The 60,948-nt window shown below is 45.9% G+C and overlaps 1 protein-coding gene across 1 annotated transcript; it reads right to left on the bottom strand.

Moving 5' to 3' along the window:
- Nucleotides 1-13,246: 13,246 nt before the first annotated feature.
- LOC146007616 (glutathione S-transferase P 1-like) lies at nt 13,247-39,238 on the bottom strand. Its single transcript, XM_083146101.1, has 7 exons — nt 39,146-39,238; nt 30,783-30,818; nt 29,069-29,181; nt 25,560-25,647; nt 21,645-21,748; nt 14,188-14,295; nt 13,247-13,572 (listed from the first exon to the last, which is right to left on the bottom strand). Coding segments are annotated over exons 1-7 (633 nt in total). The 5' UTR covers nt 39,147-39,238; the 3' UTR covers nt 13,247-13,389.
- Between the last annotated feature and the right edge of the window lie 21,710 nt (nt 39,239-60,948).

Here is a 60,948-nt window from a genome sequence, read left to right as displayed (position 1 = left end):
CCTGTTTTAGAGGATCCACTACCAATATCCTCCAAGTGAGACATTTCCTGGCTATTGTGCCCTAAAGCCATCTGATCAAGGACATTGGCACCCCAATACCAGCTAGGGGTACACTCCAACAATTCCAATGAGACACAACTAATTGGGACTAATTGCCTAGTGTGGTACCTCCAGGTGCTCTCACCATCTAGTCACCTGTACCAGGATTTTGGTTCCCCAACACCATCTAGGGACCAAATGAAGAGGACCCACTGAGCCCCCCCCCCCCTTTTAGAAAGTGAAACTTTCTTCCCAATTACACCAGAAAAAATTCCTTGTTTGGACACAATACAGTTTGCCTATGTCCTCCAGCGGCGCTTGGAAGCCCCGTCTCAACTAGAGAGGATCTTCAGACATCCACCAATCCACAGACTCCTCCAGCGGCAAAAAGATCCGGATTCCGCGTTATAGTGAGGACCTGTGACTTCAATTTAATCTTTTTCCCAATTGGAGCAGTGACCAACAAAGTACAAGCCATTGGGCTAAGTGCACTTACCTGCCATTGGATCCAACATTCCACGTCCATCCTGAGAGTGAGAATTTTATCTTTCCCTCCCCCCCTCCCTCCATTTTATTATATTTTATACCCATGTAATTGTTAATTTTTGAATGTTTTCTTATATATAAAAATATATCGCAACCAAAATAAGGTTGTGTATTCCTTCATTGTAGTACCAGCGCTGCTTCTTTTTCTCTTTTACCATTGTGTTACCTGTCCTAGTGACAGTTCCACAACAGGGAGTGACTACCTCTGATACCAAGCAGCTGCAAAGAAAGACCACTCCTATTAAGGGCGCCCTCTATATATTCTCTAGTAGAATATATACCCCTTTTTTCCCACCCTGCTCCAGGCTGCCCAATCTTTTGCAGTGACCCTGCAGTACCACCGTCTCCTGAGCTAACTGTGGCGGCCTCTCCAGCAGGACCGCACACAGCTGAGGAAACAACCCCATTGAGCCTGTAGCCCTCCACCCCTGGCACTGTGAGTACTGCTTAAAAGCCTAACAATACACTCCCCTGCCTAACCTTAATTATACACCCCCTGTAGCCTAACCCAAATAATACACCCCCACCATACCCACAGCCTAGCTCTATACACCCCCACCATCCCCGCAGACTAACTATACAACTCCCAGTGGCGTCGCCGCCCCGCCGAGCACCCCTACCCCGCCGAGCACCCCTACCCCGCCGCCCATGCAAACCCCCCCTCAATCCCCCGCAGACTTACCTATCGCGCTGGTCCCGGCGGCTCCGTTCTTCTGCTGAGGACCACCAGAAAATGGCCGCCCCCATACAGCAGACAGTTTCAGAGAACTGTGTGCTATATGGGGGTGGCCATTTTGTGGTGGTCCTCAGCAGAAGAACGGAGCCGCCGGGACCAGCGCGATAGGTAAGTCTGCGGGGGATTGAGGGGGGGTTTAACTATAGCACCGCAGCCCCCGGCGCCCCCACATGCACAGCGCCCCCCCCCCCGCGGTGGCAGGGGGCTGCGGTGCTATAGTTACGCCGCTGGCAACTCCCCATTCCCCCGCAGCCTATAACCCTAACCATACACACATCGCAGCCTATAACCACAATGCCCCCCCTCACAGCGTGTGTCCCCACGCACAGGCTGCAAATGGATGTTTAACATAAACATCCATTTGCATACTGTGGGAAACACTCACATCTTTCAATGGTCCCCGCATATAAAAGTGACTTTCAAGTTACTTTCATATGCATGCATGCTGGGAAGGAAATGGGCAGGCAGCTGACATCCGGTGATGTCAACTGTCCACCCTTGCGTCACGGCCTCATTAGCATAAGAACACTCAGCGTTCTCATGGAAATGCCCATGAAACGCTGGGTGTTGCCATAAGCAAATGGGACTGCCCGACACCCCTCTCCACCCCCCATCTGCTGTCCTGGGTGCACGCACCCTGTGTCTGCACATGCGCAGAAATGCGTTTGCGCAGATGCACACCATCGGTCCCCCATGCGAACGCACGGGGGATGCAAATGGATGTGAATAACCCCCTATACGATATGTTCCATAAGTGATATCGTTAACTATTTCAGTGGAACTCCCAGGCAAATGATATGGGGCAGATTTATTAAGCTTGGAGAAGAGATAAACTGGAGATAAAGCGGAGAAAAGGTAAAAGGAGATAAAGCACCAGCCAATCAGCTGTGTTTGAAAAAGACAGTTGGGAGCTGATTGGCTGGTGCTTTATCTCCTTTTACCTTTTCTTCGCTTTATCTCCAGTTTATCTCTTCTCCAAGCTTAATAAATCTGCCCCGTAGTGAATACACATTTCAAGTATATTGAAAATAGTTTAATTCAATATACAGAAATAACTCTGGGAGTCAGACAGTGGATATAAAACAAGAAGTAATCAAACAATAAACATGTTAAACAGCAGGGAAGCGGTCATCTATTAGAATGAACTTAGGTCTACAGTCATTAGGTCGACCCCACTAGGTCGACTGGCAGGAAGGTCGACCTGACTTAAGGTCGACATGGGCCAAGGTCGACATGACTTAAGGTCGAATTTGCATAAAGGTCGACATGAGGAAGGTCGACTGGTCATAAGGTCGACATGGGTTTTTCACTGTTTTTTGAGCCGACATGTGCCGACAGGCGGTATTTCATGCCCTACCATCCACTAGGGCGTGGTGGTAGAATAAAATAGTGTGCCGAGCGCAGCGAGGCACCGTGCCCGAAGCATTGCGAGCGAAGCGAGCGATGCGAGTGTCCGATTCTCATTGCCAACTGTGTCCATGTCGACTGTGTCGACATTCGGATAAAAAAACAGTGAAAAACCCATGTCGACATTATGACCAGTCGACCTTCCTCATGTCGACCTTTATGCAAATTCGACCTTAAGTCATGTCGACCTTGGCCCATGTCGACCTTAAGTCAGGTCGACCTTGCTGCCAGTCGACCTAGTGGGGTCGACCTAATGACTGTAGACTTAAGTTCATTCTGACAGATGTACCGCTTCCAAACAGCATCAGTAAGCAACAATATAATACCTTTTTCACACTTATTGTAAAGATGGCGAGAATTCCTGTATATAGTGCATCTTCATTAGTACCAATTCTAAACATAACACACATACAGGCTCTTATTCAGATCTGATCGCAGTACAAATATGTTCTCAAAATGGGCAAAACCACGTGCACTGCAGGTGGGGCAGATGTAACATGCATAGAGACAGTTAGATTTGTGTGAGTTATTTTGTCTCTGTGCAGGGTAAATACTGGCTGCAATATTTTTACACTGTAATTTAGATTTCAGTTTCAGCACACCCCACCCAAATTTAACTCTCTCTGCACATGTTACATTTGCAGTGCAAATGTTTTTTGCAGATTTTGAAAATTTGTACTGCGATCAGTTCTGAATAAGGGCCACAGTACACTTTCTCGCACTCACTATGAGGGGATTATTCTGGTTCACTCGCAAAGGCAAATTCCTTTTTAAATGGCCAAAACCATGTGCACTGCAGGGTGGGGCAGATGTAACTTGTGCAGAGGGAATTAGATTTAGGTGGGGTTTTACTTCAAAGGGAGAACTATATTGCAGTGTAAAAATAAAGCAGTCAGTATTTTTCCTGCACAGAAACAAAATAACTCACCCAAATCTAATTCTCTCTGCACATTTTACATCTGCCCCCCTGCAGTGCACATGGTTTTGTCTATTGGAGAAGGAATTTGCCTCTGTGAGTGAACCGGAATAAGGGCCTGAGTTCACTTACCTAATGTAACAGTCTGGCTGGCAGTATGGATCTCCTTCTCACCCTTTGAAATACGGCATCCCTGGCCTGGACCTGTGTAGTTCAACCCCCTGTGTAGGACATGATTGGATGCTGTCACAGAGGGTGTGGAAGGCGCTTTATGCTGCTGGCACTGTTGCCTGTTAGGCAACTGGGTTGCCTACCATCGGTGGTACCATTGATAAGTAACGTAACCTCAATGATGTGAAAACATTCTACAGGGGAATCATTGAGGATTTCACCCACTGATGTCACCCCTGGTCCAGGAACAATGCTTCATGGGAGTGTTGGGGGTGGATCTAAATTATAATAATAAAAAAAAAAAATTCTTTGCTTGTGCATCATCGATGGTGGCAAACCATTATGTTCTCCCACAACGATAGCAAAAGTATTTAACATTGATGATTTTTAATTATTAAGTACCGTGAGAGGCACTGCAGCAGTGGGTGTGGTATAATACTCCGACAGTTGGGATTCCGACAGTCATTAGTCAGACGTCGGAATCCCGACTGCACAGCATGGGGAGCGCAATGAAGCCCCTTGCGGGCTCGCTGCGCTCGCCACCTATTTTATTCTCCCTCTATCGGGGTCGTGGACCCCCACGAGGGAGCAGTCGGGATTCCGACGTCGGCGTACTGACTGTCGGAATCCCGACTGTCGGGGAGCCGTCCGGCACCCGCAGCAGTGGGGATGCAAAGCAGGTATAGTGCCTCTCCTGCCAGGCACTTTTCCTTGCTGTACATCCTCTGCTGTGGGGGTTCCGCCAGCCCTGTTAGGGCCCGGAACAGAAAGCCCATGTATAGAAACATTCTGTCCTGCCACCATTCACATATGTTATTGCTCTGCCCTATCTGAAAAGCTGTGTACACACGGGGGCGATAGAGGCTGAAATCGCTGGAAATAAGGTCGCAGGCGACCATATTGCCAGTGATGGGAGTGTGCCCCAGCGATAAATCGCCAGGTGCGCGCTCCCGTTTTCAGCCCCATTCTAATCGCTGGTCGCAGGAGCTTGCTCCTGCGACCAGCTGATTACCTCTGCGGCACCGCCGGCAGAGGTTCCCTTTCATCAGCGACCATCTCTGGTCGCTGATGAAAAGGAGAAGCTGATCAATATATTGCTCAGCCATATATTGCTAGCTATATATGGCTGAGCAATATATCTCCCCCGTGTGTACGGGGCTTAACCCAGACCAGTGACGTGCGGTGGGGCTGTGAGCGGAGAGGCACTTTCACAGCCCCCACCGCCCCCCCCAGACACACCTGGCTGCCGCCGACACTGGGTGCCCCGCTCCAGCAGCTGCCAGCGCACCCGTCCCCTGCTACCACCTCCGTCCCCACCCGCTGACCCCCCTGCACCTGTCCACAGCAACCAGCAACCATCCGCCACCTCCACCTCCATCCCCGCCCGCCAAAAAAAAAATATTTACTCACCGGGCAGGGGACTCACCAGGCATACAGGCAGGGAGGGGGGAGCAAACGCGGCACTGTCAGAACCTTAAATGACAGGGGCTGCTGTGATTGGACAGCAGCTGGATCAGCTGTCCAATCACAGCAGCCCCTGTCAACTAGGCACTTCTTGAAGTGCCGCTTTTAGTGTTATTTTGAATGGTCTTTTTTAGACCCGCACTAAGCCCCGCCCCCCGCTTCATCCCCTTGCAGTTCTGTGTGGTAAAATAATATAAAGAAAATACTTATGACACAGAACATGTGTCATAGGTATATTCTTTGTATTATTTTAAAGCAAAATGACAGTGGAAGCACTGCCTCCCCTGCCTCCCCTGACTGCACGTCCCTGACCCAGACCAATAAAAGAGTCAGACAAGATTTGTAATCAAGGATAGAAGTAATTGATCTGCACCCTTTTCCAACTAAATCCTGGATCTGAAACAGGATTTACAGTAGAACAGTTTCCAAACTTGATCAGACCCCTTTCCACAGTGGCCCCCATCTTTTCCTGGATCAGCCTCATTCACAATGTGCACTGGTACAGTGCCAGCGCTTGGAGATGACATTCCCTTGCATCAGGAGATCCCCATGCTGTGAATAGGCCTCAGGTGGATGATCCAGGTTACCCATTTCCATTGCAGCTCACTCGGCTCCTGGGTAAAATCTTGCTAGCTACTAGGGTTGGATACCCAGCTCGCTGGACCCATGTCCACTGAGCAAAACCTTGGGATTTTGATGCCAGTGGAAAATGGGTATAATTTTACACCTTTGTATAGACAAAGGGAGAGCAAAAGACCTGCCCTTTCACTGAGTCAAACACAACGTGTTGACAACCAGGGCACTTCCCTTACCTACCCATCCTCGGTATGCCACTGGACAGTAATGAATGAAAGTTCTTCAAATTATAAAACTGTTGTGCAAATAATAAACTGTATTTACACAGCAGTGCATAAAAGAACAAATTATCCGAGCGCCAGCGAGAGGTAATACTCAAATATCCCTGTGAACAATGTCTGCAGCGCACCCAAAAGAAGACTGCCAATCCTTTTAAAAGTACCAACTCTAAACAATACAGTATGTGAGTCACACAAGGTCAAGTGTATTGAAAAAGTTTTAATGCAATTTACAGTAATAACCATAATCCGGGTTGGGATCATTTGGTCTACAGCGTGATGGTCAACACCATTAGGTCGACATGGGAAAAGGTCGACATGGGAAAAGGTCAACATAGTTCTAGGTCGAAAGGTCATTAGTTCGACAGGTCATTAGTTCGACAATGTCTAGGTCGACAGTGAAAAGGTCGACATGGGATTTTTCACTGTTTTTTTTACCTGAATGTCAACACAGTCGACATGGACACAGTTTAAAGTGCACCGCATCACTCGCTGCGCTCGCAATGCGTCGGGCACATTATTTTATTCTCCCACCACGCCCTAGTGGATGGTAGGACATTAAATACCGCCTGTTGGCACATGTCGGCTCAAAAAATTGTGAAAAACTCCATGACGACATTTTGACTGTTGACCTACACACTGTCGGACTAATGACCTGTCGAACTAACGACCTGTTGACATAGAACCATATCGACCTTTTCCTATGTCGACCTAGACCCATGTTGACCTAATGATGTCGACCTAATGACTGACTACCATAATGCTGTAGACCAAATTACCGCATCCCCCATAACCCCTGGTAGTGGGACATTGGATATAAAACAACAAGTAATCACACAATTTAAAACTAATAAACATCCAACACTAGACGGTAAATGATTTTTTGGCTGTGCGGCCGCAGGTGAGGGAATGTGTTACCGTATACATCCCCTCGCATGCTAGCTAGGGGATTTGTGCGGCTGGGGGAGGGCATTCGTCTGGGCAGCGTGTACCTGTTTGCTAAGCTGTATGTGGTTTTGTAGTATTATTATTATTATTATTATTATTATAATTTTATTTATAAGGTGCCACAAGTGTTTTGCAGCGCCGTACAATGGAACAATACAGGGAAACAAAACTTGGCATAACATTGAATAAATAACAAAAATAGAGTACAAATAAAGAGCGCCACAGTACAATACACATTACAGCTTAAATTAGAGATGTGCAGACTCGGATTCCAGAGATCTGAGCCCCCACGGACATCATCATTCCGAGCCTGGTTCCGAGCAGTGCTCGGAGATTCCCGCCTGACTCGGGTCCGTCCGCGTGGTCAGAACGTCATCTTCACTCCAGTCTAGTTGTGGGTTGGGAGAGGGTGTGTTGGTGCTGCTGCTGGGGCTCAAACTTGAGCTTGACCTTGAACGCAATATTTTTTATTCGCTGGGGCTATCTCTCAGTGCTGCTGTGTAGTCTAACTGTGTACTTGTAGTACTACTGTCTCCTCTGTGCGGTCTACCTCTGGTGTGCTGTGCTGTAATTATTTTATTCGCTGGGGCTTCTCCCTCAATGCTGCTGTGTACTATGTTCTCCTCTCTGCTTAGGGTGGGCTCTCCCTAGCAAGGAGGACAGTCTAACTGTGTACCTGTAGTACTACTGTCTCCTCTGTGCTGGGGCCTACCTCTGGTGCTGTGCTGTAATATATATTATATGAATAATTAATGATATTATATATAGTCCACTGGTGCTGCCTGCACTGAATCTGCCAGTATTATTTAGTTACTCAGTCCACTGTTGCCACTGGCAGTACTACTGCCTACCTAGTGTACCTACCTAGTACATACTAGGCTGCTATATCTAATTTAATAAAAAATAATACTTGTGCTGTGTGGGACTGTAAAAAATAATTCCATGCTGCTGGTGCACTGACATGTGCCACTGAGTGCCACTGCCAAGCAGTACCTAATAATAAAATTAATTATTATAAATTCTGCTGGTGCACTGCATAAAGCTACTGGTGGTGTGTAATATAACTACCTTTTGTGGTGACCACTGGCAGTGCTACTGCCTGCCTGCCTACCTACCTAGTAGTTTATTTTCTCTACCTACTAGGCTGCTATATTATTAATACTTAATTAATTGAATTATATATAGTCCACTGGTGAATAGAGGTTGCCAGTATTTTTTACTCGGTCCACTGTTGCCACTGGCAGTGTTACTGCCTAAGTGTACCTACCTAGTAGTACAACTACATACTAGGCTGCTATAACTAATTTAATTAAAAAATAATACTTGTGCTGTGTGGGACTGTAAAAAATAATTCCATGCTGCTGGTGCACTGACGTGTGCCACTGAGTGCCACTGCCAAGCAGTACCTAATAATAAAATTAATTATTATAAATTCTGCTGGTGCACATATACTAGTATTGCTGGTGTATCTACCTGTCTTGTGCCTAGTACTGCCGTATCTACCGCTGCAGTGCCACTCTTACATGAGCCACGTGTTTGTGCCGTACACTTGTGTGGCTTAGCATAGTTATCCATCTACCTCGGTGCAACCTTTTGCCCTAAAAACAATATTGTGAGGTGTGAGGTGTTCAGAATAGACTGGAAATGAGTGGAAATGAATGTTATTGAGGTTAATATAGCGTAGGAGCAAAAAAAAAAATGTTGTGATTTTAGCAGTTTTTATGCTTTTTTAACAAAAAAATCAGAACCCAAAAAATCCAAACACAAAACACTTAAGAGGTGTTTTGCCAAAACCCATTAGAACCCAAAACCTCAAGGTAATCAGAACCCAAAACCCCAAACCAGTGGCGTAACTAGGATTTTTTCGCCCCCCCGCCGTTATGGGAGGCGCTGCCCCCACCCCTCCCCCTAGCCCTTCCAGCACAGTTAAACACCCAATAGCCCCCCCCAGCCCCTCCCCCTTACCCCGCCGCCGCATTCCCTCTGCGCAGATCTCCTCCAGGCTGCGGACCGTCTCCTCCTGACGTACAGTCCCGGGACGTGTGGGCAGACAGCGTGCCCCCCCCTCCCCCTAGCCCTCCCATCCACCCGCCCTCATAGAGTTAATCACCCCCCTTACCCCTCCTCATGCCGCCGCATTCTCGCAGCGCAGATCTCCTCCAGGCTCCGGACCGTCTCCTCCGGTCATACAGTGCTATTAAAAACTGCCCCCTAATAGCAGACAGTTTTTAAGGATGCTAGAGGAGGCCGCCGCCTCCTCTAGCATCCCTACAAAATACTGTCTGCTATACGGGGGCAGCCATTTTGTGAGGGGCAGTTTTCAATAGCACTGTATGACCGGAGGAGACGGTCCGGAGCCTGGAGGAGATCTGCGCTGCGAGAATGCGGCGGCATGAGGAGGGGTAAGGGGGGTGATTAACTCTACGAGGGCGGGCGGATGGGAGGGCTAGGGCGAGGGGGGGGGGCCGCGCTGTCTGCCCACACATCCCAGTCAGCTCAGCCACACACAGAGGTTAGTAACATAGCCCCGCAGCGTAGACCGGCGCCCACAGTTACTCATCGCCTCCCCGCCATGGCGGGGGCTGCGGGGCTATAGTTACGCCACTGCCCCAAACCCGAAAAGTGGCCGGTGCACATCCATAGCTTAAATATAAGTAGTGAGGACTCAATCAACATACAACTAGAGGCTTGAGGCCAATGATGGAGATGAGTATGCAGACGAAGATGGTTACTGAGTGTTTGAGTATAGGAGAGCTGTGAGTGAAATCTGAAGAGAAGAGGGCTTTGCCAACAGGAGGGAAGAGGGCCCTGCTCAGAGGAGCTTATAATCTAGTAGGAAGTGTACCGTATGGTATGCAAACTATACTGTATCTGGTAAAGTAACCAGCAGGAAGATACTGTTACTGGTAAAGGAACCAGCTTAACTGGTTTAAGATATTGTTATGATCTTTTTGCCTTTTGTTCATCATAAATAGATTAAGGCGCCTAATGAATTATGCTGCTTGGCCTATACCTTTACTTAACTGTTATGCCGAGAAATAAATCACACAACACACCTTATTCTAAAAATAACGACACGGACAACCACTGTGTAAGTTTAAAAGGGTCATGAATATTTATTGTAATGGTATGACCCCTATTTGTCTAAGGGATGGCAAAGAAAGCCCGCGCTGTGGCCTGGCGAGGACACCTCCATGAAGTGTCCAACGTCCCACCGCCTGAGTCGGGACTCGCCTGCTGTCCTGGCAAAGGGGGGCAATACCGCACAGAGACCACCTGACACCCCACCTGACTGCTGGTTGAGAGCGCCTTTTCGTTGATTTATAATTAAAGCTATAGAAGCCAATTTGGGGAACGGCCCGGAGACCAGGTAGCACAGAAGAAAAGGGATAGTGGGGATCCAGACTCAAAGAGGAAGTACCTCCTGCTAGCATCACCTAATATACCCCTCTCTAAGCTGACTGGCAGATCTAACTGCCACTCAACCTGAGATTTCCCCTGGGCACTTTATACTATCTTCCATAGCTTTATTTACAAGCATTAAATTCACCTGCTCTTAAATTCACTTGAGCCTATACGGCCTTCATTCTATCAAGTGCTGGTTGAATGGGCAAACAGGTGATATTACAGCAGGGTTGCCTCCTTTGTAGCTGCCCTCGCAAGGAGAGGGCAGCCAGCTCTCTTAAGTGTGCTGGCATAATGCAAAAGCACTGGGCTACAATGACAATTCTGCGTTTGAGGTGTGGCCAGTGCGATCGTGTCAGGCATCGCACAGCAGTGGGCGGGTCTACAATGGTGCGATCTGTGTCATTTGGTCCCACAGACTCCTCTTCTGAGGGGGTGTCCTGGCAGCAATGCGGAGGAATTGCCCCCCCTTTACAGGGGGTCCGGAGTTGACGTGATTTTTGGAAGCCCCCTGGCCATTCCGGGGGGGTAAGCAACCCTGTATCACAGCACATATGGAAACTTATCTTCTCACTTGTACATTTGTTCTAATTGCATCCTGATGATTCACAGGTCTGGCCCGATTCAGACCGGATTCACACAGAGGGCGATTATCAATACACTGCGTATGCTCGAGGCAGTCCTACGATGAACTCCTGCAACTAGTTCTGTTTGCTGGCCATTCGCAAGATGATTGACATGGAGTAGGCGTGTGAGGATGGAAACCGACCGTTTTTGGGAGGGGATATGGTTATTTGGTCTACAGCAAGTTGGTTGACAATCATTAGGTCAACACCATTATGTCGACATGGGTCAAATTCCACATGGCTCTCTGTCGACACAAGCATTAGGTCAACATGGTCTAGGTCAAGAGTCAATAGGTCAACATGGGGTTTCACCATGAAAAATTTGCAGCGGGGGGGGGGGGGGGGGGGTGCAAATTAGGTAGTTACGCCACTGACCACACCACACCACTCCCAGTGCTCTGAATATCCAAAGTGGAATGTGCTCCTGCGCAGACTCCTGTGTTGCTACTGCTCCATCTAAGCTTCATTCCCTCTACCAAGATTGCTGCTGAGGTTACTACTGAGGCTGTGTAGAACCAACTTGCAACAGTCTTTAACTACGCTCCTGTGAGGACTATGATTACCTGCTGATCCACAGCATTATCTAGCAACCTGTACCACTATACCTATAAACACTAGCTGTTTAGATGTATGACGCCACGCTCCACTCAAACTACAGTAGGCTCCTTCTAAAAAGGGAGCCCAGGTGCGCCTGCTTACCACTTTTTAAGTAACTGTACAGAACAGAATGGTCAGTTATTTGTTGGCCTAATACAGGATTGTAAGATATTTACAGCTGCAAAGAGCAGTCTTAAAATTCAAATGCAACAGGAAGCATCTGTAGGAGAAAGAAGCATCCTGTCAGACTCAGATCACCATTGCGAGCATCTGTTTCAATTCACAAAGGTTTCAGCCAGAGGCCACAGCTTATTCGGGCTGGCTGTAGTATCTGGGCACCTGGGTCTGATGGTGCATACCGCGGGCCCTTTTAGAAGAACTGTGCTTGTTGCTGATGGGAATGCAAGCAATATCAAAATACTTGTTGTGCACCTGTGAAGAATGGTTGTTGTACCCTCACAAAATGGGTGATGCACCTGCGCCGAACCCTAAAATATACTATTTGTACATAAACCATCAGGTTTGAATACAAAATATTAATTAGGCCTGTATTTCCAACAACTATTATCAGCATAGGCATAGGCCCATCATTGGTACAGGAAATCTGAGTGAAATTGGAGGGCTATCTTCATTCAGTCATCTCTGAATAGTCTACAACTGTGTACATACTCACTCGTGTCACAAGTGGCTGCCACAGGATGCAACAGGTCCACTACTAACCCGTCAGCATCCTGCGGCGGCTATCAGTCAGTCACGTTTGGTCAGATTCAGGTGGCATGGGGTTGGCAGTATTGGGAGCCAGGTCCTCAGGCTGTGGCTGCTGCGGAGTCTGACATGGTGCCGGGAGGCCATCGTCACCATCTTGTTTGTGGGCAAAATATATGTTTGCCATGTTCTGCCTTTTCCTGTGATTCTGGCACTGGTGGCCAATGGCAGCCACCCTCCTGCTATAACAGGGATCTGTCTGGGCTCACCAGTGTCAGTGCAAAGAGTCTCTTGTCGGTTCTACTTCCTGGCATTCCTTCGCAGTCATGCTCTGCCAATCCAGCGACCTCTGACCTCCTGTGGCCGAGCTTTACATTCGGTCATAATTCACGTTTGAGACCAAACTTGCTTGAATGCTACGCCACCTTCTTTTTTGGCACCTGCCTTCATTCATACTGTAGTCCCACTCTTTTCAGTCAAGCTCCGGATCCAAGTTTTCAAATTCACCAACCTTCTTCAAGTACTTTTTCTTTTTGCCTAAAGACGTATTCGCGAGCTCTGTTGAACCTCCAGTAGTTTTTGCTCAAATACTTTTTTTGTGCAAATATTTTTTTTTATGCAGAGATCCCCCACCCCCCACTTCACGGATGGAGGCAGGTCGACCCCCCTGGACGGAGGCAGGTCCCCCCTCCCCTGGTACCTGGTAAGGATATTCTCACTGTAAATCTCCACAGAAAAATAATAAAATAAAATTACTCCAACTACTACTTCTACTATACCGCTACTATAAACAATGTACTACAGTGTGGGACTAGAAAACACCAAGACGGTATAAAAATGAAGTAGTTTATTGAAAACAATTCCAGCTTACATGAGACCTAGTTACAGTAGATAGGGATCCTATGGATATACAGTAGTAAGGATAGGCTTTTCAAGCACCATGCTCTCTAAACATGTGTAATGCACATCTGTACTTTACTTTTTGGGGACAATGGGACGGTTCTTGCGTCCTTCAGATTTCAAATAGTTGCTGAGTTGAGGTCGGGAGGCAATGCGGGCAATGTAGGCAGTAAGGAGAGGAGATAAGGACAAACAATTGGGGAAGAATTCAAGGTGAAACTGCAGGACGTCCAGGAGATTGTAATCAGCATATGAGATCTGAAGGAATAATTAGATAGGCATCTTAGTATTAGAAGCATACGCTGATGAAGTAAGCCTGGGGTCCTCAAACTATTTTGCTCTGGGATCCCATCAGGCAATACAAAATAATTCCATATTATTAATCAAATCAATCATAGAGGTTCTTGGTATATTCATTGGCCAATAAATATTTGCCCCCAAACTGCAGAACTACAAGTCCCAGCATGATAGCACCTCATGTAAATTGGGTGTGCATTCTAAGATCTCTCCCCCTTCCCCCCCATAATAAAAAATAGTTACAGGACCCCAGCAAGTTGATGCAGAAAGTCATCACATCATATGCACTAAGCTTCAAAAATGATAAAATGGAGAATGATAAACAACCAACTAATCAGCTTCTGCCTGACATTTTTCAAACACAGCCTGGGACATGTCAGGCAGGAACCGATTGGCTGGCTGTTTATCACTCTCCATTTGATCACTTTTGAAGCTTAGTGCATCTGGCCCCACATGTGTAGTCAGCAGACAGCACATACATGGCAGCATTGTGGAGGCACAAAATAATGGGAGGAGTCTAAAATAACAATTGAACAGATTTTTCAGACTCCCCATTTATTTTTCTGTGTGAATTACCTTATCTCCTACAAGAAATTTGGTTCCATTAGAATTCTTGGTAAGAATATTCTCAAATGCTGACAGATGATTTGGCAACTCAGTAAGGTACTTCTCCTTACCGGTTTCCTATGGAAGAAAAAATAACATGAAAACCGCTTCCAAAGTTTTCCTTGAAATATATATTTTTTGAGATTTAAAATAATTTACTAGATAGATATATAGATAGACATGATAGATAGATAGATAGATATGAGGACTATTGTCATATGAACCATCTGCGGGATGATTTTGAAGTTATCTACAATCTCCTTCATGCTTAACATTATGGAATTTGGTAAATCCATTCCTCCCAACATTATCCTGGCCGTAGACAGGATCTTGGGCAGCCACGCCAGACACGCTCCTGAAAAGGGTATCAATAAAACACAGCGTGGCACCGTGGAAATGTCCGTGATTGCAAAGCCACACCCCCATTTTGCCGCTGTAGGGGGTATGGCCAGTGCTCTGTGAGCTGCTGGTCATGCCCCCTGTCCCCATGCATAGGTACTGTGCGCATGACCTGCTTTTTCCTTATTAAAGCTGATATTAATATAACCAGAAGAACAATAAGTGAAATGCGCAGTTTACGTACTCTTCTGTAACTTGCGTACACTTTATCTCTAGCTACGTGCGAACAAAGCGTAGCGGACCTTTTCCGTGTATTGTACACGCTGGATCAGTTCCGGTAATAAGAAATCCCTTCGCAGTACTTAGTACTTAAACTGCGAATACCTTTTATGGACAATGTCCGTAATACACCTTATCGCTAGATGCGAATAATAGACGAGACAAAGATATAACAAAGTGAGGAGATAGATTCTCCAAATGGTGTATTTAGTCCCTAGCGGACAACAAAGGGATTACAGAAAGTAAGAACACAGTGTTACACTTGATACAGTTAAACTAACAATAATAAATATACTTTAAACTAACAAGGGAACAGAAACAGATACATAACATAATCAGCCACAGGAACACAAACGTTACCGTAAAGGGAATATCGCAGCGCAGTCCGGTCGGAGCTCGCTACGTTCAAACTGAACTTAGCCCGGTCAAGATGTAGGGAGAGATGCAGTGCCAAAGAGACCAAGCCAGTTCAGGGATAGCTATTTTATAGGGTCCAAGAAGGGGGGTCAAAGGCCGTTGTAATTGGTCAAGGATTCGAATGTCCATTCTTCAGTGATTGGGGCAAGGTATTGCACCTGGTTTGGATTGGTGCAGGGGGGGGGGGGGGGGAGTGTACTTTGTTTGTTAGCATCGTCGTCAGGGTCGTAAATCAGCAACAAGAACTGGTTACAACTTGATTCCTTTGTCTTACACAGGACACATTTCAAAAGTACATATAATAAGTATTTTGTCCGTAATTATTAAACCATAGGACTTGCGAATATTTGGCTGTGACCGGAATGCTGCGCACGGGACACAGAACATAAAGAGACCAAACATGTACAGAAACAATCATGTATTTCTAATTAAACTATGTGTAGCGTACTAAACCTTTAATTAACTATATTTTATTTTGTGTTAATGTGATATTATGAATTTATGTGTATTAGTATGACTGCGCTTATGATCCACTTTGTTACACAGACTCGGGTATTATACTTTATTTGCGCAACTCTGCGAACCAAAATGGTGGCCATACTATCCTAAAATGCCGTGTGTGTGACTCGACTTTAACATCCTGCTGCTATGCTAGTGGGCAGCGGGACTCCCAACCACTCCCTCCACCACAGGACACTGCCGGCCCCGGATGGGATGTATGGTAAATCTACCCGCATTGCACCCGCCATAGAAACCTTTGGGGGATGCACATGCTGTGTGGAATGGAGGGATCACAGTGGATATTTGAGATTTCATATATTTTGGTTGATACTACATAATTGCAGCTATCTCCCAGGTATTTTGCGGGAATTTGCTAACAATTAGTGCAACAGGTATTGCATATACAGTATAAAGGACAAAAATTCATACAGCTTACATATCCATAACCAACTGTACAGGCACCTTAGACTTACATTCATTGTCGGCTGGATGTCATGTGACTTCATTTGTATACTGAAGTTACACTGTATAAGTTGAACAACGTAATGGCTGAAGAGGCATGTAGTGAATTAAACAGTGTAAGCTGGGTGTGCACCTGTAGGAGCATGTGATGTCAGGAGCCAATGAGTTTGTCAGGAATAGTTAGCTAGCTGGGAATATTAGGGCAGGAAGGGGAGGAGTCTGCATCTTTTTCCTTTAGAGTTTCCCACCCTCCCGTCCCTTTTTATCGGTTGGGGGTAGAGTTTTAATCGCGTTAGCTGATAGGCGGGAAAGAACGGCATGTTGATAGAATTTAAGAAGTTATGTTTGCAGCGTATTTGGTTTGTTTCGGTGCGCTCACCTCTCATTGGCTTAGGCCTTTGCCGGATTACCCGTTCGGGGACAGCGACCCCACCCGGTTGGGTGGGTAGTCGATGCAGTAGGTGGGGTGGATACCGCTTTGTTTTGCTAGTTTGGGGTGGAGTTTAGAAGATTAGCCGTTCTTTCTGGGCCACCATTAATTCATTAATCAATCAAAAACTAAAATTAGCTTAAAATATTCTAAAATAAATTCAGCTAACAATTTCTGCCAAACCTAAGTCTCCGTGTCTTTATTTCTGATATAGAGGGGGACATTTACCAAAATGGATTCGTAGAAAAAAGGTGTATTCGTAGGGAGAAATACACCTTTTTTTTACGAATTTGTATTTTCGGGATTTACAATCCCAAAAATACAACAATTCGTAGTCCTAAAGATGGGACATTCGTATTTGTAGTTACAAATACGAATGCCCTACACCATCGATAGGATACGACAGAAATCACCATTCAAAAGAATGGTGGTTTCTGATTTACTAAGCAGCCGTACTGATAATACGGCTGCTTAGTGGTGTAAAACACCCACGCAAATACGACAGGAAAATAGAACACCATTTTCCTGTTCTATTTGCGTTTTAGCCTGCACGGATCAGTCAGATCCGTGCAGGTTGCAGTGTAAAAAAATAGAAAAAAAATTAAATATTAAAAAAAAAAACGGCGTGGGGTCCCCCCCACAGCTGTAACCAGCACCAGGCTGAAGGAGCCGGGGCCGGTAATTAAAAATCAGGGAACCCGACAAATAGGGGTTCCCCGATTTTTAACAACCAGCCCCAGGCTCCTGCTCTGGGGCTGGTTCCCAAAATACGAGGGACAAAATGACTAGGGGTCCCCCGTATTTTAAAAACCAGCCCCAGGCAAAACCAGCCAGCAGGGTAATGTCACAGCCGGGGGACACTTATGATATAAGGTCCCGCGGCCAAAACATTAACCCTACCGACCAGTCAGCCTGGCCAGGGGCCCTGGGGGAGTGGGGACCCCCCCAATGAAGGGGTCCCCCCCCTCCAGGACTTACCTGACCAGGCTGAAGCCTGGTGCTGTCCTCGATGCCCCTGGGCGGTGGGCATCGAGCTGATAAATGGTGTAAAAAAATAGATAAAACTATTGTTTTTTACTGTGGCACTACAAGTGCCAGCAAGCCTCCCCAGCAAGCTGGGACTTGGAGAACCACAAGTCCCAGCCTGCTGGGCATTAAAGGGCCCGCTGGCACTTGTAGTTCCACAGTTAAGAAAATAGTACACAAAACACACTGACACACTTTTAAAATAAAACTTTAATACATCCATTACACACATACTAATACTTACCTATCTTCTTCCCGTAGGTAGCCCTGGTCCTGATGTCCTCCGGTCCTGTGTCGGCGTTCCTCTTCATGTCGACGTCCTTCTTGAAGTCGACGTCCCTGTCGGCGATGGCGTCCGGTGTCCAGGTCCGACGAAATCCATGGAGGAAGCTGTGGAAGGAAACCATACTCACCTGTCCCAGCGCGACGTAGTCCAGGTAAGGGTCTTGGCAAAAAAACAAACCGAACACCCCGAATCCAGCCGGACAGAGAGCCGCACGGTGTTTACATCGTGCGGCTCCGCCTCCCGAATGCCGCTATTGGCCGCCTTGCGGATGTAAACACCGTGCGGCTCTCTGTCCGGCTGGATTCGGGGTGTCGGTTTGTTTTTTTGCCAAGACCCTTACTTGGACTACGTCGCGCTGGGACAGGTGAGTATGGTTTCCTTCCACAGCTTCCCAAATGGATTTCGTCGGACCCGGACACCGGACGCCATCGCCGACAGGGACGTCGACTTCAAGAAGGACGTCGACATGAAGAGGAACGCCGACACAGGACCGGAGGACATCAGGACCAGGGCTACCTACGGAAAGAAGATAGGTAAGTATTAGTATGTGTGTAATGTGTGTATTAAAGTTTTATTTTAAATGTGTGTCAGTGTGTTTTGTGCACTATTTTTTTAACTGTGGAACTACAAGTGCCAGCGGGCCCTTTAATGCCCAGCAGGCTGGGACTTGTGGTTCTCCAAGTCCCAGCTTGCTGGGGAGGCTTGCTGGCACTTGTAGTGCCACAGTAAAAAACAATAGTTTTATCTATTTTTTTACACCATTTATCAGCTCGATGCCCACCGCCCAGGGGCATCGAGGACAGCACCAGGCTTCAGCCTGGTCAGGTAAGTCCTGGAGGGGGGGGACCCCTTCATTGGGGGGGTCCCCACTCCCCCAGGCCAGGCTGACTGGTCGGTAGGGTTAATGTTTTGGCCGCGGGACCTTATATTATACTGTAAGTGTCCCCCGGCTGTGACATTACCCTGCTGGCTGGTTGTGCCTGGGGCTGGTTCTTAAAATACGGGGGACCCCTAGTCATTTTGTCCCCCGTATTTTGGGAACCAGCCCCGGACCTGGAGCCTGGGGCTGGTTGTTAAAAATCGGGGATCCCCTATTTGTCGGGTTCCCTGATTTTTAATTACCGGCCCCTTCAGCCTGGTGCTGGTTTCGGCTGTGGGGGGACCCCACGCCGGTTTTTTTTTTCATTTATTTATTTTTCTATTTTTTTTTACACACTGCAGCCTGCACGGATCTGACTGATCCGTGCAGACTGCTAGAAATAATTCGTATTAGCGGCCGTATATACGGCCGCTAATACGAATGGTTACACCATCGGAGGGTTACAAAGCAGTCGTATCTGACTGCTTTGTAACTGACCCTCCGGAACACGAGTTTGCATACGACTTAAACAGTCGTATGCAACCGTAGGGGAAATACCAATACGAAAAACTAGGTTTTTCATATTGGTAAATTTCCCCCAGAGTGTTAAGATTTAAGTTGTCATTCTACACATGCTACGGGTCACACATCTGCTGTTACAATGTTTAATCATTATACAGTATTATATACAGATGGACCCCCTCTATTTCTCTCAGTACAAATTTGTTCTCAAAATGAACAAAACCATGTGCACTGCAGGTGGGGCAGATGTAAACATGTGCAGAGAGAGAGTTAAATTTGGGTGGGGTGTGTTGAAACTGATATCTAAATTGCAGTGTAAAAAAAATGGGTACTTGTGGAGTATCACGGCTCCCATGACCTTGATCGTATGCTGATCGTATGATAAAAAATCGCATCACATACGATCAAATCTCATGCGATGCGATCGCACCCAATTTTGCACTGAAATGCATCAAAATGCATTGAAATGTGTAGTAAACATGTGAAATGCCCCCAAATGCCATTTTTCATAGTGTACCACCCCCACTATCAACGTCAACCCGAAGCGTGGCGAGCCCGCGAGGGGGGGTCGGTAAGCGTCCTACGACCTTTTCATACCCCCACTATCCACGTCGGCGTGGAGTTTAGAATAGAAAGTGTGGCGAGCGCAACGAGCCACCGAGCCCGAAGCGTGGCGAGCCCCGCGGGGGGACGCGGATACCTTCACAGCTATACGCGTCCCCTCGCGGGCTTCACAGGTATCCGCGTCCGCTCGCCACACTTTATATTCTCAACTCCACGCTGACGTGCATAGTGGGGGTATGAAAAGGTCGTAGGACGCGTACCGCGGCCCCTCGCGGGCTCGCTGCGCTCGCCACGCTTCGGGTTTGCGTTGATATTGGGGGTGGTACACAGTGAAAAATGACAGTTGGGGGCCAATTAACATATTTCATACTAATTTTAATGCATTTGGATGCATTTAAGATCAAAAACGTATGCCATTGCATCGCATCGTATGCCATCGTATGGCATCGTATGGCATCCGATGCGATCGCATACGATTTTTCACCAAAAATGCTAAAAAAAAAAAAAAAATATAGCATCGCATCGTATGGCATCGTATGCCACTACATATGGCATACGATGCCATACGATGGGAGCCGTGATACTCCACAAGTACCAAAAGGTCGTAGGACGCATACCGCCGCGCTCGCCACGCTTCGGGTTTGCGTTGATAAAGGGGGTGGTACAGCCTCAAAAATGCCATTTGGGGGCCATTGAACATGTTTCATACTAATTCCAATGCATTTGGATGCTTTTCAGTGAAAAATCGCATGCGATCGCATGCGATTGCATGCGATTTTGACAAAAACCTGCAAAAATCGCATCACATCGCATGCCACTATGTATGGCATGCGATGGGAGCCGTGATAATCCACAAGAACCAAAAAAATGCAGCCAGTATTTACCCTGCACAGAAACACAATAACTCACACAAATCTAACTCTCTCTGCACATGTTACATCTACCCCACCTACAGTGCACATGGTTTTGTCCATTTGAGAAGGAATTTGAGAACAAATTTGTACTGCGATCAGATCTGAATAAGGGCCAATGTCCGACAATAAAATATGCTAACAAAACAACTGTATAAGAAGTTACATTCATTTCTGTTTAAATGTAAAAAAAAAAAAAATGGAATATCCAAAGAATTAGCCAATTACTTGTTAAATATAAACTAAAGGGCCATACACACGGGGTGATTACAGACCAATTTCTAAGTGATCTGTCTAAATCAATTAGAAATGAAGCATGGATCACTAATGTGTCGCTATAGCCTGATTAGATTTATACTGCATGCACTATAAATCTGGTCATCGTCCGTGTTTTCTTACCAGAGAACACTGTTCGTGACAGATTGCTCAGCACACATTGCTGGGGTATCGCTGTGTGCTGAGCGATATGCGCTTACCTACATCGCTCAGCACACTGCCCTTGTCCCCCCGTGTGAACCAGGCATAACCCTAGAAAAATTAAGATGATTTCAGTTATCGTGCAATTCTCAATTTCCTAACTGTGGGCCTGATTCTGGTTTATTCAGAAAGGGGCGAATTTGGCCCCGTTCTGATGTTTGGGGGTCTGCGCTTGCGCAAGCACGTATGCAGACCCCAGCAATGTACAGCCTTGGCGAATTACACATTCGCCAGGCTGTTCGTTGTGGAGGAGGATGGCCGTTGAGTTACCCGATGTACGCACCTTACCGAGCCAACCTGAATCAGGCCCTGTATCAGCCCTGATTTATTATCTGATGGCAACCTTATACGTACAAAGTCCTGCATTATTAGACGGCCGCACTTCACTCTCAGATCCTCCACCCCATCATTCACCATGTCGATGAGTGCACTCTCCTCATTGCTGCTTCCGGCAAGGCCTAACGAAACATCATGTAATATATATTACAATTGGCATGCATTGTATGTGGGATGTGGTCAACTGGTCGACACTAATGAGGTGGGCAGTCAATAAATCAACGCTACTGGTCGACACATAAACAAGGTCAAAAGGTTGACATGGAAAAGGTCAACATGAGTTTTTCACGGGGTTTTATTTTCAAAAAATGACTTTTTTCATACATTACCATCCAAGTGGACAGAGAGAATATAATAGTGTACAGAGCATGGCGGGGCACTGTGTCTGAAGTACACTTATAAGGTGTCCATGTCAACCTATGTCGACATAGACACCACAAAAATGTGAAAAACTCACGTGGATCCTTTCCATGTTGACCTATTCCTTTTGACCATGTCGACCTAATATATGTCAACCTTTTTTCTGTGTGGATCTCTATGTCTTGTCAACCAATAGACCTACTGTTGACCCTATGACCCATACCCTTGTATGTAGCATACAATTTCCTAGGCTTAAGCCCTGTACACATGCATCGATTTTTCCCGATTTTCAGTTCGATTTTGCTCATAGAAGCAAAATCGAATCCTAAACGAAATCGAATGGTTTTTGTGTCGCTTTCGATCTACATTCGATTCGATGCGCGCTCCCGTTTTCACAAAATCGAACAGAAAAAATCTACTGTGCAGCCAAGGAAATATCGAATTCGATCTAGTAAACAATGTACACATTCGATTTACTAGAATGTATATCAAATTCTATATCTAATTCAAAAGTACGGATCTAATGCCAGATCTAATACAAAATCGAATCTAACATCGAATCAAAAGCAAATTGATGTGTGTGTGTACAGGGCTTTACTCATACCTGTATGTAAGTAGCAGCAGGGTGAGAAGGGATGGACAACAATAGGCTGTGTACCATAAGGGAGTGTTCACATTAAGGCAATTCAACTCCAGGTGTAGCATTTCCAGTGAAGATGAATATTGGTAGCTGCATCTGATTGGCTGGTTATTTTATTGCAGAGAGTGGACATTGGAGGAGGAAGAACTTCAGGTTCCAGTTTAAAATTCCATTCTGCCTCATAGTCATAGGTCCATGGAACATACAGATATGGCCTCGTTCATCTTTGCTGCTGTCATGTTAAACAAACCCTATTTGCATGCCAGGCGCATGGTAGCATTGGTTTCTCTCTATCTGTAGATCCTTGTTTGGCGAAAATGCATCTCAGTCACAAGTGCACTTACATACCAATATATCCATATATGAAGAAATAAGAAGGAGCGCACAATGAGTAAATCTTGAAACAATTTACTTAGAAAGTGTAATATCTCACATACATAGTAGAAAGAAATAATCAGCATGAAGATCACCGTGCGGGCACAGCACACTGCACTCTGGATGCGAGAGAGCGACTCAGGCAGATGGTAACCAGACGGACAGCGGCGACAGCGTATTCCACCGGGAGAGCTTAGACGGGACAGCGTACTCAATCCTGTACGTCAGAAGACCCCGCCCCAACGCGTTTCGTCATAGGAGACTTCTATGACGAAACGCGTTGGGGCGGGGTCTTCTGACGTACAGGATTGAGTACGCTGTCCCGTCTAAGCTCTCCCGGTGGAATACGCTGTCGCCGCTGTCCGTCTGGTTACCATCTGCCTGAGTCGCTCTCTCGCATCCAGAGTGCAGTGTGCTGTGCCCGCACGGTGATCTTCATGCTGATTATTTCTTTCTACTATGTATGTGAGATATTACACTTTCTAAGTAAATTGTTTCAAGATTTACTCATTGTGCACTCCTTCTTATTTCTGCATATATATATATATATATATATATATATATATATATATATATAATATATATATATATATAGTGCAGTTACGTGCTATATCGCTCTGGGTGTATGGGCAAAAAAATTTGCCACAATCCAAGATAGTCTGAGCCTAAGCCCTCATAAAAGAGTCTCTTCCTTTATGCTCTCTTATTCTTATTGTTATCCCTGTAACCAGTGTGTATCTATTCCCATCTCCAGTCTTCTCTGAGCTTACTCTGATCCTGTTAGCTCATCCCTTTTCGTGGGTAGAGACTCTCTGTCTTCTGTGTGCTACCTACTTCTCTCTGTACTGTATGACCTATCATTTCTTGCTTCTCAAACCCAGTGAGTCTCTCAAACCTACCTATGTACCCCCACCATACTCATTTTTCATTGTATGTTGCTACGGATATCGGGCCTGATTCTACTCGCCTCGCTCCCCTGCGCCTTTGCACAGGGGAGTGATGTTTGGTATCTGCCGTTATGCTAGTTCGCCATCCCGTTCACACCCACCAGTGTAGGTGGGGGCGGTGGCAAGGGGACGCACCCATGGGAACGGCCAGCGTTTCATGGGTGTTCCCATGAAAACTATGGCCATTCCCATGGAAATTAGCCTGTGACCGGGCTGCCGGGCAGCTGACATCACCAGATATCAGCTGGTCACCCTGATCCCGTACTGGGAACATGCAATACTAAGACACCTGAGAGTGTCTTAGTTTTGCATGCTCGTTCCAAATCATTCGGCGACCTTCAAATGGTTTGGTCCCCGCACCCAAAACATCCATTAGGCAAAACATCCATTTGCAGCCATGTGGGGATCTCGGCGAGCGAAGGGGGGCGGCTGTATGAGCAGCGGGCGTGGTATGGTCCACATTCACAGCGTTGCGTGTGGACCAGAGTAAGGTCCATCATGCGGTGCCATGTACACAGGGCCGGTGCAAGGCACCGGAGCGCCCCAGGCGAGGGGGGGTGGGGCGCCCCGGTGCCTACGGCACTGTGTCATCTGGCGGCGGGGTCCCTGCAGTGATGCGCGCTATCCGGCATCCAGGCGGCGCGGGAAGCGCTGATGGGTTTGAAAACTCGCCGCACACTGATTGGCTGAATCTCAGCCAATCAGCATGCGGAATGTTTTCAAACCCAGCAGCGCTTCCCGCGCCGCCGCCTGGCTGCCGGATAGCGCGCATCACTGCAGGGACCCCGCAGCCAGATCACACAGTGCCGCAGGTACCCGGCACGGACACCCCTGCAGCCTCCATGCGAGAGGCGAGGGTCGAAGTGCCGCCCTCCAGTGGCTGGCGCCCTAGGCAAATGCCTAGATTTGCCTAGTGGTGGCGCCGGCCCTGCATGTACATAAAAGTAAATAAATAACAATAATTAATGTTAAATTTCCATAACTATGTGTGGCCTATGTTATATGCTGCCACTTACATATGAGTAAGCCTAGGAAATTGTATGCCACATACAAGGGTATGGGTCATAGGGTTAACAGTGATAAGGTCTATTATAGATCCGTACCTCCCAAAAAATCTTAAAAAATAATAATGTTAAATTAAATAATACCGTATATACTCAAGTATAAGTCGACCCGAATATAAGCCGAGGCACCTAAATTTACAACAACAAAAAAATGGGAAAACTTATTGACTCAAGTGGGACCCTCACTCGAGTATAAGCCGAGAGGGGCTTTTTCAGCATAAAAAATGTTCTGAAAAAGTAGGCTTATACTCGAGTATATATGGTATTAAAATAAATAGTTAAATAATTAAAATTAAGATATTAAATTACCATTACTATATATTGCACATTTAAATTACATTACAGTATGTCATAGAGGTTTTTCATTATTGTATTCAATTTTGCAACCTCACATGTAAATTACTGTAATGCCATTCATGCATATTTTAGTATTCAAAAATTATACACATATTTGCAATGTGACGTTATCATGCCCCCACAATTCTGGTCACCCTTCCTAAAAGTTCTGGGACCCCTAATTTTCCCTGGTGGCTTTGGGCATACTCACCATATTTGCGTCCTAGGTATCTCAGAATGCTGTTGCTCTGATAAAGAACAAAGCTTCCATCCTGAAACCGGGGCAGCTGACCAAAGACCTGTAAGAAATCCAGAAAGATTGATGAAAGAACAAAAAATTGGGGGGAAAAAAAGCAATGTTCTTTTACAACCTTTGTAATATACAGATATTAAAGGCAGGTATACTGTCACTTCTGTTTAACCTTATTATGACCCTAAGAAATTTTAGGGTGAAATTTAATAGGATGAGAGATTCAAAAAGTGAGAGATGTGGTAAGAGATCTCTAGTTTTTTAAAGCGGCAATCATTTACACTTCGAAATCAAACTGGTTTTGCAGTGTAAATGATTGCGGCTTTAAAAACTGGAAATTTCTAATCAAATCTCTCACATTTCATCTGGCGATTCCCTGAGCTGGCTGAGAGGCGCTACATCTGTAGTAATCATGTTTCCAAATGAAAGTGTCCACAGTCACACAGCAAGTAAAGCGAAAGATATTAAGGCGTTACATATACGCACACATATATAAATTAGATATGAAACATGAAAGGTAGAAATGTTTAAACTGCAATAGTGTGCATACTGTGTGCCTGCATTGAGTAGATGTGGTTAGTTAATTGTTTAATGAGAAAAATTTGTATGGTGCATGGGTGAGTATTGTGTGCAGGTGCATTTATTTTGACTATTGTGTGTGCTGATTGGTGATGCGGACTGCTAAGCTGCAGCCCTGCAAGTCCTGAGATTTCCTGCAAATGTTTTTCAGCCTGAGCAGTGCAAGTGTACATGCAAGGTTGTGAACGCCCAGGTTTCCGCCCATTTTTGCCCTCTTGCAAAGACACGCCCAGAGAAACACCCAATCACGCCTTCATTTTAAGACTCGTTCCCATGCTTATTTCTGTGCGCAAGGGTGCGAGCGTGCATGGACTATGAAACCTGCACATGCGCACTGCGGCAGTTGCGCATGTGTAATGAGCTAAATTATGCCTTGCATGCAAATTTGCATGTGAGCATATCAAGCAGAATAACCTCCTTGATTTATATACATCTCTAGCCAGAAATCCAATCCAGTGGCGGTTTTTACCTATGGGCTGCAGGGCTGCAGCCCCCAGGTATAATCGGCCACTGTTCTCTGCCTAAGTGAAGCCAGGTGCAGTCTGTGAGACTGCTCTGGCTTCACTGAGACTGGCAGTGACTTCCTATTGGAAGTCCGACCTGCCAGTCACTCAAGGCAGTCCCATTGGGAGGTGTTCCCGGGATGCCTCTCTATGCGCAGCTGTGGGGCAGCCTCAAAACTGGGTTCTGCGCATGATCAGTACCATGGATGACACTGCGCATGCGCCGAACCCGTGGCCCTGAATATGCCTCAGGGGGCTGCTGCAAAAGCAGCCCATAGAGGATGGGGCCAACGCATGCGCAGTATGTAAGAAACTACTGTGCATGCACTGGTCCCTTGCCGGAGACCGGCGGCTGATACAGGGATTTTCGGTGGCAGCATCGGGGACCACAAGCACAGCAGCAGCGAAGGGGGGAGGAACCGCATCATGGCAGACAATTACATCTGTCCCAGGGCCATTACGTTCCCAGACGATAATAGAATAATAGGAACTTCATGATTGAGTTCAAAAAGTTTGAGCTGCATACAGTACTCCTAGCCAGTGGTGTAGCTAGGTTCCACGGTGCCCGGAGCAAGGGCATGTCTCCCCCTCCCCCCCCCCCCCCCCGATTTATAGTAGGTGGGACCCTTGCGCGGCGAAAAGGGGGCGCGGCCTGACATTATACTACACACCGTAATGCCCATTGCACTTTTTAGCAAACTGTAATACCCATTACACATAAAGCCACATGCCTTATTGCCAATTACACATAAGGCCTCACGTGATGCCCATTACATACATCTAACAAACCGTAATGCCCATTACATACTATATAACACACCGTAATGCCCATTACATACATCTAACAAACCGTAATGCCCATTACACATTTGTCACATAAGTGCCACTTCCCTACATGCTCATTGCTAGGAACTTCATGCTATATGCCAGGGGCTTCATGCTCGTTGCCAATGGGGACTGACCTTGCTCGTTGCCAAGCCTGCCCAGCTCCCCGCTGTGCCCGCCTGAGCCAGAGTTCAAGTCTCCCGCTGGACTGCTAACCAATAGGCGCTCGCAGTCCAGCAGCCAATGCTATTAGTCTCAGGCATGTACAGTAGCATGGTTATGAAAGCAAACTAAGAAAATAAATACAGTATGCTGAATTAGAAATCCATTCTGATCGCATACAGTATATTGGTCAGTAAATTTGATTCAGTCAGCAGTGGGTTAATACATCCATACAGTTTACCAGCAACTTTGTGCTTTTCCAGCAATAGAAGCACTTTTGGTTAAAGTTTTAATACAATTATGCTGGCGGAGAATGGGTTAATTATTAGGCAGCAGTGTGTCAGTCAGCCTTGAAGATGGTCTCTGAAATTTGATCCTGCAGCCATAAAATCTTACAAACACCCACACCAAGCTCTCTCCAAGTAGTAAATCAGTAGTAACGCTGGATGTAATTGACCATCCATACATAACATTTTAAAACAGCGCTGTGTAAATGTATAGAGATTTAGACAAAATAATACTTATGCTCCGTTCCGTGGTAGTTGTCATACAATCATGTTCCCGGCTGCTGGTCTCACTCTCCCCAGTCTGTGCAGCCTTCCGTACACGTACACGCTGCCTGCTCTTTGGTCTCCCAGGCTACGGAGGTCAGCAGAGAGACGCAAACAGGAAGTCTCTCTCACTGACTGATGCCAGGAACAGCGGGGAACGGGCGAGCAGGGCGAGGGAGCCGGCGGCAGAGCTCCGGCGCCAGGTGTCAGGTCTGCGCCCGGAGCAGGTGCTCCGCCGGCTCCACCCTAGCTACGCCTCTGCTCCTAGCCTCCATTGGACCTTTTTCTTTGGCAGTTATCTTCATTTGTCGTTACATTTCACTCTAATTGTGTTTTCAAGATAACTACAAATTGTTTCTAGTTGAATGCACATGCAAGTGGTTACCTTCTGCTAACTCATGGCTGTAGTGCTTCCAGAGGAGAAACAGGTGCTCAGCCTGTGCACCAAACAGCTGAAATTCATCCAAATTGGTAAAACTAGACTATACAGTAGCTGTGCCCTCATCAACTTGATGCAAAAAAAAAAAAAAAACTACTGTGTTAAGTTTGATACATTTAAATGTGTGACGTGTGTGTGTGTGCGCGCAAATGAGTCTGCATCTATAAAAAAAGTGCTACGATGCAGTGACCTGACTAATTCCTAGTGCAGAACAAGTGGTTTCTTGCTGTGTGTCCACAATGTGAAAAAATATAACATTGAAATACAAATTGCTATGCTACACTGCTGAGCATAGCCCAGTTGCTCTAGGCATCTCGCAATGTGTGGCATACTGAGTTTGGTGTAGAAAGACATATCTGTATAGTATGTTACTGTGTGTAGCTGGTATAGCATGTTTGAAAAGAGTCTCACCGCTTCTTTCTTCAAAGCACTTTTTCCAGCAAACCAGTCTTGGATCTGCACTGGTTCTTCTGTCCACGAAGCCCCTTGGTCTCCAAGCAGAAGTCTTATGGGCTCACCCCTTCCTATAACATTAGAAAATTAGTAAAGAGCTCATGTATGTCAATGAAATAAGACCATCAGATCAGTAAACACAAGACATAGATAGGGCCAGATGTACTAAGCCTGCTGTCAAAACCTGGGTTGGAGCCACAGTGGGAACAGGATCATTTCCGGGTCTAACCCAGCTTGGAATCGTTTTCCAAATCTTATGTCAGACCAGGGATTCTTGTTGGATGAGAGGTATTAGAGCTTTCATTGATAATGCAATGTTTTCACATCTCAGCTTTCTGGAATTTTTTCTGGAAACACATACCTCCCAACATGACGCTCTCCAGGAGGGACACATTGCTCTGCTCCTGCACTTCCCTCTTCATTTATAATTGCCATCACCTGTGTTGAAGCACCTTTCTTAGCAATTTACCCATTCAACACAGATGAGGGTAATCATACATTGAGAGGGAAGTCCAGGAACAGAGCATAGTGTCCCTCCTGGAGAGGTTCATGTTGGGAGGTATGGAAACATTCTGATTTATGTCCTGATTGGGTATGTATAAATGTGTTCATGGCAGAGGTATAGTGTCTTGGAGGGAGAGGAAGGGATTTGTGGTGCAGTCTAGTCCTGCTGTGATCATGTCCCCATAATGGGGAGACCATGCCCAGTTCCACTGAGTCTTAACTCCAATTTGCAGATTATTCTGTAGGATACTCATAGATTGCAGCTAACATCCATGCAATTCAAACGTATTTTATGCACCAAACATGCAGTGTAGTGTTAAAGTTAAAACAGATCAAGATTATGCTAAATAATGCAATATAGGGTCCTAGCTGAATGCAGAATTTTTCACTGATTTCTACACTAAATTCAAAGTGTATTGACCTCCATCAGGTGCCCTCCAGTGGCTGCTGGAAGTACCACAGAGGTGAGAGGCAGCGTTAGCCTTTTATATAGAGGGAATTAAGCCTGCAGAGCTTACTAAGGGGCCGATTCAGACTCTTTCATATTCGGCCCGATTACCGATGGTGTTGGATCTGCACATGCACATATATGCAAATGCCCTCAGGCAGAGGAGAGAGGGGGTGGGCAGGGGCAGCATCAGGGGAATGCAGGCAAGGCGTTGCCTGCACATGAGGTCACTGCCCTATTCGGCGAACAGAGGCGGAAATAAAAATCGGTTTAGACTGACGTTTATGTCCGAAGGAGAGAAAAATCATTCAGCGACCATCGGATGATCTCTCTGTCCTTCGGCTGCATTTGGCGGAATGTGTTCTCGCACACTGTCTCTCGCATGCTAGCAAGGGGATGCGGGTGGTGCTGTTGGGGTACGGCGGGGCGGCGTTTACTTGTTCGCTAGGCTGCGAGTATACGTAGAATAGCGAACAGGTCTGAATCAGGCTTAAGCGTGCATCAAGGTGTAAGGGCGGAGTTTATACATCTGGATAAATTTCAGCAGGGGCATAACTAGTCAATTGTGGCCCCAATGACCAAACACTCACATAGTAACATGGGACAGACAACAAAGTCATGGATGTAGATTGTAGAGGTAAAACATTGACAGAGAACATGTACAGTCATGCAGTTTTGTTGAACAATAAGGAGGAGTCTGTTCAGTAATCAGTCACTTACCCCTCAGTGGGAAATAAGTTAAAACATATCCAGTCACTGGAAAACAGAAAGAATATAATCATTATAGACATTGTATATTTAATTCAATTGATACAATGTAAAGAACGGTTTACAAAGGAATAGTCAATCTTTCTAAAGAATAAGTAACTATGGGGGTTATTCTAGTTCATTCTTTCTGACAAAATCCTTCTTAGATGGACAAAACCATGTGCACTGCAGGTGGGGCAGATGTAACATGTGCAGAGAGAGATAGATTTGGGTGGGGTTTTTCTTCAAAGTGAGATCTATATTGCAGTGTAAAATCATGCAGTCAGTATTTTCCCTGCACAGAAACAAAAAAAAACTTACCCAAATCTAATTCTCTCTGCACATGTTACATCTGCCCCCCCTGAAGTGCACATGGTTTTGTCCATCTAAGAAGGATTTTGTCAGAAAGAATGAACTAGAATAAACCCCTATGTTTGATGCAGTCAGTGGCCACCGCCAAGAAAATCTGATTGCTTTTATTGTTAAGCTACACATTTTTAGCTATTATCCTCTAGAGCAGTGTTTCTCAACCTCGGTCCTCAGGACCCCCCAACTGTTTTCCAGATCTTCACACAGAATCACAGGTGAAATAATTAGCTCCTGTTGTGATCTTTTAACATGTGTCAGTGTATAATGAGTGCACCTGTGCACCTGCCGGGTGACCTGGAAAACGTGCACTGTTGGGGGTACTTGAGGACCAAGGTTGATAACCACTGCGCTAGAGGGTGCTAGATAAATGATACGTACAATAGCTATAGGGAACATCCCCCTCTTCTAAAAAATCACACTTAAATCAATTTAACCCATAATCTGTGTAAAATTACAGGACTCATCTTAAGTAAAATAGGTGGTGCGGGATGATGGCTAATCCAACTTTTTTAAAGGGGCAATCATTTACAAGGCAGAACTAACCTGGTTTTGCCTTGTAAATGACTGCCGCTTTACAAAAACGTCAGATCATATTGTCCGGCATTGCACACCTCTGACAAACTCGGACCCTATTATACAGTATTTTTCACTGTGTGGCTGTGCATGCAAAAAAGTAGACTTTCTTCACATTTTTTTTTTATCTCCTGTTATTTTTGACAAAGGTTTCGCACCTAAACTTATTTCTGCGATATAAAGTAAGGAGACACTGACACATTGTGGACTCCGTGTATTACTACAACCTTTCAATATAGTCCTGTTGCAATAGCTGTTTTGGTTTTAGCTCAGAGTCTCATTATTTCTAATGGAGCTCATTCCGGGCACTATGGGGTGACTCAACACCGCTTGTTAAGTAGCGACATTCGCTGTGTAACGAGCAGCTTAACACCACCACGCAGAATACAATCTATGCTCACTGAGTTGAATAACACGTGCACATCTCCAACAATTATCGGACCTCTGCAACAAGCTTGCCTCTTACTAATTGAGGAGGCTAAGCATAGGCGAATCTAGAATTATGGTAATGGGTGGTCCCAGAACTAGACACAATAGCAGGGGGACCTTTGCGCGGTGCAGCCGCGCGTAAAAAAGGGGGTGTGGCCCCATGGAAAGGAGGCGTGGCATCACAAAAAGGGGTGTGGTATTACCCTTTAGACCATACACGGTAATGCCCATTACACATTTTAGCAAACTCCGTAATACCCATTACACATAATGCCACACGCCGTAATGCCAATTACACATTAGGCCACACACCATAATGCCCATTACACATTGTGCCACACATCATGATGCCCATTACATACTATATAACAAACCGTAATGCCCATTGCATATTTGCCACATAAGTGCTGCTTACCTACGTGCTCATTGCTAGGGGGTTCTTGCTTGATGGCACCATAGTACCCATTACACATGATGCCGCACACCATAGTACCCATTACACATGATGCCGCACACCATAGTACCCATTACACATGATTCCGCGCACCATACAACCCATTACACATGATGCCGTGCACCATAGTACCCATTACACATGATGCTGCACACATAATGTCTATTACACATGATGCTGCACACATAATGCCGCTTACACATGATGCTGCACACCGTAATGCCCCTTACACATTAAGCCACACATTATGCGTAATGCCCCCACATACTGCCACTTGTAGCGTCCCTTAAGCAATGCCCCCAAAAGTGCCACTTACTGTAAATTTTTATATGAGCCTTCACTGCTGCTGCAGGGAGAGATGTAGAACGGTGCAGCTGCTTCTATGGGGAGAGGAGCAGAGCGCAGCGCAGAGCACGCTCCCACTCCCCTCCTGGTGTCCCCTCTAGCCGAGTGGACATTTGAAATATTATGAGCGCTGTTGTGCGTGACGTCGGGAGAGCACACCGGGTGCCGGCACCACATGATTAAAGGGGGGCGGGCTAAGGTGAAAGCGGGGATAAGAATTGGAGCGGAAGCTGCAGGGGTGACAGTCATTGACAGCTGGGCAGAGAGCAGGGGGCTGCCCGGCTGTATTCAGAGCACTGCAGGTCACGGCTGTTTGAAATAATACCCCTTTCACCACAGAAAATGCAGGGATTTACCCGGGAATGTGGAACCATGATCATACAGGGACATTCCCAGGCTGACCCCTTATACACCAGCCTAGTCCCTGCATTTTCTGGTGTGAGGGGGAGAGACAAACACTCCCCTCTCCCTACACCTCTTTAACCAACAAGCTATATCTTCGGAACCAACTGACCCATTTACATGAGACCAGTATAATATTGAAGAACTTTTGAGTTGGCTTCGAATGATTTTTGGTCCCGTGAAAATGGGCTGTTTGGTTCCAGAGAAATCTGCCCTCAAAGAACATAAACAGTCATGAAATGACATTTAAAAAAAAAAAAAAAAACGGTTTAACCTCAATATCCCTGGAACCAATTAACCCATATGGATCCAGCGGCGATTTGGGTTTGACTGACATCCACCTTGAGCTTCAGTGATGCAGAAGGGTGAACTGGCAGCTGTTGAACTGGATGCGGGTCGGAATAAGCGGGTCCCATGTTATCCTATAGGGAAAACTTTCCAGCTTTGCCTGGCAGTATCTCCGGTTCCCAGGGGGCTAGAGACACGGGGCTGGGCTCGTTGGAAAGTCACATCCCTCAGCTACAAAATGGGCTAATGGGTCCTGTGCACCCCCGGACCACCCCCTAGATTCGCCTATGACTAAGGCTGAATGGTATATGGTCATTAGATCGACACAGAAAATGTCGACATGCATTGGGTCGAACAATGAAGGATGACATGGCATAGGTCCACACCTGAAATAGGTCAACATGCCTAAGGTCGACATGGATAAAAGGTGTCGACATTCAGGACCCAAATAAGTGAAAAACTCATGTCGACCTACTGACTATCGACCTAGCCATTGTCGACCTAATGCTTGTGTCTACCTTTCATCCATGTCGACCTTAGGCATGTCAACCTATTTCAAGTGTCGACCTAAGCCATGTCGACCTTCAATGGTTGACCCAATGCATGTCGATCTAATGACTGTATATCTTTCAGCCTTAAGGCCCATACACACTGGGCGATTTTGAGCTGAAAGCTGGAGAGGCGCAGAGATGTTTCATCTTCCGCACCTCTCCTCAGAATGATTTCATTGGCCGCCTAGCCGAGAAAGTCGGCTCCTGATTGGCCGCTAGGCGGCCAATAGAATCATCCGGAGGAAAGGCGCGGAAGATGAAAATCTCTCTGCGTCTCTCCAGTCCGTGAGCGGGTACCACAGCAGCCGGGAGCAGCGCGCCTGGAGCTGAAGATGCCGGGGTCGTCGCCGGGGACCAGGTGAGTAGGATTTCCTTCCTCAGGTACCCCTGTGGACTACTTCGGATCCTGGACCCCGGATTCTTCAGCCCAGGAGCCCCGGAACCCCGGACCAGCCACGGAACCAGGACCAAGGCCCCGGAACCGGACTCTTCTGCCCTGGAGCCCGGACCCAGGATCCAGGGACTGACCTACGGGCTCAAGGTAGGTAAGTATCAGTGTGTGTGTGGCCTGTGTATGTATTAAACTTTTATTTTTCAGGGTATCAGTGTGTTTTATTTAACTATTTCTTGTACTATGGAACTACAAGTACCAGCGGGCCCTTTAATGCCCCGCATCCTGGGACTTGTGGTTCTCCAAGTCCCAGCATGCGGGGTAGGCTTGCTGGGACTCATAGTTCTACAGCATAAGACAATAGTTTTTAATCTTTTTTTTACACTTTACATCAGCCCGATGCCCACCGCCCAGGGGCATCGGGAACAGCCCCGGACTTTCAGCATGGGCTGGTAAGTCCTGGAGGGGGGGACCCCTTCTTTGGGGGGGTCCCCACTTCCCCAGGACCCCTGCCCATGCTGACCAGCCAGGGGGATAATGCTTTGGCTGCGGGACCTTATATAATAAGTGTCCCCTGGCTGTGGCATTACCCTGCTGGCTGGTTGGGTCTGGTGCTGGTTCTTAAAATACGGTGGACCCCTAGTCATTTTGTCCCCCGTATTTTGGGAACCAGCGCCGGACCTTGAGCCTGGTGCTGGTTTTATAAAATCCAGGGAACCCCAACTTGATTGTTCCTTTGATTTTATTATACCAGCACCGGCTTTTTGAGCCCGGGGCTGGTTATGCTTAGGGGGGGGACCGCACGCCGTTTTTTCTTTTTAATTTTTGTTTTAACTAATTTTTTTACAACAGAAGCATGCACAGATCTCAATGATCTGTGCATGTTTCTGTAAAAATCGCCAGCAAGAAGCTGGTCTATTTTTTTTGCGCTTTTTGGTAATGTCCCATATGCGACTATAGAACTTGCATCCTATTACATATGCAAGTTCTATAGTTTTCTATGGGAAAACATCTGGATGCGATTTTCAGTGGGACTGAAAATCGCATCTTTTAAATGTGCGAATTCACGGGAAAAAATGCGATTTTTCCCGCGAATCACACCCTATTACATGTGTGATTTTTAGAAAAATTGCGATTTTGGCCGATTTTGACCAAAAATCGCAAAAGTCTAAAAGTCGCACCCTATTACATTTCGCCCCATGTTTCAGATGTAATAAATGAGGACAGACACTGCATGCTAGTTTCAAGTAGCCATGTTAAACAAGAACAGCAGTAACAGGAAACCGCACTCCCAACTCCCATGGCAACACTAGGTGTGGCCAACTACATAAGATTGACATTACACAAACAAGCTTCTTGCAATAAAAAAGTATCCTCAGTGAGTGTTAATAGGCTTGAACAAGAATGGCAGTACTGTTAGCACCATATTCCTGAAACAATATCTGCCCTACAAATGTAACATTAAACAGTGTTCTTCCTTTTTACTCTGTGATAGCCCAATGGGATCAATTATCTTTAACTCCTTCATATTACTCTAACACTGGAGCACTCTGGGTGTATTGTGAGCTATTCCTGGGCTTAGGCACCCAGCTAATTGGCAGCACCACAAGAAGTCAGCCTAAGGCTCTGTGGGACTTATTCAAGCACTTGGCCACGTTGTGCTGGAAACGCTTGCTGTGCTTATTAATTGATCCTAATTTGACATATACTAATTGGAGCTGAACAGCTGAGGGCCCCTGTTAACTTGAGTAAAACTGGGTACACACACAAAGATTTATCTGTCCAATCTGTTTGTAGGGAACAAAAATCTGGAAATGTATGGGAGAAAATGACAATCAATCAATTGCTCCCAAACACTGGAAAGTGGATAAAAAATGATTGTTTGTTTTAATTTGATAAACAAAATGAACTTTAACCAATTTATCTGAATTACTATTGTTTGTTTTCCAACATCTGGGAGCAAATGGTTGAGTCTCATTTGCTCTCATACATTGCCAGATTTCTGTTCCCACTACATAGATTGGACAGATAAATCTGTAAGTGTGTACCCAGCATTTCTAAGGATTCAAGATGACAGCCCCTCCATAATGTAGGTACCAATATGGTAAAGTAATGTTATTTAAATACTGATTCCACATCACCATTAGAAACTGAGTAAGAATTGCCTTTGCAACTTAGTAAATTTCCACCTCATAGTCATGCATCATCTCTCCTGGTACTGCTTTCCTAGCATGGCGCCCGTCTCATTGATTGTATGCCTTAAGTTTAAGGCAGGGGCGTAACTAACTATTTAGCGCCCCCCCCCCCCCCCGCACCTAACCTGCCCCCCCCTTCTTACCCGCGGTCTGCGTCTCGCCCGGCTCTCTGTCGGGACCTTCCTGACGTCACGGTCCCGGCCGGCTCCTGCTGCTACAATGAAAACGGACTCTTAGAAAATGGCTGCCCCCATACTGCAAACAGAAAACTGTCTGCAGTATGGGGGCAGCCATTTTCTAATTGTCAGTTTTCATTGCAGCAGGAGCCGGCCGGGACGTGATGTCAGGAAGGTCCCGACAGAGAGCCGGGCGAGATGCAGACTGCGGGTAACTATAGCCCCGCAGCCCCCCCGGCGGCGCCCCCAATTTCTCTGCGCCCCCCCGCCACCGCGGGGGCTGCGGAGCTATAGTTACGCCACTGGTTTAAGGTACTTAAGGCATACAATCAACGCGATGGACCCGATTTTTTAATCTCATGGATCTTATGCATCCATAAGATGCATGAGATCCATGAGATAAAAAATCGTGAGCCCCCAATAACCATTGTTAACGCCACCAGCACTATCAACGCCAACCCGAAGCATGGCGAGCGCAGCGAGCCCGCGAGGGGCGGCGGTACGTGTCCTCCGACCTTTTCATACCCCCATTATCCACGTCGGCGTGGAGTTGATTTTATATAGTGTGGTGAGCGTAGCGAGCCACCGAGTCCGAAGCGTGGCGAGGGGACGCGGACTACTTTACATGTATTCCGCGTGTGCTCGCCACGCTTCAGGCTCGCCACACTATATAAAATCTACTCCACGCCGACGTGGATAGTGGGGGTATGAAAAGGTCAGAGGGCGCGTACCGCCGCCGCTCGCCACGCTTCGGGGTGGCGTCAATAATGGGGTGGCGTTAACAATGGGGTGGCCATTTCACCCATGAGGGGGGTTAGCAATTAAAATTGGGGTTTTGGGGCCTTTTTACATTGATTCCAATGTAAAAATCTCGTTGATTGCGTTGATTGCATCACCTCATGCATCTTATGCCGCACAAACACATAAGATGCATGAGATGCTTGAGATATCAGCCCCACACATACAATCTAGATCGTGGGCGCTGTGCTAGGAAAGCAGTACCTCTCTCCTTTCTATTTCCCATGTCTTTTAAGGAAAGATAGTGATGCAACTAGAGACATTTTATAGACAGATATAAAGCACCCCTGCAAGTGCTCTGAGGCACCCCAGGGACTAAGAAGAATTCCATGGCCTCAGGTTGAAACAATGTTGCTGGCTGTACAACCTAGTTTGCAGCTGAGTGAGTGCTCTAAGCGCTGGAAACCCAGATGTAGAATGTTGCCCAGGATTTGTGGGATGAGTCGAGCAGTGCCTGTGCCATACCTCCCAACTGTCCCACTTTTTGTGGGACCGCCCCATATTTTGGGGGATGGTCCAGCATCCCACCCAGGGATGGCAATGTCCCATGGTGGAAGGGGGAGTTGGGACCCACCCCCCCCCCCCCACCCGCCTGCAGGGAATAGATGCTGTGGGCATGTGCACAGAGTCTATTCAGAGATGTCACAGCGCTGGCCATGCCCCCCCCGTAGTGATAGAAAATAGGGCATGTGGGGTGGGGTGGGAAGCGTGGAGTGCAGAGGGCCCTGTCAGCATGGACTCCTGTGAGAAGTGTGCTGGAAGAGACCAGAGGACGGGAGTGGCAGTGCTAAATAGACGCATGCGCACATCGTCTATTCCCACTCTGTGAGCCTCTGGGCCATTCCCCCACAGCGTCAAAATGGGCAATGTGATAACAGGCCACACCACCTTTCTTGGCAAGCCACGCCCCCTGATTTGTCTCTCCAACACCAAAAAGTTGGGAGGTATGCATGTATTTTCTGTGCATTGCATGTATTTTCTGTGCATGCAGGGTAAATATTGACGTGTTTTGCATGTAGAACACAGATGCTGGTCAGCTTTATTGTTTCTTTGCAATATAGATTTGAAATATTGTAAATCTCTCACAAATATAAATAAATCTCTCTGCACGCTTTAAATCTGCCCCACCTACAGTGCTGCATGGTTTTACCATGGTGGAGAGTCACTTGCTCTTTTTTTGGTTTGCTCCACACTCAAAATCCGAGCAATATTAATCACTACTATAAATGTTTAATTTAATTAACAAACATATCGCATTACATTGTATGATGTATAAAATTAAAATAAATAATAAAGAAACATAATTAATAGGCATTTAGCATCTAAACATCTACAACCTAGCAAACAATACACCTAAGTTCTTACTTGTTTGTCCTTTCAGTGAGTCGTCTAGGAACTTGTGCTACATCCAAACAGTAGATTGCTTTTATATAGAAAACTACATGTGCTGAGTCACAGTGACAGCCCACAACATGAAACCCAAGAGATGAATGCAAACTATACTGTATGCTGCTTCTCTTTGTGCACGCAAGACATAATTGTCAGAGAAAAATAACCTTATTGTCATTTGTGTATATACGTGCAAGATAAGTGCCCCAGGTGTGCATGTGCAACAGATGATCAAGTGCACAATTAATCATACAGTATATAGCTATCATATATACTGCATCATCAGATTGGCACAGATTTCTCAGGACTATGTAAAAATTGGACCCGGACTAGACTCCAGACCGCCGGACAGGACATCAAAATCTGCAGTCCGGAGCTTGTAGGGTAATGTCCGGAGGGTGTCTTGTCCAAGGGGGTCCCTGTGATAGCTATCATCAGGGACATGGGGGAGTGGAGATTACAGCCTCCCCCTGTGGTCCAGACCGTTTGGTTTTTGCTACATGCCCGGACCATACAGGGAGTCTTTATTCTACCCCTCCTCCTCTACCTGGTTACAGGTGTCACAGTCAGCCCCCCCGGACAGGACACCCCTGGACAGGACACCCCCCCGGAGGGGTCCGGGGGTTTTGTCCTGGACCGGTTTTTACCCATACCCCAGATTTCTCTCTTCTCATGGATCTCTCTTCTGCATTTAGCACCACTGTCCACTTTTTTCATCCCAAATTGCAATACCTACTGTACTGTCATCAGCATAGTGACCTAACAGGTGTGGTATGGGACTCCGACAGTCGTGATCCCGACAGTCATTAGCCCGATGTCGGGATCCCGACAACATGGCGAGTGCAAAAAAGCCCCTTGCGGGCTCGTTGCACTCGCCACGCTGCGGGCACGGTGATCTCGCTACAAGAGCCACCTATTCTATTCTCCCTCTATGGGGGTCGTGGACCCCCACGAGGGAAAATAGCGGGTGGCCACCGGGCACCCGGCTGTCGGCGTTTTGACAGTCAGGATCCCCACGTCGGGTAAATGAACCCGTCCGGCACCCGACCTAACCTGGTCCTCACCCTACTTATCAAATTATAAAGTGTTTATTTTTTCTAATACCACTTTCTCTCCCTGGGGGTTATTTTAATTCACTCTTTCTGACAAAATCCTTCTTAGATGGACAAAACCATGTGCACTGCAGGTGGGGCAGATTTTACTTGTGCAGAGAGAATTAGATTTGGGTGGGGTTTTACTTCAAAGTGAGATCTATATTGCAGTGTAAAAATAAAGCAGCCAGTATTTACCCTGCACAGAAACAAAATAACTCACCCAAATCTAATTCTCTCTGCACATGTTACATCTGCCCCCCCTGCAGTGCACATGGTTTTGTCTATCTAAGAAGGATTTCGTCAGAAAGAGTGAACCAGAATAATCCCCCCTATCGTTTCAAGTTGGAGTATCACAAGGTTCTGCCACGGGTCCGTCAGTATGTATAATACTCCTTTAATCAATGCAGATGATGCTGACATTTACTTATCTTTTCCAGATCCCTCAGACTCTCTTAAGGTCAATACACACTGGGCGATTTTGCCCAGCGTGTATGGAGAGTGATGACCACTGTCATCGCTGGGGGGAAAGCCGCTCAGTGCATACACACTGGGCAGCTTTCCCCCTGCCCGGCGCTGTCAGCAGGAGGCAGACGGCTTTGCATAGCACAGCGCACAGCGCTATGGAAAGCCATCCACAAAGCCGCTCATCTGCTGGTAATGCCATCAGATGAGCAGCTTTTCTGACGATAATGCGGGAGCACACAGCAGTGCCCACTGCTCATTGCTGGGGCATACACACTGGGTGGCTTTGAGCTGAAAGCCGCTCAAACTTTTTGTTTTGGTGTTGTGATATCAGTCAGATTTATGATGAGATCATTGATTAAATCACATGGATGTATAAATTCTCGCATGCAAGAGCAGAGCTTGCGATAAAGCAAGCCACATAAGAGGGCCTTGGGGAGGTGTGTATCATTTTTATGTGTTTGTTTTTCTCTTTTTTTAACACAGTGATCAATATGTTAATAAAGTTTCTGTGTTTGTGAATCCTGTGAGACACTTGGTCATACCTTCCAATTTTCAATTAGGCTGAAGTGGGAACAATGCCTGAAATAAGGGGGGTGGGCGTGTGGCTAGGGGACATAGTGTACAATTGTGGCACTTCCAGAGAGGCCACTCCCTTGTTTTCACAGCTGTGGGGGGAATTGTGGCTGTCCTGCGAAAATTGGGGCAGTTCGGAGGTATGCATTTGTTCGGGATTGCTGGATGCCAATTTCAATTGTATGAATTTGGTTTATGAGTTTATAGTGATCATTGTTCTTCCTTTCCAGCAATTGTCTACAGGTGTGCTGTTTATTCCAGAATTTATTCCATAGCTGCCTACCCTCCTGCATTCTGCAGGAGACTCTCTGAAATAGCAGCAATCTCCCTCTCTCCCTCATTAGTCTAGCAATCTCCCTCATTTCACTTAGCCCACATTAAATTTTTTGGGAAAAAGGTAATGAGAGATATATACATTTACACAGAATCATCAGCACCACTTTCCAGCACTTTAGCAAGTATAGTAGCTCTTACTAACGGCTCTGGGCTCATCTACATTTGGATATAAGTCATTTTAAAAGATTCCTCTCAGAATCTCTCCATATATGGAACTAGACACACCCCTTTGGGTGGAGCATGACACACCCTCAGTGGGGCACTGTGCAAAATTCTACTTAATCTCCCTGAAACTAGTTTTCAAAAGTAGGAAAGTATGAGATTGCGGGGATCAAAGGTGTTACTGCCTATGACTATGGGCCTGATTCAGACCTGCCCAGCCCCTGTGCATGGCTATGAACGCCTGCGTTTTCTGGGGCACTCCAAAAAAATGCTGCGGTACCTCCTCCAAACACCCGCAGGGTGTCAGTCACCCAGCCAGCGAGCTGTGTTCAGACGGCTCACAAATGTTCACTGTGTACCAGCCGTTTGTTATTGCTGTCCACTGTATGACTGCTTTTATACACAGCATTTTTTGCTGGATTTTGTGTTTGAGACTCACCATACATATTTTCACGTTTACCATTAATTAGTGTACACATACAGTACATTAGTGTATAAATATTACGGACCTTTTTTCATAACTTATTTGGCAATTAATTACCAGTGATTTCATAATGCAGGACAGATGTTATCCTCATCACAAACTGTTCCCCTTTTTCAATATTATTGAAATAAGTTATATTTTAATAAACAGTTTAATCATTACAGGTAAAAGAAAATGTGCCCGGCAAAATAGTCTTTGCTTTTGCCTCTGCCAATAAATCCTTTTGTGTGGAGTGTAGAGTGTAGATGGACTGGTATATAACTCTTGGGAACACTGCCAACAACACTGATGGAAAAGGAAAATCCTTTCCATGATTTTCAGAATAGTTGGCAACACATTGAGGGGGTTATTCTCGTTCACTCTTTCTAACAAATTCCTTCTTAGATGGACAAAACCATGTGCACTGCAGGGGGGCAGATGTAACATGTGCAGAGAGAATTAGATTTGGGTGAGTTATTTTGTTTCTGTGCAGGGTAAATACTGACTGCTTTATTTTTACACTGCAATATAGATTTCACTTTGAAGTAAAACCCCACCCAAATCTAATTCTCTCTGCACGTTACATCTGCCCCACCTGCAGTGCACATGGTTTTGTCCATCAAAGGAGGAATTTGTCAGAAAGAGTGAACCAAAATAACCCCGAGTTATTTTCTGGTGTGGAATCCTCCTATTCCTTCAAAAATATTTAGGTGTAGCAAATTGGGCACATCAGAAAATAGGGGAAATTTTCCAAGATGGGAGTTCTATTTCACATGGCATGTATGGGCAACCACCAGAATCTAATTATTTATTTAGTCCCTTTTAGAATATTTATATTATCTGATTGGATGGCCATAGCATCCATCCCATCTAATATATAACTCCCATCTTAGTAAATTTCTCACAATGAGGCAGATGTATTAATATTAACTGGCATTCCCAAGTGGTCTCCCATATTAACCAGGCAAAACATTAATTTGCTTCCAAGATTAGACAAAAGTGGGCCTGTCAAGAGTAGTGAGGCTGTGGGTGAGATTTCTGATTTCTGTAAATGTCTTTTACTTATTACTACTAGTTAACGAATAAATAAGTTTATTTGATTAAATATTTTCAAGAGAAAGACTCTTCTTGATTGTATAAAAAACTAATCAGTGGTGGTATTTACCTATAGGCTGCAAGTGATAAGATATCATTTAAATGAAGCACATGCTAAAATAACACCAAGATAAAATATATACAGATATAATAATAATAAGTGTAAACAATGAGCATGGGTCATTCATTTAAGAAACCGCAATTCAGCCCATTATTTGACTTCGCATTTGTGAACAATTCTGCATTCACACTCACAGTCTGCTTTGATTGACAGGAAGCTAACGTTTAGGAGGAGAAAACATGGTGAAAAAAAATCTTTAAATACTCATGTCACTTGTCCACACTGTCTCAGATAGCCTTCTTGGAAATATTGGGTCCAATTCAGACCTGATCGCAGGAAAAATTTGATACCAAAATGGGCAAAACCATGCTGCCCTGCAGGGGGGCAGATGTAACATGTGCAGAGAGTTAGATTTGGGTGAGTTATTTTTTTTCTGTGCAGGGTAAATGGGTATTGGTCAATGGGTCAACCAAATTAAGGTCCACATACACTGAAGGTCAAAAGGCCTTAGGTTGACACAGATGAACGGTTGACATGCCTAAGGTCGACATGGTCAAATAGTGGACACAAGCATTAGGTGTACATTGGGAGGGTCAACGGTCAAAATGGCAACATGGGTTTTTAATGGCTCAAAACAAAACATGAAAAACCAATGTTGACATTTTGACTGTCGACCTAATGTGTGTGTCCACATTCTGATCCTGTCAACATTAGGCATGCCAACCTTTTGTCTGTGTCGACCCAATGTATGTCAATCTTAATAGAGTCGACCTAACGACCGTAAACCGGGTAAACCCTGCCTGCACGTCCATCATCTGACTCCTTCCCAGCGGGAGCGAACGAGGTAGATGCGATATATCACATGCAGAAGAACTGCATTAGATCCTGCTACCCTTAAAGGTTGAGGTGGCTCAAGGGGATTGGATGGCCATACGCTGCTGCACACAGGTCTGAAAATCACACCCTATTACATGTCACCAATGGTGTACTTATTAATATTTAAAACACTGTATCATAAAAAAAAAATACAAAAAGACATTGTGAATGGATAGGATTACTACGGATGCATAAAAATAAGCCTATAATAAAGAGGACTACAATATTGTACGATAGCTTCAACTGAAACATCCCAGCCAAACCATTATCTATCCAAAAAGTGCGATTTGTAGCGCAATTCGCAACCCATTAAGTTGGCAATTTTGGAAAAATCGTAAAAGACACATATTGGCATCCCATTAAATGTCACCCGTGATGGGGGGCGTGGCTTGGCCGGCAACGTGAGCGGGTGCGGGGAGTGAGAGCTCCAACACCATCCTACATACACATAATTCCCCAGGACCCCTGGACGCCGTACACTCACCTCCAATTGCTCTGGAGCTGCTCCTGTGTCCGCTGAGCCTTCTGCGAATCTTCTGTGTGGCGCTCGGAGGTCGGGCTGGCTGTCTGCTGAAGCTTGTGCGTCCTCTCCATGAGCTGCCGCCATCTGGGATCTTGGGGCGGCTCTGACTGAACGGAAGTGCGGCCCTGTGACTTGACTGCGCTGGTGCTCCGGCGGGTGTCTTGGTGGGTGGAGGTGCCTGGTGAACCTCTGGAAGCTTGGCGGAGAGAGCAGGAGACGTCTCTTCCAGGGCGCGCTGCTCGGCCGCACGGAGGCGCCGGCGCCATCTTGCCCTCCTGGCTCCTAGTCTGAAGTGCCTGGGCTGACCTACTCCTGCATACGCTGGGCTCCGCTTCCTGACCCTGCACTGGACTCAGGGGATGCCTCAGGTTTGTGCTTTCTGAAATCTGCAGGGTCCATATATATATATATATATATATATATATATATATATATATATATACTGCGGGTGTAGTAATGGAGGTACAACAAATCCTCCAGGCCATATCTGCCTCAGCTGCCAGACTTTCTGACAGGATTGCTGCTGTCCAACACTCCATCTCTCATATCCCAGACAAATATCCTCCAACTGTTCACCCCATAACACTGGAAGCATCAGCCCAACATACTCTCCTGACTGTATATGCCTCCAATGACCGGCTTATTAATAGGTCTGCTGACATGCAGGGGAGTGATTCCTTTGCTCCTCATGGTCCTGATGCTGGGGAAATGAAGATTTTGTCTATGTGCCATGCTCCTGTGACCCCTGCAGAGCCTACGTATGCATACACCTCTGATGGGCTCTCTACGATAGATCTCCTTGGTTTTGAGTCTCTGTGGCACCCTCTATTTAGGGTTTCTACAAGGATCTCGTATAAAACTGTGGCTTCATATTTTTTCATGTCTGATTACTATGGTTCATCCATACGTACTCCATTGGCCTCAGGTGCTAGATATGTGGGGCTTACAATACTGGATAATGTATCCTGGACGCTCTCCTGATTTTTCCCAAAAGAACTGGGCTGTCATTTGCTTATCGCTGTTGTTTAAGGAACTGGAGTCTTGGCCGGATTAGTGGCTCTTATTATATAGCAGCTTAAGATGCCTCTCATGCCCTGCTTTGGACTTTATTATTTTTCTTATTTACACTGGTTTCGCTTTGTCCTGTTTTTTATTTTTATAATATGTTGTGTAGCGGATTTTCAATACATTACCCAATCTGGAGTTCAACTCAGTATCACTAATTGGCTCCAATATAGCTATGTGGAATGACCAGACTAATGTCTCGCGCAGAGTTTGTATTCCTAAAGTCTCTTCTGATAACCCTTGTATTAGATTCCTCACTGATGTATACTTTTATATTTAGATCCTGTTTAAATTTTCACTGCCGATGCTGTGATTTACTGCGTATCAAATAGTTGATGGATATATTCAGTTCTACTGTTATCTATACGTATCCTATTTGTATTTTTTGTCGCACACACTTTAATCTCTAATATCTGATATCTTTAATATGTGATCCTCTATACTATATACCATATATGATATGCATAAATCGTTAGTTACGTTGGTGGGAAAAACGGATTTTGATTATACTCCCCTTGAGGCCTAAGTCCACCGCCCCCGCAATGTCCCTGTTATGTATCCTGTTTCTTGGGGGGAGGGGGGGATTTAGTAAGTTTAGTATAGTTTAGGGATGGTATAGGGGTAGTTGATGGGATCCAGGTACGCCTCAGTTGGGGGTGGGTTGTTCAGGGTGGGGGGTTTTCGGGGTGGTTTGCTTTGGGTTTTTTGGGTGGCTTATTTTATTAGAATTAGGGGTTTAGGATAGAATTCCCGACAGATGACTTTTACTTGATCTGTCTCTCTCCTATGGGTTGTCGTACAATTTAAACCATAATTCTGCAACGGTGTTTCAATATCCTTTGTTGCACTGTTTGTCCGGATGGCGCCTTCGGGCTAACAGGCTTCACTTGTAGCGGTGGAGGGAGTCAGTGTAGTCTCTCCACCCTTCCTGCATACACCACTCTATGAAAATTTAAGTTAATGCTTACTCTTACATGCTATCTGATCATTTTTGTCTTTGTCGGGAACTTGTTTTCATGTTTATTATGTAAAATGCAAAACTCTTAATAAAAAATATCGAATTAAAAAAAAAAATATGTCACCCGTGATGATTATCATAGCAACCAATCACATTATGTCTATAATTTCTCAATTGCATCCTAGAAAATAATATCCTCTTGGATACATATAAGAAAACATCATCTTTAGCCACCCAAAAGACAAACAGAATGTGAAGTTTATGGCACTGGGACAGCCACCATGGTAACACAGCCCTTCGTTTGCATCCAAGAATTCTGCACTAGAGGAAGATGCTGAATCACCGGAAAGATCTGACATTCAGGGCAGTGCCGATCACAGACCCTGCCAAACATGTTAGGTGAGAGACTGAAATATGTGCTACAAATAACTGGATTTGTTAGAAATGTGCAAACAGTGTAGCGCTACAGGGAGTAACCAGTACAAAGGTCTAATCCTCATCCAATAATCAACAGACACACAAAAGAAGCATTTCTGCCCCGTACACAGTGTCTAGTAGTCATGAGTAACACAGATAAACTGGGGAACCACCATTCAATATTAGCATAATTCATAAGGACAAATTAGGATTTTTGCAACAGGGGAGGAGGACAAGCCAGGTACACACTACACAATGCATGTACTTGGCGATTTTGGTGGCGGCAGGAACCCAGCACAGTGCCGGCATCGCCGAGTGCATGCACACTTGCTGGTGCAGCGGGTGAGCAGGGGCCATGCTGCATTCTCGTTAAAGATGCAATCCCTCGTCTGTACATTCTTGATGACGGAGGGCATTGTTAACGGCCCGCGGGACTACACATCCTTAATGATATTTAGCAGACACGAAGACCTAAGGTGGCCATACACACGCAGAATTATCTGCAGATCTGTCTGGTTGGAACAAAAACCTGGTTAAGAATGAGAGCAAATGACAGTTGACCATTTGCTTGGAAATGCTGGAAAACTGACAAACTGTCACTCATCCATAACCATGTTTTTGTTCCAACCAGCCAGATCTGCAGATAAATCTTACTAGTGTATGGGCACCTTAAGAAATATTTGAAACTATATTGCTCAGAAGGGAAAAATGAACAGAAATTGATGGCATGGGAATGAGTCATAGTGTCGACAATCAATAGGTCGACGACTATAGGTCGACAGGTGAAAGGTTGACACATGAAAAAGTCGACCTGCATTATGTCATCATGGTCAAAATATTGACCCTTGAAAAGTAATAAAATGGAGAGATGATTGGTGGTTTTATAATTTTTCAAGGCTTAGTACATCTCGCCCAAGAACATCTTGGCCCATCTACAGTAGTCTTCCCTAAAAATAAGAAACTTCAGAGATAGATTGAGTGGAAGGAGATAAAGTACCAAACCCAGGGCCGCCAAGAGAAATCCTGGGCCCCGGTACAACAACTTCCTGGGGCCCCCACAGACGGAGCTCCCTGCACACTCTGTTGACCCTTGTAAGTTCCACTTACCTAAATGCTCATTGCGATGGGCTTCATGCTTGATGCCAGGGGTTAACATGCTCTACCAGGGGTTAACATGCTCGTTGCCATGGGTTTACATGCTCTGCCTGGAGTTACATGCTCTGCCTGGAGTTACATGCTCTGCCTGGAGTTACATGCTCTGCCTGGAGTTAACATGCTCTGCCACGGGTAAACATGCTCTTTGCCATGGGATTAACCTGCTCTGCCAGGGGTTACAGGCTCTGTATGGGGTTACATGCTCTGCCAGGGGTTAACATGCTCTGCCAGGAGTAAACTCCCAAATCACGTGGCGGGCTCTCAGCAGGCCCTGGAGTCGGAGAGCGGAAGGACTTCTGTGATGCTGCTGCCCCCATGCCAGCCCACATCCAATGCCGCCTCTGAAAAGTTGACTACAGCACACTCAGACCCAGCACATTTGCCACCAAATTAAAAAAAACCTGTGTGTCCAGACCCGGGCCCCCCCTGACAGGCCTGGGCCCGGGTAAACTGTACCTGCTCCCCCCCCCCCCCACACACACACCTCTCGGCACCCCTGACCAAACCAGTCAACAAAGCATAATTTTTTTTTTTTATCTTTGTGCGGTTTATATCACTGTGGGGGAGATGTACTAAGTGACAGGAATAGCTACTACATATATTTTGTTAGCTCAAGAAATAACTGGGTTTATGAATAGCCTTTCAATGTCACTAATACTGGGTACAAGCCGGTTTGACCTTGAAATTTATGCGATGTGAAAGGGGTAGCAACACGGCAATAAGAACTAGTAAGAAAGCAGAGTTATTACCGGTTCGTTGCCATATTGCTTGGCCATGTGAACGGATTAAACGTGTCGAATGAGCCATTTCCTGTTCACACTATGGAGAAGGTGGTGCTCCGAGCAGCGCCAGCTCTAAGCGCTGCCTCCTCCCCAGCCCCCGATGACACGCCAACTCCCCCTGCCGCACCCCCCGATGATGTCAGCAAACCGCCGCATATACTAATGCTGCTTTCACATCGCAAAATGCAGGTTCTCGCCGGGACTGAACCGTTGCAAGGTCCTGGTGCAAACCTTCATTTTGCGATGTGAAAGCAGCATTAGTATATGCGGCGGAGAAAGCCGAGTCGCAGCCGTACAGGGTCTGAACTCTATAATTTAGCAGTCAGTCTGATAATACTGAAGCGCTGAAAGACAGCGTGGTTGATAGTGCTATAAAGCACGCAGACGGTGCCCCTAGGAACAGATCATATATTAAAAAGGGAAGCTTAGAGATAAGAGACACACAGTGTGCAATAAACTCAGATTATGAGCAGACACGCTGAGACTCTAGAATAGCATTCCCCATTATTCACTGCAATATTTATATTACTAGAGTATCTCAGTACTGACTGTCTAAAAATCAGAATTAAAACAGAGAAAATGTTTGCTTGTGATGAGTACCTTTTTCATGCATGGTGAAACATCAATAAAAGAACAAATAAAGGCCCTTATTCAGATCTGATCGCAGTACAAATGTGTTCTCAAAACCATACCTGCACTGCAGGTGGGGCAGATGTAACGTATAGATAGAGTTAGATTTGGGGGGAGTTATTTTGTTTCTGTGCAGGGTAAATACTGGCTGCATTATTTTTACACTGCAATTTAGATTTCAGTTTCAACACACCCCACCCAAATTTAACTCTCTCTACACATGTTACATCTGCCCCACCTGCAGTGCACATGGTTTTGTCCATTTTGAGAACAAATTTGTACTGCGATCAGATCCGAATAAGGGCCAAAGTTCATTAAAGTTTGGTGTAAACATCAAAACAGCAAAGAATGAAAAGACTGTAAAATGTTGTACACCAATCGATACACAACAATCGATGACATGTAACTTGGACAACTGTTACAGTTTCTAACAATACAGAATCTTGAATCGCTGCACTAATGCCTTAAGAGCTCTGGGGAAAGCTACAAAAGGATATCTGACACTATTACTATTTGTAACAAAATTAAGTGCCTGCAACTATTTCTCAGATACTAAAGGTCCATACACACTGGGCGACTATGCTTCTGACGACTAGCGGGGCCTGGTGGCTGGAGGGGGCTGTAGATAGAATCACCAGCCCCTGCAAGCTTGAGAGGAGCTCCACCTGTACCTATATGTCTAAGGAATTACTATAGGATAAGACAGTATATATACAGTATATGTGTGGCATTGCAGTAAGAATTGCAAAATTTTAATTGGGACACTCTTATGTAGACATGCATCTTCCATGGAAGACCATGCCCATTTTTGGGGAACACGGTGTCAAAATGTATGAGAGGGATGGGGGTAGGTTAAGGGGAGGGGATGCAGCAGATACTGAACCACCTCTGTCAGGGGCCCTCAGTCAAAGCACAGGGCATCACTACAGTAGCTCTCATGGGGGTTTATTCTGGTTCGGGCGGCTGGGCCGTAAGCGTAATTTCCAGTTTTGTTTTTTTTATCTGCGCATGCGTACCTTCCAAAATGCGCAGGCGCGACGACTCCACAACGCTCATGGACGGGTCTTTCCGTGCGAAAAAACCTGTCCGCAAGAGTACGGTCATTGTGAGCAGCATATGGGCGTGTTGAGGGGAGCGGCCGAAATAATGAGGGAAACTGGGCGTAAACATGGGCGATCACGGGGGTGTGCACCAAAAAATGTACGGTGCTACTACCGCTCGATCGGCGAAAGCACAGTGCATTTCAGACACAAAACAGGCGGCCGCCACCGCCACCTCCAGACCACCCCTACAGATAACGCATGAGAGCGGATGCCTGGGTCTGCTAATTAACGCTGATTACTACTCAAACACATACACCTGAATGTAATAAGCAATGCTGCAGTCTATTAAGTCCAAACCATGATTTCACTACCTGCAAGCCACACTCAGCCCTCAAACACATTGGAAGCTTATCTTTATACACTTCTCTACATGTAAAGGTTGGTTTCATTTTAGTTAAGATTCTTTTTAAGACCTGCTTATATATGCCAAGGTAGTTATTTGGAAACCATTTACACACATTCAGTAAGTGTTTTCATATACTTTAAACAGCAGCACACTCAATCTACACAAGTCGACATGTGTCAACCTTTTCACTCTAATACAAACATAGTTTTTGTATTTATGATAAAAATACATAAGCCACATCTAACAGCTACAAGGATGTTTCAGCAATGTTTTAAGGCCATGGCCACTATTTTGCACACAATCTTTGTATTGTACACAAAATACATAACTTTACCACTTTCCAAACTGCTATGAATTGGATTTTACTACACTCTGGATTTAAGATGCCACCAATCACATCTCTCTAACAAAGGATTCCTACATCTGCTTATGACACTGAAAACTCATATATGTTACAATATGTAAACATGTTTGTTCACAAGCAATTTTATCATGTTTGGTCGACTTACACATATTTAACATACCTGTACCAAGACCTGACTGTTTTTTTAGGGAGGACACATATGCATTCCTACACAAATGTCCCTTTTGCCCCTTGTTTACCCACTCCATGAGGAAATCATTGTTCTGGACCTGGTTTTACCTACTAATGTAGGAGTTCCCTCACCTGCACACAAACTGCTTTCTCACCTATTAAGTTGCTCTGCACATGTGCAGACACAAACAAATTAGCTGAGAAAAGTTGGATATGAACATGTGAATGGCCATGGAGAGGGTTATACATGGCAAACTTCTACAACACTTCAATAAATGCACAAAAATACCCTGGTCAGTAAGTACACATACTGTACATGTATTATTTGTTTGACACAAGAAATTACACATACAACAATTGTTTTGTAATGGTGAAATAAAATGTATTTGCTGTTCAGCATAACAGCTTATTAGAAACTTTAATTTCATAAATAAAAATAAAATATGAAATATTTACATAAATAACAAACAGCCAGAACAAGAGGTTGCATATCTCCAAACATGTGTTACCCAGCAACTGCAATGGTGGAAGAATTGTGGACACCAGAATACGACCTGCAACAACCAGGGAGAATACTAAGCACGATACACACCACCAAAAATAAAACCTGCGTTTCAAGAGGTCCAAATAAGCAGTTTACTGCCCTTCGCACGAAAATGGATAGATGGCCTACTCAGGAAGTGGATCCACAGTGCAAATAAAAAATTTGGGGTCCAATCACAGAGGAAGTGACCCAGGTGTCATTATTTTGGCCCTTTTTTCCCCTTTTTTGATGGGGCCTTGGGGACAGGGGCCTTGGGGACTGAAGGCTTGCGCTGTCTTGGGCCAGTGGGCAGAGGAGGGTCAGCAGAGGTGGAAGCTTGTGGAGCAGCTTGGGGTGGGGCAGCAGATGGGGGGGTTGTCCCTTTGGGACCTGGCGGTGGTGAGCAGCTCCGCCAGAATGTCATTCTGGCGGCTGAGTTGTTGGGCAATGCTTTGAATGCCAGCCGCCAGAATGTCAGTCTGGCGTTGGAAGGCCTCAAACTGCTGCGTGTTGGTCTTCTTCCAAATCCCCATGAACTCCACAAACTGCTGCTGACGGTCTGCAGCCTGCACCCCATGCTGCTCGATCCTGTCCAGCATCTCCAACAATCTGCCATCATATGAGGCCAGTGGATGGGTGTGGCGTATTGGTGGAGGCTGGACCACTTGCTCCACTTGTGGCTCTGAAGAGGAAGATGCTGCCGGTTCATCAGGTGCTTCTGCTTCTTCTAGGATCAAAATTGAAACCAATGTCACCATCACATACACAAACAATCTCTCTTACCACAAACAATGCATTACTGTGACTTACCATCAAAAGCACCAGCAAAGAACTCCGCCGGGAGCTCACTATCCATATTGGATACCCCCCTGACCTCGACCACATCAATGACATCCAACGTGTCCTGCTCCAGGGGGGTATATTCCAAACTGGATGGGAAAGGCCCCCTCCCGGTGGACATGCTGTGGTTGTACCGGTCAGTCATCTTCCTCTTCAGTACAGTTTTGAAGTCTGACCACCTACAAATTTATTCAAAAATAAATCAACATGAGATATGTGCACCACTGTGCTAGTGAACATCATTACTACGTAACATTTCCTAGTGTGGGTGTTATTATTGTTTTTATGCATACTTTTGACACACACATTAATGTCTCCATTATGAGGCATTTCAGTGTCTCATCTCATTCATTAGGCTGCTAAATGCACATACATATCTCACTATGCAGAAATGACAGCAGCCATGGCCAAATTATCCCCTCCACCTGTTGTGAAAATACACATCCCACCATAGCTTGACAGTGTTGATAATATTATGGATTAATTTAACTATGGGAAGGCATGCTGGGATGTGCACAGTTTGGATATCCTTGTTTCAGTAGCATCATATGGAACATGTTACTACAACTCTTTTCAACAACACACTTTCTGTTGTCCCATCACATACTTCACATGAGCAGAACTGTGCCCATAACCTCACATCACACCAATGGTGCATGTTTCATATATTAATGTGGGTTATTAGACATGGTTGTGTTCACATGTGTCATTGAAGTGTAGCACTATCTACAAACACACCTTTCTATTTTCCACAAAACATACATGTAACATATGTACACACATATGACATTATCAGGGGGAGAAACACACTTGCCTTTTCTTAACTGATGTCAAATCCCTTCCCACTGTTGACACCTGGTTCACTTCCTCTGTTATTTGCTCCCAAAGCTTTCTCCTTGCACTGCCAACCGGCTTCCTGGTAGGTAATTCAATCCATTCTCGTGCTCTGGGCACTAAAATTCTCATTTCTGCTTCTTGAAATGCAGAGTTTCGCTTTTTGGTGGTGGTATCCTGCTCAGTACTCGGCATAGATGGTGCAGGTCATTTTCTGGTGGCCCCAGTTCTCTCACCATGCAGCTGCTGGGTCACACATGTTTGGAGAGATGCAACCTCTTGTTCTGGCTGGTTGCTTGGCCCTTGTGTAGCTGGTGGTGTTGCAGTAGTGCCTGTTAGTGAGGGGCCCCCTTGCTCTTGGGCCCTCCTTGTCCTCTCCTGCTCCCTCTGCCTCAACCTTTCAAGCAGGGATTCTGCTCTTGCTCTCTGTAGAGCGTCCTCAGCTGTGGAATCATCTGAGCTAGACATGTTTGCCGCAATTATGGCCTGCATCTGACTGGATATTTATATGGTAAACTCCCACCTTGAACAAGGGGGCGTATATTTTTCCCTGCAATGTAGTAGCTAATTTACGCCGATATTTTCCGCCGATATTTCCCGCAGATAATTCCCGCTTAAATTACGCAGGTCTCAACGCACCTGAGCATTCACCTGTACATGCACATACACAGGTTGTTGACCATTGTGTGCTACATGGTTAAATGTGTGCACATGTCACTCCAATGATGAGTGCTTTCAGGTGGTCTCTGTTGGAGTACGTGTATGCTTTCTTAAACAAATTTTAAAACATACCAACGTTACAATGCTTTCCTTACATTTGTTATGAGTAATCATTTGTCATACACCAACATGTTGTATGTGCGTATCAGCGTATGTATTAGTAGATGGTTGCGTGTATAATTTTTCGCACACTGTATATACAGTACGTCTCTCTACATTGAAAGTATAAAGTATGTTATGGTGTGCATATCGGAACGGGCCGCGAAAGTTTTTATTCGCATACATATTGTTAATGTAAGATGGATTAATAAAGTTAAATATAAAAAAACTAGGTTTTAGGCCAATCAGCAACCACCAAAAGTTATATATGCACCTGCAATTAATAACTGCGCCATTGCCAATATGTCTTCTGCAAGGACTAACCCCTTTTAAAATGAGGAGCTGCTGGCTTTGGTCCAAGTCATGGACCAGCGCCTGGGGCCCAGGGGCCCATATGTATCTAACAATGAGAAGCGGCGGGCGTATAACGCTGCCCTCCGCTTAATCTACGCCCGGACCGGCATCCGCAGAAGCCTGGGGCAGGTGGAGCGGCGCTGGTCTGACCTGCGGCGACGGCAGCCAGGGCTGCTAAGCACAATTTGGCGCCATATTGGGCGATGTAAGTATATATTTACAAATATGTCTGCGTTTTTTAGCAATGATTTCTGTAGTTTATAAAAATATGTGCATGAGTATGTGGGTGTATATGGGGGGTATATGGGGGTATATGGGGTGTATATGTATACTGTCTGATTTTGTGTGTAGCATATCTATTGGTTAGCATGATAAATGTATTAAATATATCTTAAATGTTCATTTGTAATGTTATGAACATGACTAATGTGAATTTTTCTTTCCCCCATTTTCATGAAACCCAACCTTCAATTTCTATACCATCAACATGAACATTTCAGCACGCGCCAGGGCACGCATGGCAGCCCGTGAGGAGGCAGCTCGGCAGGAGGCAGCCCGGGAGGAGGCAGCTCGGCAGGAGGCAGCCCCGGAGGAGGCAGCTCGGCAGGAGGCAGCCGGGGAGGAGGCCGAAATGCAGCAAGAAGTCGAGGAGGAGACATTGGGGCCTGCTGGTGCCCACCCCATATCCACCTCACCTTCCACCAGCCACTCCCCTACCCCCACCCACTCCACTACCCACACCCCTACCCCCACCCCTACCCCCACCCCCATCCCCACCCCATTTCCAACCCCCCTACAACTCCCCACCACCCACCCCCAAGCCTTACCAATCCCCACTCCAACCCACTACCTCTATCCCATCCCATTACCCTTGCTCCTGACCCCCCCATCCAGAAACACAGGACACCCATCCAGCGGAGACCAGGATGACACAACGAGCCGTAAGTAAATTATGTGCCTAATGTTTACATACACATTTCTACACATAAACAATCACAACACCCACATATGTGTATCCAACATCATCATTAGTTGCAACATATCACTGCAGGTCGACCCTGAGGCGTGTCCTCCTCCAGGAACAAGGGTCCCCTTGGTGTATTTTTTGAGTGTGGGCACGCCTCACCCTTTGAGTAATTGACATAACAGTACATCCAATGACATATCCTACAGTAGTGGTGTTGAAGTTATGTGGGCCCAGCTGTTGTGTAACTACACTTCCCAGCATGATGTGGAACATTGATTTATAGATGGTTTGTTAATAGTGTGTGAGGCCATGCGGATGCATGCTTTTATAAATTAGATGTAGGCCTATAATTTGTACAGCAATGGACAACATTTTACTAAGTAAGGAGTGGTTATGCCACAACAATGTCAGTACCCTTAACTAGCACAGGTAAATTGTGAGGTTAGAGGTGATTCCCCCACCACAAACCTCCCAATTGTGATAGAGCATACATTCATCCACATGAGTTTTCCATTGCAAACAGGGGAGACCCATCCGTGCATGGTGGCGTACGCTCAGATTGCCGCAAGATGTCGGTGGGAAAATGGACGAAAGACGTCCGTAAACGGTGGCGTACGCTCTGTTGTACGCCAGTTGTTGGTGCATAAGCGGTGATCCGTCCGTGTACGGTGGCGTACGCTCAAGTGTACGCCACTCCCCTTTGTCGGTGTTTGTGGCCGTACGTATGTGGATGTTTTGTGGGTGGACTTTCGCTCAATGTCCGCGTACGGGAAACTTACGCTGATACGGAACGTACGTACGTTTGGGCGCCTCAACCAGAATAAGGTCCATGATTCCTGACCAAGGGCGGGATGTACTAAAGGGAAAATGCGGTAAAACGCCCATTTTACCGCATTTTCCTATGTAATATTACTCGGCCGCACGGATTTCGCCGGGCAGAGTATCACGATGCCCTATAGAAGCCTATGGGCTTCTATAGGAAGTGCAGAGTGGAGATACCCTATAGAAGCCTATGGGCTTCTTTTCGCCGCCCGCCGCCTCGCCGCAACCCCGCCGCCTTGCCGACCCCCCCTTTCCCCCTCCCTTGGGCTTACCTTCTTGCAGGTCCTCCTGGACCCTGGAAGGTAAGCCCTTCCTCCCCCTAGCAACACAGCCAGACGTCCTTCCAGCTGCAGTGGGGAGGAGGAGGTGCCGGGGACAGCCTGCTTAGCTGTCCCCAGCGTGTAGGCTGCAGGAGGCGGCAGGGAGGGTACGGAGACCCCCCGCAGACCACAGTACAGGTAACGCCGGGGGGGGGGGGTCTCCATTACCGCACCGCGATGCCAGCCGCATATGTTAGTACATATGCGATGGCATCATGGCAGACAGCCGGCAAAGGGCGGCAATGTATATTAATACATCCCGCCCTATGTTTGTAAGCAGTACAGCGGCTGCTGCTATTAATCTTCTATGTGACAAGATAGATAATACAGAAGATTGTATTTTACTTTGTGAATTTTAAGGTTCTTTACATTATCTTTGTCCCAGTACAAGGAAACTTTATAAAATAATTGACTCTCAATTAGGTGGATCTATAAACAGTACTCATGGGTTGGGATCATTTGGTCTACAGCATGATGGTTTACAGTCATTAGGTCAACACCATCAGGTCGAAATGGGAAAAGGTCGACATGGGTCTAGGTTGACACGGGGAAAAGGTCTACATGGTTCTAGGTCGAAAGGTCATTAGTTCGACAATGTTTAGGTCGACAGTCAAAAGGTCGACATGGGGTTTTTCACAGTTTTTTTACCCGAATGTCAACACAATCGACACGGACACAGTTTAAAGTGCAAAACTCCATGTCGACCTTATGACTGTCGACCTAGACATTGTCGAACTAGTGACCTATCGAACTAACGACCTGTCGAACTAATGACCTTTCGACCTAGCACCATGTCGACCTAGACCCATGTCTACATTTTCCCATGTCGACCTAATATTGTCGACCATCATGCTGTAGACCAAATGACCGCATCCCGTACTCATACATTATTAAAGCATTAGTTGCAATCTAATATACTCTAGGGCAGGGGTTCCCAAACTTTTTGGAATCACGGCGCCCTGGAGTATCAGACATTTTTTCGTGGCGCCCCTAGGCCAAAAGTTTCTGATTGAGTACTTTAAAAAAAACAATATATATTAAATTAAATATTGTTTATATGTGATCCATAGGTCCAGTTATGTTGTGAGGGACAATATTCCCTTCGGATTGTTCACATATTGTATGATTGGAAGCCACAAGCACTGATTTTTCCCTATTATACCCCGTTCTCACTGCCGCAAAAAAAACATGTTTTTGCCACGGTAAGCAGTAATTTCCCGTGTCCTGTCTCAGTGTGAAAGGGTCTTTGTGAAATTCCCGGGTGTTATGCCCTGGGAATTACACACAGGTTTTTTGCAGGGTTTTTCCTGGGTAATACATATGGCAGTGTGAATAGGCTAGACCCGGGTTTTTCACACATGATGCCAAAAAACAAGCTTATGGGGGGATGTAATCATGTGATATGTGACAGCGAGCCAATAAAAGCTGGTTTTTAAACAGCCAATCACAGCAATTTGTACAAATTTCCCAACACCCAATCAAATTCCACACACTTGTTGGAAGGCAGACCATGGAAAGCAGTGTGAAAGGGGCAAACACAGGAAATTTCCGGGTCTGAGGTGCAGTATGAAGGGGGTCTGTTGAGCTGAAAAGCTCTGTGCCCCGCCAAAATTTCGGCAAGAAAAACATGGGATTTTGCAGGGGGGCGGCAATGAGAACGCAGCATAACATTGACCATAAATAAAATTAATTGGTTCTGGACCACCATTCCAGGGCACCCCTGCAAGTGCTCTGAGGCACCCAAGGGTGCCACGGCACACAGTTTGGGAACCACTGCTCTAGGGGTTTAAATTGAATATACAGAATCCATGCAGCCAAACATGACCCTTTCCAGAAGAGACAAAACCGACTGCACTTGGACTTCAATATTTTTGATTGCAATTACCTGAGTTGAATTTCCTTTATTCTAAATTAAATTGTTTAACACAGGTGATGCCAAGCATATATTAAGAGTGTAGTCCAGGTAGAAAATGGGTGTGGTATGGCAGTCTGACAATCGGGACACCAACAGTCACTAGCCCGACATCGTAATCCAACTGCTGGTGCTCCGACAGAGAGGTGAGTGCAATGAAGCCCCTTGTGCTCGTCATGCTGCGGGCTTGGTGGCTCACTTTCCATGCCACATTTTCTATTCTCTCTCTATGGGGGTCGTGGCCCCCACAAGGGAGAATAGCCCCTGTCAGTTGGGATCTAAACTGTCGGGCATTTAAACAGTCGGGATCCCGATGTCGGCGTACTGACAGTCGGAATCCCGACTGTCGGGCAGTCATCTGGCACCCATAAAAAACATTTCTTCTCTCGTGGAATCGGTCATGTTTGGAGGCATGCACAATCAAATATACACCCCCCTTTCCCTGGGCCCCAATCTATAGATTGTAAGCAGGGCCCTCTATGTCGGTTTGTTTCTACCCAGTTTGTTTTATCACTGTTCTTTCCAATTGTAAAGTGCAACGGAATATGCTGTACTATATAAGATACTGTAAATAAATAAATAAATAAATAAATATTTAGCCAAAAAACAATAGAAGCCTGTGGGCTTCATTTCACACTGCATCCAAACAAATGCTCTGACAGACTCCTGGGTCATAAATCTGGATATGACCACACCACAAAGGTCAGCTCATGTCAGGTAGGCTGTCATTGCTGAAATTTTCATATTGAGATTAATTATTTTTAAATAATTAAATATTGGTCATCTACATACTAGAAATATATCTTCACAGGCAGCTACATCTTAGTGAACTGTGGGTAATGAAGACATCTGGGGGTGTGGTCTATTTCAGAGAGGCCGCTGGGGGGGTGGCCTATCAATATGGGGGTGTGGTCTATTTCAAAGAGGCAGCTGAGTTAAAAAAAATAACTAAAGTTCACATTATGCAACGGAATGTCAAGACACAGGGTGAGAGGGGGTAGGTGCAAGGTGAGAGGGGTTGGTAATGAAGGGTGAGAAGGGGGTGACGAGGGGTGAGAGTAGAGTGGCAGGGTGGAAGAGGATGCAGGGAGGGAGGGGGGAGGGAGTGTGAGGGGGGCATGGTGGCACAGGATGCAGGGTAGGAGGGGGAATGCAGAGTGGCAGAGGATGCAGGGAGGGAAGTCAATAAGTGGTGGAGGATGCAGGGAGGGGAGACAGTGATGCCCATTATACATATGCCACACACCGTGATGCCCATTATACATTTGCCACACACCTTGATGCCATTATACATATGCCGCATACTGTGATGCCCAATATACATCTGCCACACACCGTGATGCTCCATTATACATATGCCACACACCATGATGCACATTATACATATGCCGCACACCGTGATGCCCATTATACATATGCCGCACACCCTGATGCCTTTATATATTCCGCACACCATGATGCCCATTATACGTATGCCGCACACCGTGATGCCCATTATACATATGCCGCACACCGTGATGCTCCGTTATACATATGCCGCACACTGTGATGCCCATTATATGCCACACACCGTGATGCCCATTATACATATGCCACACACCGTGATGCCCATTACAGATATACCGCACACTGAGATGCCCATTACATATTATGGCACATAAGCGCCGCTTACCGACATGCTCATTGCAAGGTTTAATGCTTGTTGCCAAGGAGGTTTACATGCTCCTAGCCATGGGGAAGCAGTCTGAC

Source organism: Crinia signifera, chromosome 6 (genome assembly GCF_055691185.1).
Source record: "Crinia signifera chromosome 6, ASM5569118v1, whole genome shotgun sequence".
Taxonomy (NCBI): Eukaryota; Metazoa; Chordata; class Amphibia; order Anura; family Myobatrachidae; genus Crinia; species Crinia signifera.
Note: the sequence above shows the minus strand (reverse complement) of the source record. Positions and strands in the feature narration are given on the sequence as shown.

Coding starts and splice junctions, on each gene's coding strand:
- LOC146007616 (XM_083146101.1), bottom strand. Junction 14,296..21,644: donor GTCTAATAATGCAGGACTTT/GTACGTATAAGG, acceptor TTTCTTCCATAG/GAAACCGGTAAGGAGAAGTA. Junction 13,573..14,187: donor AATTTCTTGTAGGAGATAAG/GTAATTCACACA, acceptor TTATTCCTTCAG/ATCTCATATGCTGATTACAA.